The sequence below is a fragment of the Dromiciops gliroides genome, chromosome 2 (genome assembly GCF_019393635.1).
Source record: "Dromiciops gliroides isolate mDroGli1 chromosome 2, mDroGli1.pri, whole genome shotgun sequence".
In the NCBI taxonomy this organism is placed as follows: Eukaryota; Metazoa; Chordata; class Mammalia; order Microbiotheria; family Microbiotheriidae; genus Dromiciops; species Dromiciops gliroides.
The window spans coordinates 410,975,078-411,047,166 of record NC_057862.1 but is presented as its reverse complement, the minus strand read 5'-3'; positions in this window follow the sequence as shown (position 1 = coordinate 411,047,166).

The following is a 72,089-nucleotide window of genomic DNA, read 5'->3' as shown; positions in this document are numbered from 1 at the left end:
ATCAATAGCATCATGCCAATTTTACATGTGAGGAAACAGAGGCTCAGAAGTTACCTGACTTACCAAGGTCCCACTGCTACAATGTCATCAGTGATAAGGTTATAAATACAAAGCAGAAAGAGATTATGAAAACCAGACTAAAAAGTCTGGGTTTTATTCATTAGGCAAAAGGGAGGAACTGAAGGTTTTTGCCCTTTTTTAGAGAAGAGGAAAATCATGACATGCAAATAGTGCTGCTGCGGCATTAAAAATGCAGGCAAAGGTACAAAATGGAAAACCATGCACATGCACTGTAACCATCCATAAAGTCCCTACTATGGGCCAAACACTTTGATAAGGACACAAAGATAAAAATCTTTTTAAAAAGTCTCTACCCTCAGAGAGCTTATACTCTATGAGGAGAAAAGAGGATCAGATATAAGTAAACATAAAAGATGCTATTGTTTGTCCTTCATTTTCTTTTCTTTTCTTTTTTTTTTTTTTGTGGGGTAATGAGGGTTAAGTGATTTGCCCAGGGTGATGCAGCTAGTAAGTGTCAAATGTCTGGGGCCAGATCTGAACTCAGGTCCTCCTGAATTCAGAGCCAGTGCTTCATCCCCTGTGCCACTTAGCTGTCCCCTGTCCTTTGTTTTCAAAGATGACCAATGGCATCATGGAGCGATGTCTTGAGTTATGCATGAATTGGATGTAAATGAGGCAGACTTACACAAAGTCATCAGCTTTACTCCCTCTAACAGAGTCATCAAAGTCTAATGTCGGGACAAAAATCAGGATGACTGGCCAGGGATGCTGTGGCTGACCTTGGCATCTTCAATGTCTGACTAAGTTCTAAGTACCCCATAGCAACTTCTTTAGTTTCCTTCATGGCTGTTGGAACAAATTATTCTTATCCATCTACTTTTCTGGGGAAAGTCTTTACATGATTGTAGCAGACACCTCCCCTAACTCACTGATGGGTTGGTTACCTTCAACCTGGTCTATCTCATCTGCCAAGACAGTTTTTCCAGAATATGGCTGCTGCACATGTTATAGGCAAAAGTTGGATCCACATGTGAGAGCTGAGTGCCAGGTAGATACCAAAGGTGGATGAGTCGCCCTTAAAAGGGCGTGGCAAACCCTCCAACAAGAGGTGCTAGTCCTCCTTGAACACTCTATACCCTCCAACATAAAAGATGCACAAAGATAATGAAAATTCAGCCCTAGTTGAGAGGGCACTAGACACTGGGAGGCTCAGGGTAGGTAGGCCTCGTCTAGGAAGTGACCACTTAGCTGAGCTTTGAAGAAAGCTGGGGATTCTAAGAGGCAGAAACAAGGAGGGAAAGTGTTCTAGGCCATGGGGTCTGCCTATGCAGAGGCATATTTAGGGAGGCTGATTGATTGAGTCTCCCTAGAATCTTCTATTTACTTCTAAATGTCAATAAGACTAAGTTCCTTCCCTGGGATATCTGCTATGTCCAGCTTAAGAAGTAGCACCAGAAAGAAGGATTCCCAGCACCACGTGCTACACAGTCATAATACACTCTTGGTGACTTGCAGACTCTCTCTTGATCCCTGTTACCTTGCTTCTGGCTACCTGACCCTGGAGTCACACTAATCGATTGAAATCCAAGTCTCTTTAATTAAACTTCCCTCTTACTGGAATTACCCTGAAGGTCCTCTCTGTCCTGTATTGTCCCCTCACATGTAGGTAATTAAGTGTAAAACTGTCCAAGATAGCATGGCCCTTCAAGGTTATAAATAACCACCACCTTAAGTCTCTTTTCCCAAGGGTTAATTTGCAGAACTAGCCAGACTCGCAGGATTCAGCCATCTTAACCACAGAACAAGTGCTTTTCACTGCCAACTCCTGTTTCTGAAATCTCCTTGGAGAGAATGAGCAAGGACAATAGGACAGATGACACAGAGGTAGCCCATTGTAGTTAGAATATGAAATGTTGAGTAAGAATAGTTAGATTGGATTCCCAGCTTTGCTATTTACTAGTCAAGAGAAAATGGATAAATCCCATCAATCTATCTATATTTATTAAGTGCCTACTATGTGCCAGGCTCTGTGCTAAGCACTGGGAAAGCAAAAAGAGGCAAAAGATAATCCATGCCACCAAAGAGTTTACAATCTAATGTAAATCCCTTAAATTCCTTGAGTCTGTTTCCCCTTTTCTTTTTTCCTTTTTCTTTTCTTTTCTTTTCTTTTTTTTTTTAGTGAGGCAACTGGGGTTAAGTGACTTGCCCAGGGTCACACAGCTAGTAAGTGTTAAGTGTCTGAGGCTGGATTTGAACTCAGGTACTCCTGACTCCAGGGCTGGTGCTCTATCCACTGTGCCACTTGGCTGCCCCAGTTTCCCCTTTTCTAAAAGGGTTATTCACATTTGTGCCATATATCTTATGTGGTTTCTATAGCTTAAGAGACTGTAAATTTATGAGGGGAGGAAGTGTGTCACATCTAAACTTTGTATCTCTTTGTATACAGTAGGTATTTAGTAATTATTTGTTATATGTATGAATAAAAGCTCTGAGCTGTGAAATATTATAAAAGTATAAACTATTTCTACTACAATCAATGCCATCCATTTAGGAATAAGCAAAGTATAGTAAAATGAGTAATAGATGTGGAATAAAAAGATTTGGGTTGTAATCCCAGATCTTCAATTTATGACCAAAGAGAGTCACTTTGTTGTTGTTCAGTCATTCTAGTTATGTCCAACTCTTCATGACCCCATTCAGAATTTTCTTGACAAAGATACTGGAGTGGTTTGACATTTCCTTCTCCAGTTCATTTTACAGACAAAAAAACTGAGCTCATTTTACAGATGAAGAAACTGTGGCAAACAGGGTTAAGTGACTTGCCCAGGGTAATTCATGTCTCCCTAATTCCAGGTCTAGTTGTTCTATCCACTGTGCCGTCTACATGCCCAGATAAGTCACAATGTTCTTCTGATTCTGCTCACTTCACTATATATCAGTTCATCCAAATCTTTCCAGGCCTCTCTGAAATCATCCTGCCACAAATATCTATTAATGCTCACTGGTACAGCACCAAGTATCAGACACTGTGCTAAGCTTCGGAGATACCCAAGAAAAGGTAAAAAGAACCACTGCTCTAAAAGTGCTTACATTCTTTTTATTTATTATTTCTTTTTATTTTTTGGTGGGGCAATGAGAGTTAAGTGACTTGACCAGGGTCACACAGCTAGTAAGTGTCAAGTGTCTGAGGCCATATTTGAACTCAGGTCCTCCTGAATTCAAGACCAGTGCTTTATCTACTGCACTACCTAGCTGACCCTAAAGATCTTACATTCTAATAGGGGAGACAACATATATGAATCTGAACATAAAATAAATACAGAAGAGATGGAAAGTAAACTTCAGAACATACATTCTTAACCTTTTTTTTGCAGATGTCATTGACCCCTTTGATAGTCTGGTGAAGCCCAAGAACTTCTCAGAATTATGTTTGTTGCTTACATTCCTAATGGAAGGAAATGTTCAATTTCAATTAGTTAGTGAAAATAAGATGTAATTTTTCCCTGTCTAAGGTTACAGACTTCCTAGACTCTATCCATAGACTAGACTCCAAGTTATGAAGTCCTGCTTTAAAGAGAATGGAATTAGCAGCTGGAGGGATGAGGAAAGGCCTCCTGGAAGAGATGGTCTTTGAGTTAAGTCTTAAAAGTAAGCCAATGAAAAAAAAAAGTAAGCAAATGCCTGAAAAGACATGTATGAACTGATGTATTGTGAAGTGAGCAGAACCAAGAGAACATTGTGCACAGAGACAACACTATTGTTTGATAAAGAACTGTGAAAGACTTGACTATTCTCAACAGTACGATGGTACAAGAAAATCCCAAAGGACTAATGATGAAACATATTATCCACCTCCAAAGAAAGAACTGATATTGATGGAACACAGACTGAAGCATGCTATTTTTCACTTTCTTTCATTTTTTTTCTTATAATCAAGTTTTCTTGTACAAAATAACAAATATGGTAATGTTTTACATAATCTTACATGTATGACCCATATCTGATTGCTTGCTGCCTCAGGGAGGGGGAGGAGAAGGAGGGAAGGAGTCATAAAAATTGGAACCCAAAACTATAAATAAAAATGTTTATTACATTAAAAAAGAGAGATAAAAAAGAAATAGCTTGTAATTAAAGTGACAGAACAGTAAAAAAGTAAGCCAATGATTCTAAGAGTCAGAGACTGAAAGGAAATACATTCCAGGCATGGTGAATAGCCAGTGCAAAGACTCAGAGATGAAAGACAGAATGCTATGTATAGGGAACAGCAAGTAAGTCAAGATGGGCCCCATTTAATACATCAAAAAGTTCAACTGAGTTTTCCTTTTGTTAAGGGCTAAAATTCTGGCTATATTGTCTAAAATATCTAATGAGTGGTCACCAATAAATTATAAGCTTTAGCAAGAGTTAGGCTTTTAAGCATTTATTAAGGAGAATAAGAATGTGGTAAAGAGAGAGAGAAAGCCTACATTCTTCTATCTATTAAAGGGAGAGCACATTTCTAGCTCCCCTCTCCACCAGAGTCCACAGGAAAGAGCGAGTCAGAGCGCCCGGCTCCCCCTTCTTCCTCCCACAAGCAAACATCACTTCCTGATGCCAAAGAAAAGACACATGGTTTTGCTCTCAAAGATCTTCACCTCATGGGGGAGCTTTTCTACACTTTCCAATGTCTTTCTGTATCTATTTCTTTCTTTCCCTATCCATCCCAGCCCAAAGTGCCATCTCCTTCAAGAAGCCTTTCCTGATTCCCCTGAGTTATCAACACCTCCCCTAATCCTCATGTATTTTGTATGTCACCTATATTTACTAATCTTTCAATATATTATCTCTTTCAGGGAGAATAGAAACTCCTAAAAAAAAATTTAAAAACAAAAGCAACCAAAAAAAAAGAAAGAAAGAAAAAGAAACTCCTGAAGGTAGAAACTCTCTCAGTTTTGTACTTGTATCTTCAGCACATAGTAGGCACTTAATAAGTGTTTACTGATTATTTGTTTAGGCCCTCAGTCCCATTGCACCTGGATTATTATGGCCATGTTCTAAATAACCTCCTTCATTTGGCCCCTCCCAAATACTCCCTGTATACTCCCACCTCCCTTCCATCCTACACACATTTCCCAAATCATTTGCCCCAAATACTCCTCAGTCAGGTTCCCTGCTATCTGCTTGGTTTCTTTTAGAGGCAGAAGATCTAGCAGCCTTCGACAGGTAGTCCTTCCATCAAACTGTAGTGTCTGCAATAATCCAATGTGTGACACAGGCCATTTTCTGAAGAGTAAGTCTGAACGAAAGGTAATTCCCCTTTATTTCTAACTTTATTCACCCTGATTTGTGGTCATGCATTATGGTTCTATGGCTAACACCTAAATCGGGTTTCTGTGCTCCACTCTACAGCTGTAGGCCTAATAGAGAAGGGCCCCAATCTGCTAAGCAGTGAATTTAAAATTAGAGTTATCTCTCACCTTCATGGTTTTCTTCAAGTACTCAATTTTTCCCAATTTTACAATAATATAAAGAGAGACAAAAAGCAGTATAGGTGTGGGGGGCGGAGCGGGGGGAAGGGAAAAATCCTTCAAAACCCTGCTACCCTCACTGTTAGAAGCATTTCTGAGTGACCTTTGTGGTGGAAGGTGTCCCCCAGGAGAGAAGGCATTCTGTTCAAGGAGGATTTGAGCACTAGGAATATGGACTTTCCATCATCATCTGACTTCTCTCAGCTCACTTTTAGGGCATTCCTTCTTGCCATGAACTCCAGTGTTTGGAGAGGTCAAAGTTTGGAGAAGTCTTCATCCAGTGGACCCACTGTGAGATACAGATAGGCCAAGTCTACTTAGGGTCTCTCTGACAAACTCAAACCCAATCCAATAAATATTTATTAGGCCCCTACTACAGGCCAGGTAAGAAGCTTACAATCTAAAGGATGAAACAACACATAAAAGGAGGCAGGAAATGTGGGGCAAGGGGGAAAAGGATACCAGAGGGTATCTTGTTCATTGAGATGAACCTAGGCAGGGCAGCAGATGCAAAATGGAATACATAGTACGTAGTAGTAGGCCTCCACCAGTCACCAAAGACCATGGATCAGAGCCTTGAAGAGCCACAGGCCACAGTATAGCTGTGCAGTCCGATATGGGAGCCACAGCTTCTGAGTGACTTATAACCAGTAACTGCCGTATCCCGTGTTGTATCTATCCCATGAGGAGTAGCTGGAGTGTCCTCTCCAGGGCACTGGCCTGGGCAGATCAATTGGAAAACAAGCTGTTGCCCATGCAGCAGGTTTTCCCTCTCAGCGACATTGGTAGATCCAAAGGAGAGGTAGAGCCAATACAGTTTGGCACCAGTGCCACCGCAGGAGTTGCCAGAGGGATGTGATGTCCAACATCCAAATGCCTAAGGGACTCTGACTCCTGATTTTTCCTCGGGGTTAACTCCTGAAGCCTTTCCTTTGTCAGAAGCTATTTGAAACACACACTATTGGAGCATTTTATAGAGAGTGGGAGCTTATCCCCACTCCCACCCCAGCATGACAAACCTTTGGAACCAATGGAGTAAAAAGTTCTTATAATGTACTGGTTTCTGGAAGCTGGGGTCTGGGGTGGGAGGTAGACTTGGGAAAAACAAAAAAAGTAGAATTTAGGTGAAGGATTATAAAAGTTAACTCATTTACATTACTCTGTCCTCTAACAAATGGTAGCAAGATTTGGTGTAAAGAGCACTGATCCCAGAGTCTAGAGGCCTGGATTCTAGTCCAGTTTCCATCATCAAAAAGGGATAATAAGGGGCAGCTAGGTGGTGCAGTGGATAGAGCATGGGCCCTGGAGTCAGGAGGACCTGAGTTCAAATCCGTCCTCAGACACTTAACACTCACTAGCTATGTGACCCTGCGAAAGTCACTTAACCCCAATTGCCTCACCAAAAAAAAAAAAAAAGGATAATAATAGAATAATAATTAGCATTTCTGCTTACAAATTGCTTTGCACATTTTACCTTATTCTTTCTTCATATCCCCTTTTAACAGTGTGTCTGGCACATTGTAAGCATTTAATAAATGCTTATTGACTGACAAGCATTAACAACAATTCAACAACAAACATCTATTAAGTACCACTCTATGAATGGAACTTAACTAGGCAGCTGGGATTACAAAGATAAAAAAGAAACCATTTCTGCCTTAAGAAGCCTGTATTCTGCAGGTCAATATAACACACACTTAATCATTTTCCAACTGGCTGAACTATTCAGTGGATTTTTTTGATTTCTCAATCAGGTCCCAACACCAGGTAGCCCTCCCACACACTCCCATAGCTTTTAAGCTTTCTTTTGTGAGTTATCATCACCCATTAGATTGTAAACTCCCTGAGGGCAAAAACTGGCTTTCTTTTTCCATATTTGTATCCCCAGAGGCTTAGTACAGAGTCTAGAACATAATCAGAGCTCAAATATGTTTGTTGACTTTTTTTATTATTATTATTATTACAGGGCAATGAGGGTTAAGTGACTTGCCTAAGGTCACACAGCTAGTGAATGTAAAGTGTCTGAGGCTGGATTTGAACTCAGGTACTCCTGAATCCAGGGCCAGTGCTCTATCCACTGAGCCACATAGCTGCCCCCGACTATTTATTATTGACTAGTGAGACACAGGGGCAAGCTAGGTGGCATAGTATATATAGAGAGGCTGGAGTCAGGAACACCAGAGTTCAAAACTGGTCTCAGACACTTAGTAGCTGTGGGACCCTGGGCAAGTCACTTAATGTGGTTTGCCTCAGTTTTACTTATCTATAAAATGAACAGGAGAAGGAAATGGAAAAGCACTCTAGTATCTTTGCCAAGAAAACCCCAAATGGGCTCATGATGAATCCAACAGCACTAAAATGACTGAACAACAATAACAAGTAAGACACAAAGTAATTTTAAAAGGGGCAGAATACTAACAATGAGAGAGGAAAGTGTCAAAGGGGACACACCTACTTGGAAGAAGAAAGGCTTCATGGAGTTACCACTTGACCTGTGCTTTGAAAGAAGCTATGGATCCTAAGAAATTGAGGTGAAAGTGTTCATTACAGATATGGGGTGTTAGCTATGTAAGGGCATGGAGATAGGAAATAGAATATCAATTATAGGCAATAGCAAGTTGGCAGTTTTAGCTGAAAATGTAATGTGTGAGGCAGAGTAATAGAGGTTTGTAGGAACTAGATTGTGGGGCTTTAAAAGCCAGGCTGAGGATTTTATATTTTAACCTAGAGGCAATATAGAGCCACTAAAGGTTTTTGAATAAACAAGTGTCATGGTCAGATCTGTGTTTTAGGAACATTGATTTGGTTGCTTATGTGGGGGATAGATTAGAAATGGAAGGAAAGAAGGAAGGGAGGGAGGAAGGAAGGAAGGAAGGAAGGAAGGAAGGAAGGAAGGAAGGAAGGAAGGAAGGAAGGAAGGAAGGAAGGAAGGAAGGAAGGAAGGAAGGAAGAATGTGAAAAGGAAGAGGTAGAGCAAAGGGAGGGAAAAGGAAAGAAGGAAAGTGTTATGGGCTCATAGTGATGTAGGAGGCAAAAGGGGGCTAATAGAAAAATCTAAGATCCAAGCTTTAATTCAGATATGAGCTCCAAAAGGGAGTTAGACCCCAGTTAATGGATAACTTGTGCTAGGTTCTTGTACCCACAGAAATCAGTGCCCATAACGGAACAAAGGGAGAGACGCCATGATGACCTTAGATGAAATGACAAGGCTATAGAAATTCTAATGAAAAATGATTATATTTTGAAACTAGCCATGGGAATCAGAAAGAGACGTGCAGAAAAGGCCAAATTTGTCCCCAGATTCACTTATGAGTGTAAACCCCCAAAACACACCTCCACTGAAAAAGGTACCCATCTCAGGGGTTGGCTTAGGACCCCAGGAACTCCAAATTAGGATAAGCCCTCCCCTGTAACACCCCTAGGTGGAGAACATTATAATGAGGACAGGCCCTCCCCTGTACCTCCCCAAGGTGGAGATTATTATAATGAGACTGATAATCAATTTATCCATACTATAAATATAGCTGTCTTTTCTTTCCTTATTGGAGTGATACTTTTCCAATATTCTGGTTCTCTCCCTGTGGTCATCACAGTATTGCAATAAAACTTGGGAAACTGAGTGACTGAGTCTGTAATTCTTTTGGGACAATCAATCTGACCCCAAGTTCCATCCCACATCAATAGCACCCCAGAAGTTCTCTGGGGTACATCAAAGAACCTTCTCCTTGAGAAACTAAAGCAAAGGACAGACACACCTAAAGAGATAAGTGGAACCAGATCTGACTGAACTAGCTCCAGGACACCTACCTTTCATTCAAGTCTCCTCCACCCCTGGGGAGATAAGATTAGGTGTGGCTGCTGCCTTTGTGGCAGGAGGAGGAGAGAGAGATGGCTTGAGATCTGCAGCCACCCCTCAACCAACTCCTCCAGCCACTACCAGAGTGGGGTGGTCCTCCCTCAATAGGGGAACTTTCCACAGTCAGATGATCACCTCATTGGACCACCATCAGTCATCTATAAAAGTGTCTGCCTGTCTCCTGCTCGAAGAGATTGGTATTTCAGAGCCACGCTCTGTGCCATGCTTTTCTCCCCATGAGAAGAAGTCCTAGGATTTCTCTCTTGGTTTCCCTTCCCTTCCCCAGCCCCTAATAAACTACTATCTTATTCTAATTGCTTTTGTGTGCAAGAGGGTATAATTCTTTTTTTTTTTTAATTTTTTTTTTAGGGCAATGGGGCTTAAGTGACTTGCCCAAGGTCACACAGCTAGTAAGTGTCAAGTGTCTGAGGCCGGATTTGAACTCAGGAACTCCTGAATCCAGGGCCGGTGCTTTATCCACTGTGCCACCTAGCTGCCCCAGGTGTAATTCTTTAAAGAGGAATTCCTTGGGCAGCTAGGTGGAGCAGTGGATAGAGCACAGGTCCTGGAGTCAGGAGTACCTGAATTCAAATCCAGCCTCAGACACTTAACACGTACTAGCTGTGTGACCCTGGGCAAGTCACTTAACCCCAATTGCCTCACTAAAAAAAAAAAAAAAAGAGGAATTCCTAAGAACCCCAAACCCCTAACCCCTATCCCAAACCCCTTACCCTATTTTCCCCATATCAGAAAGGAAGAAAATGAACATTTATTAAATGACTACTATGTCCTAGACACCATGTTAAATGCTTTACAAATATTATCTCATTTGTTTGTAACAACAACCCTGGGAGACTGGTGATAGTATTATTCCCCATTTTATAGTTGAGGAAAACTAAGGCATACAGAGATTAAGTGACTTGTCCAGGGTCACATAGCTAATAAATGTCTGAGTCTGGAATTGAAGTCAGCTCTTTTGACTCTAGGCCTAGCACTTTACCCATTGCACCACCCAGCTTTCTAGAGACTGAAGAAAGGAGAACAATTAGGAGGCTATTACAATAATCAAGGAAAGAGGAGATATGAACCTGAACTAGTGCAATGGCTGTATAGAGATCTGACAAATTGCTGAAGTAGGGTGAACAAAGCATAGCAATGGACTGGAGGACAGTGAAGGAGAAAGACAAGGAGGTGGTTTTTTTTTCTTTGTTTTATGGGTTTTTTTAATGAATTAATTTTTATTCTGAAATTAAACACTAAATCAAATTGTGACTAGAAGGATGATAGCATCTTCAACAAAAATAGGGAAGCTTAGGGGAGAGACAGGTTTCAGTATAAATAAAATCATCTCTGGACAGATTGAGTTGGAGGTCAGTGAGTCAGTAAACATTCATTAAGCTTACTATGTGCCAGGCACTGTGGTAAGAACTGGGGATGGAAAGAAAAGCAAAAGACCATCCCTGCCCTTTAGGAGCTCATGATCTAAAGGAGGAGACCATATGCAAATATCTGGGTGTTGTAACGATTGGAATGACGCCACCTGCTGGAGACTTACTGTAGAATAATTCCGCCCATGAAACAAAGGTCTTTGAGGGCAAGACCAGGAGTCTTTTCTTTGGTGTCAGGAAGTGACACGGGCTAGTGGGAGGAGGACGGAAGAGACTGGCACTCGGTCTTGCTCTTTTTCCTCAGGACGCTGGTGGAGAGGGGAGCTAGAAATGTGCTCTCCCTTTAATAGATAGGAATCTAGGCCTTTCTCTCTCTCTTTATCAAATTCTTATTCTCCTTAATAAATGCTTAAAAGTCTAACTTTTGCTAAAGCTTATAATTTATTGGCGCCCACTCATTAAATAGTTTAGACAGTTTAGCTAGAATTTTAGCCCTTAACAGTGTGAAAGGCTTGATATAGGATAAATAGGAAATCATCAACAGAGAGAAGGCAGTAGAATAAGGGGGAATCTGGAAAGGCTTCCTGTAGAAGGTGGGTTTCAGCAAGGATGTGAAGGAAGGCAGGGAATACAGAAGGCAGAGATAAGGAGGGAGAGTGGTGCACACTGTGGGGGCAGCCAGTAAAGATTCCCTGGGGGTGGAGTTGGAATATCTTGTTCAAAGAATAGCAAAGAGGCTGGGGTTATTGAATCAAGGAGTACATGGCACAGGGGATATAAAGACTAAGACTGGAAAGGGTGGAGGAAGGCAGATTACAGGGTGCCTTGAACACCAAACAAAATATTTTTTTATTTGGTCATAGAGGTAAAAGGGAGCCATTGGAATTTATTGAGTGTAAAGTATTAATTGTTATTTGAGGTTTTTATGCCTCCACTCACACTGGCCTGGGGCTCCGAAAACTGCATGGTGCTCCATCCACTGGTTGTGGATCATCACCACTTGCCAAAGCCTACATGGGCCTGGCAAAATTATAATGATTGGAAGCCTAGTGAGGGCAGTCATGTGACTGTCAGAGCAGCCATCCCATTGGCTGGGGCTGTGTGGGGTTTCTAGGTTTGGGGGAGGAGAATTGGGCATTCTAGGTGGAAGCTGGAAAGCGACAGGCGGTCTGCTGCATATTTTCAGCTGATTCCTGGGCGGTGGTATTTTTTTCAGGTATTATAATTTCCCTTTTCCCATTTTATTTTTTTTCCCTTGATCCTACTGATCCTATTTGTGTTTTTTTTTTTTTTAAGTTCGTTCTTGTTAAAATAAATCTTGTTCTGTTTTGAGGGAAGCTGCCGGTCTCCTTCCTTGCCCCAATATTGCGGCGAGCCACTTAGCTAGCACTCCCCAATTAAAAATTGGTCCCCACATGAGTAAAGGTGTGACATGGTCAGAAGCCTAAAAGACATCTGGCCAAAGATGTCTGGCAGGTAGTTGGTAGTATGAGACTAGAATTTAGGAAGTAGAATATGTTTGTGTAGGTATATGTAAATATATGTGACCTATATTATATATAATATGCACACATATACATATATATGTGTATGTATACATATACACATATATGTAGATTTGAAAGACTTCTGTATAGAGATCATAGGTGAATCCATAGAAGTTGATGGAGGGCTCACAAAGGTAGAGGATGTGCAAATAGAAGCAGACAGGCCAGAGCCTTAGGGGAAGTCTACATTTAGTGGGCAGTAACAGGATGATCAACCAGAGAAGGAAAAGTCAGGCAACTGGGAAGGGGGGCAAAAACCAAGAGAAAACTGTTAACAAAAACTCAGAGACTAAGACTATCCATGAAAGGGAAGCATGGTCAACAGCGTTAACAGCTACATGAGAGATAAATGGCAGAATGAAACCAGGAAGCTGTCTGAGCTCTCCCAAATTTCCCTCAGAAACAATGTTAAATTAAGCCTCTCGACAGATTCTGGAGCTATAGGGGCAGCTAGGTGGTAGAGTGGATAAAGTACTATCCCCGGATTCAGGAGTATCTGAGTTCAAATCCGGCCTCAGACACTTGACACTTACTAGCTGTGTGACCCTGGGCAAGTCACTTAACCCTCATTGCCTTGTAAAAGAAAGAAAGAGAGAGAGAGAGAGAGAGAGACAGAGACAGAGACAGAGAAAGAAAGAAAGAAAGAAAGAAAGAAAGAAAGAAAGAAAGAAAGAAAGAAAGAAAGAAAGAAAGAAAGAAAGAAAGAAAAGAAAGAAAGAAAGAAAGAAAGAAAAAAGAAAAAAGAAAGAAAAAGAAAAATGCCACTGGGTAACAAATTCTGGAGCTATAAAACCTGAAAAAAAAAAAAAAGTGAAACAATCTTCTTTCTGACTTAAGATAACCTAGAAGATTTTCAAGAAAGGTCTGTTTCATCTGGGTAAAAGGGAAGCACAGTTCAGTGCAGGTGTCTGGACAAGCCAGCAAAAAGCTCTTAGTCATAGCACAGATCAGCATCTGAGGACCCACAGTCCTAGCACAGCAAGGTAGTGACACAGCAGGCCAGTTGTGAGGCCTCCAAACCCAATACAGAAGGCAATCTGCAAGCTGGGGTATCTGCTACCAAATAAGCCCAACTATAAACCAAATAAAAGAGGTAGAAGAAAAATTTGGAAAAGAAATGAGACTTATGCAAGAGAAAGTCAATAGCTTTGAAAAAGAAAATATCGCCTTATAAAATACAACTGGAAAATTGGAAAAGGAGAATAATTCCTTAAGAATCCAAATGGGGGGGTGGGGGGGCAGCCAGGTGGCTCAGTGGATAAAGCACTGGTCCTGGATTCAGGAGGACCTGAGTTTAAATCTGTCCTCACACACTTGACACTTACTAGCTGTATGACCCTGGGCAAGTCACTTAACCCTCATTGTTCCACAAAAAAAGAAAGAAAGAAAGAAAAAGAATCAGAATTGAGCATATGGAAATTAATGACTCAGTGAGGCAACAGGAAGAAGTAAAGTAGAATCAAAAGAATATAAAAGTAGTTTTCTGGGGCAGAGCCAAGATGACGGAGGAAAGGCAGTAAGCTCTTGGGACTCATGACATGTTCGCTCCAAAAAAACCTCCAAATAATGCCATAGGACAATTCCTTGAGCAGCAAAACCCACAAAAGAATGAGCTCAGATTATTTTCCAGCCAAAGACCATTTAGAAGGTTGGCAGGATGGGGCTGCTGTGGCAGGGCAAGAGTCGAACCCAACCCCGCAGTCACACTCACACAGATCCAGGCCAAGCCAGAGAAAGAGACCCCTGGAGCCTTTGAGTCAGCTGCAGCACCAGTGTCATCTAGAAAAAAGTTCATCGTCTGGTGAGAGGGCTGAGCAGTTGGCAGGAGGGAGATTACAGAAATCTCTGCTGGTGCTGAAGTGGAACTTAGGTTTTTCATCCCTGCTGGGAACTAGGAAGTAGACTTGAGTAGCAGTGGCCCAGGTGGGGGAGAGCCACAGGGTCATCCAAGCTAACAACCACAGCACACAAAGTTTTGCTGTCTGGTTAATTAGTTAGCCTGGGGTAATCCACAGATCAGGGAATAGGCCAGGCAAGTGAAGAACCTGCCCTTCCTTAAACCGAAACACCTGGGACCCTCTAAAGCTGGGACAGTGTAGCTTAAAAGTAGGTCCCCACTGTCAGAGAGAGTTAAAAGGCAAGTAAAAGGCAAGATGAGCAAGCAGAGAAAGTTGAGAACCATAGAAAGTTTCTTTAGCAACAAGGAAGATTGAGGTACACCCCCAGAAGAGGATAGCAACATGAGGGCTCATACCTCCAAAGCTTCCAAGAAAAATATGAATTGGTCTCAGGCCACGGAAGCACTCAAAAGGGACTTTGAAGACAAAGTAAGAGAAGTAGAGGAAAAAACAGAAAGAGAAATGAGAGTGAGGCAGGAAAGTCATGAGAAAAAAGTCAGCAGCTTGAAAAGCCAAATGGAAGAAAATAATTACCTAAGAATTAGGACTGAACAAATGGAAGCTCGTGACTTTATGAGAAACCAAGACAAAATAAAACAAATTCAAATGAATACAAAAATAGAGGGCAATGTGAAATATCTCCTTGTAAAAACAGCTAACCTGGAAAATAGGTCCAGGAGAAATAATTTGAAAATTCTTGGACTATCTGAAAAACATGATCAAGGAAAGAGCTTAGACATCATCTTCCAGGAAATTGTCAAGGAAAATTGCCCTGATATTCTAGAAGCAGAAGGTAAAGTAGAAATTAAAAGAATCCACCAATCACCTCCTGAAAGAGATCACAAAAGGAAATCTCCCAGGAATGTTAGAGCCAAATTTCAGAGCTCCCAGATCAAGGCTCCACAGTATTCAAATACTGTGGAGCCACCATAAGGACAATACAAAATCTAGCAGCTTATACATTTGTGGAAAAAAGTGAAAGTTTTTTAACAGTCGGTTAGTGATAACTGAAAGACGCCAGTTTTTTGAAGGACCACCCCTTCGGGGAGGAGACCATGATGAGCTGCCAGTACATCTGCTAAACACTCCGCTTCTGGGGTGCGAACTTAAAGGCAAGGAGAGAATGGAAGTGAGGTCTCTTTTTTTCGCTCTCCTTGCCCACTGGCTTGCTCTGCACACACAGACGCTGACTCAGGTTCAACTTGGCTTGGTCCTCCATAACAGCACGTGCTTGACGCGATTCTCAACCTCAGAGGAGGCCTTGGGTTTTTGGTGAGTTCTATATGGAATAATAGACTAAGCTTAGATCTAAGACTACTTATTTGTATTTCTACTTTCCTATCTCTCTAATCAACATCACCTTGTAATTCCCAAACAATAAAAGCCCTAACTAAAGATCAGAGGCTTCTTCCACTTACTGGTCTGGGAGTTTAATGCTCTTGTATCCAATTTTAAATCTCACACATTGAAGGACTGGAGGGCATGGAATATGATATTCCAGAAGGCAAAGGAATTGGGATTACAACCAAGAATTACCTATCCAGCAAAACTGATTATAATCTTTCAGGGTGAAAAATGGGACTTCAATGAAAAAGAGGACTTTCAAATTTTCATGATGAAAAGACCTGATCTGAGTAGAAAATTTGACTTTCAAATACAAGACCCTAGAGAAGCATAAAAAGGTAAACAGGAAAAAGAAATCAAGAGGGATGTTAAAAGGTTAAACCTCATATTCCTACCTGGGAAGATGTTGGTCTAACTCATAAGAACTTTCTTAGTGTTAGGGCAGATCATAGAAATAAATTTAGACAGAGGGCACAGCTAGGAATTGATTATGAAGGGATGATATCTTCAAAGTATCTATTTTTTGTTTATCTTTTTTTGTGGAGTGGTTAGAGTTGGGTGATATGCCTGGGGTCAGGCAGTGAGTGAGTGTCTTGTGTCTGAGACTGTATTTGGGCTTGGATCCTCCTGGGTTCAGGGTGGGTGCTTTGTCCACTGTGTCACCTAGATGCCCCATGATGACATCTTTAGGGTAAAATTGAGGAGTGAGATGACTGCACTGGTGGAGGGGGAAGGGGAGAGGTAGAATGGAGTGAAATCCCACATGAAACAAATAAGAAAGGGCTTATGGAGTAGGAGGAGAGATGGAGGAGGAGGAGGGGACAAGGGCACTAAATGAACCTTACACACATCAGAATAGTCTCAAAGACCTTAATCTCATCATAGGTGGATCAAGGAGGGATTAACATACACACCAAACTGGGTGGAGTAATCTATCTAAGATTGACAGTGAATGAGCCTTATAATCATCAGAATTGGCTCAAAGACCTTAATCTCATCAGAGTTTGCTCAGGGACACAATAACATATACACTCAATTGGGTGGAGTAATCTATCTCACCCTGTAGGAAAGTAGGAGGGAAAGGGGATAAGGAGGGAGGGGTAAAAGAAAGAAGGGCAGATTGGGGGAGGGGAAAGTCAGAAGCAAATCCTTTTTGAGGAGGGATAGGGTGAAAGAACATAGAAAATATAGTAAATATCATGGGGAAGGGAATAGGATGGAGATAAGAGATAAAGAAGGAAACTACATCTTGATAAAAGGTACCATAGATAATGGAAATAATATTAATACTAAATATGCATACACCAAGTGGTACAATATCAAATTCTTAGAGAAGTTAAGTGAATTATGGTAAGAAATAGATAGCAAAACTACATTAGTGGGGGACCTCAACCTCCCCCTCTAAGAACTAGATAAATCTAACCACAAAAAAAATAAGAAAGAATTTAAGGAGGTGAATAGAAGTTTAGAAAAATTAAATATGATATGATTAAATATGAGAAAACTAAATGGTGATAGAAAAGAATATACCTTTTTCTCAGTGGTACATGGCACATGACCAAAAATTGACCATGTATTAGAGTATAAAAACCTCACAGTCAGATGCAGAAAGGCTGAAATAGTAAATGTGTACTTTTCAGATCATTTGTGATAAAAAAAAATCATGCATAATAAAGGGCCATAGAAAGATAGACCAAAAATTGATTGGAAACTAAATAATCTCACCTTAAAGAATGAGTGGGTCAAACAACAAATCATAGAAAAAATCATTAACTTCATCCAAGAGAATGACAATAATGAGACAACATACCAGAATTTATGGGATGCAGCCAAAGCATTTCTTAGGGGAAATTTTATATCTCTAAATGCCTACACGAATAAAATAGAGAAAGATGAGGTCAATTAATTGAGCCTGCAACTAAAAAAGCTAGAAAAAGAACACATTAAAAAGTCCAATTAAACACCAATTAGAAATTCTGAAAATTAAAGGAGAGATTAATAAAAATTGAATGTAAGAAAACTACAGAATTTATAAATAAAACTAAGAGCTGGTTCTATAAAAAAAAACAATAAAATAGCTAAACCTTTGGTTAATTTGATTTTTAAAAAAAGAAAGAAGAAAACTAAACTACCAGTATCAAAAATGAAAAAGGGTGAACTCACCACCAATAAAAAGGAAATTAAAGAAATAATTGGGAGCTATTTGCCCAGCTATTTGCCAATAAATCTGATAATCTAAATGAAATGAATGAATGTTTACAAAAATATAAACTGTCCAGATTAACAGAAGAGGAAGTAAAACCTTTAAATAAGCCCATTTTAGAAAAAGAAATTGAACAAGCCATCAATGAACTCCCTTTGAAAAATTCTCCAGTTCCAGATGGATTTACACATGAATTCAACCAAACATTTAAAGAATAATTAATTCCAATACTGTAGAAATTATTTGGAAATATAAGTTAAGGAATACTACCAAATTCCTTCTATGAGACACATATAGTGCTGATACCTAAACCAGGAAGAACAAAAGAAGAGAAAGAAAAGTATAGACCAATCTCCCTAATGAATATTGATGCAAAAATTTTAAATAGAATATTAGCAAAGAGATGACAGCAATTTATCACCAGGATAATACACTGTGACCAGGTGGGATTTATACCAGGAATGCAGGGCTGGTTCAATATTAGGAAAACTATCAACATAATTGACTAAATCAAAAAACACAACTAACCAAAATCATATGATTATCTTAATAGATGCAGAGAAAATTTTTGAATTTTAGAGTTTTTAAATTTTTTCCCCAAATTACATGTAAAAACAAATTTTAACATTGATTTTTAAAACATGGTATTGAAATTTTTCTTCCTCCCTCCCCACTCCCCCTTAAGAACTCAAGCAATTCAATATAATATTCAATAATTCAATATAATATAGGTGAGGTAGTGTAGCAAGCTTGAGAAAGGAAGAAAATGTTTGAAAAAGACTCTGTAGTGACAGAAAGTTTACTAGAGAGAAATAAAAGAATTTCCATGTAACAGTGAAGACCCAGTTAAAATTAAATAACATAAACCACTTGCCAAAGTTACATCACTCCCTCTCTCTTCATTCAGGAACATTTCTCTGAGGAAAAGCAGAAAAGGTAGACGGTGGGGGTAAGACAGGGTTTGGGTTTAATAAGATGGGATGGTCTATAAGAAAAGGAACAAAGGAATCAAGGGAAGAGAGTAGTGTGCCTTTGAGCTGGTCAACTATGAGTTTAAAAGGTGAAGGAATAAAAGCAAAGCCTGAAGAGGAGTGAAACAGTAGGGGAATAAAATAGAGGTGCTTAGATTCACAGAAAGGAAACAGAATGATATCTAGGGTGGAAGACAGGGAAAGCTAGAAGATGACAGATGAAGATTGAAATTTTAGAGTTTATGATCATGGAGGTAGGATAGTTATGAGGGATGATTAAGAGAGAATGCAGGGGTGTAGCTAGGTGGTGCAGTGGATAAAGCACCAGCCCTGCATTCAGAAGTACCTGAGTTCAAATCTGGCCTCAGACACTTGACACTTACTAGCTGTGTGACCCTGGGCAAGTTACTTAACCCCCATTGCCCCGCAAAAGAGAGAGAGAGAGAGAGAGAGAGAGAGAGAGAGAGAGAGAGAGAGAGAGAGAGAATGCAAAGTCATTTGACTTCCTTAAAGTACCATCCATGGTGTCTCAAAATTCTCAGGGCAATTTTAAGCTACTTATGATTTTAAAGCTTAAAACTGCCCAGAGTCTTGGGACACTTTGTATATATAACTATTACCTATTATTGGTATACAGTTCCTTCTACATTGCGACTTTCCCCATTGCAGTTTTGATATTTGGTGGGTTGGCATAAGAAATTAAATGAGAAATTTTTGACAGTCTTGTGGAAGCCACAGTTGACTTGCACAAAGGCCAGCAGATGAATCAGAGCCTATGATCAAATGCTTAACTCAAATTTTATGAAAAAGGTACTGTAAACATTCCATAAAAGAAAAAGAAAAAAAAAATTCAGACTTCTTTTCTGGTACAAAGGGAGGGCCAAGAAATTTATGGAGATTTTTCCAGATCATAGGGGTGCCACATCCCTAACCCCAACAATGTGAAAGAGATAATTATATTAGATGAGGAGTATGACCATCCTTGTGAGCACCTAAGGTTGACAAAAGGTTGAGAAATCAAAGATGAGGTTCACGAACTGGGAGGCCAGGGCATTTAAAGGATCATTAACATGCATATTGAAGTCTCCAACCTTGAAGGTAATGGGTGGAAAGGGGAGGCAGATTGTTAACCAGGAAATGAATGTGTAAAGAAAAAAGGAGCAATGGCCTGGAAACAGGCAGAAGACAGAAACAGGGATTTGGACTGGGTGATAAAAGATGAATGGAGTGAGACAAAAGGAAGAGAGGTTACTGAATGGTGGTGGAAAAGGACTGCCTGGGAGTTAGGAGCAGGGAGTATGTCTTGTTTCCTTATTGAATTGTCATGGGGGACATGATTTCAATATTGGAGAGGTCGTAGTAGGGTGTGATATCCTTTGGGGCAGGCAGGTTAGGTTTCCTTTAGCACAAGAAGATAGTAAGAATGAAAAGTCACAAAATTCAGACTAGGATTTATACCCATAGGATGGGGGATTTTAGAGTTTCATAGACTCATAGATCTAGAATTGAAAAGAACTTCAGAGGTCCACCCAGTTCAACCCCCTCATTTTACAGTTGAGGAAACTGAGGCGAGTGGTGGTAAAGTGATTTGCTTCAGATAACACAGGCACTGTGAATCAGAGAGAAGAGGATGTGAACTTTCAACGGGTAGGGTTGAAGTAGCTAGATATGAAAGGACAGGGAGACATCAGAAGAGGTGGAGATTTTCTGCTCAGCAACCAGAGGAACAAAGTGAGCAGGGCTTGGAATTCATTGGTTACTAGGAGAAATGTTTTAGAATTCTGAAACTTGGGGTTCAGTCAAGGTAGAAGCAAAGGAAGAATAAAGCCATGAGGGATGAGGAACACCCAGAAAGAATACTGCCTGTGGAGCAGATCTCAGTCCCTAGGGCAGTGAAAACAACTGCAGTCAACCCTGGGCCTAGGCCCAGTCATACCTTGGTCCACTGAAGCTATGGTTCTGAGATGGCTTTCCTTCCCCTAAAGTGTGGACCCTCCACTGCCCCTGATACTTCATCATTCTAATGATCTCATCCAGAAGGGGCCAGTCCAAACATGCTTTCTTTCATGTGGTAGAGGATCTGGGATGGAATTTTAGCAAGTGTGAAGCTTTGTTGGCCTGTTATATAGTACTGTCTACTACATTTATTTTTTCAAGAGAGTGCATCTGTGAAATAAAGAGTATTAGTTTCTTGAAACATAATCAATAGCTTCCCAACAAATGTAATTGCCTATTATGAGTAGTTAAGCATTTTTTATCCTTTCTAAATATTGTTTAGAATGTAATTTAACTATAGCAAGACAAGAATAATTTACCATTTCAGATACTTCTAATTCCAAAAGTGCACACTGAATGTGGGTGCATGCACCCTCTCTCACCCCCAGCAAACACATTGTCCAAAGACTATGTCGAAATCTCCCCACAAAACTTGGAGACAATCACCTCCCTCTGAGCCAGCTTAGTGCTAAAGTTGAAAATGTCCTTGTAATAAACACACAGAATCACTTGTCTTCCTTATTCCCATTGCCAAATCCTATCAATCCTTCAAGAAAAAACCCTTTCTCCTCCATGAAGCTTGCCTTGCCCCCACACATGAATGTGCTCTCCCTTCTCTAAACATTTATAGCTCAAGTTGTATAATGTCTTTGACAACTGATTATACATAGCCTTGTGACACCACTTTTACTGCTGTCCTAAGCTGATGCTTATTTTTTAATATAGTATTTTATTTTCCTCCAATTCCAAGTTAAAACAATTTTTTTAAAAATTTAAAAAAAAGTTTTGAGTTCCAAATTCTCTCTCTCCCTCTCTCTTTCCACTCCCCCTTCCCTGAGATGGTAAGCAATCTGATATAGTTTATACATGTGCAATCTTGTAAAATATTTCCATATTAGCAATTTCATACAAGAAGACAAATAAAAAAGAATGAAAGAGAGAAAGAAAGGAAAGAAGGAAGGAAGGAAGGAAGGAAGGAAGGAAGGAAGGAAGGAAGGAAGGAAGGAAGGAAAGGAGGGAGGTAGGGAGGGAAAGAAAAAGAGAAAAATAACACTCTTCAGTCTGTATTCAAACAGTATCAGTTCTTTCTCTGAAGGCAGATAACATGCTTCATCATGAGTCCCTTGAGATTGCCTTGGATCATTGCATTGCTGAGAATAGCTAAGTCATTAACAATTCTTCAAGGAACAATATTGCTTTTACTATATACAATGTTCTCCTGGTTCTGGTCAATTCACTTTACATCAGTTCATGTAAGTCTTTACAGGTTTTTCTGAGAGCATCCTGCTTGTCTTTAAGCTGATATTTAAATCATTTATTTGCTTTTATTTTCTCACATTCACATATTTTATCTCTAAATTAAATGAAATAACATGCATAAAGCATTTTGTAGACCTTAAATTCCTGTATACATGCTAGCTAGTTTTGTTATTAGATAACTAGACCAAGAGAGGAGACTCTAGCTTCTTCTAAATCTCTTAAAATGGGTCTTGTGGGGCAGCTAGGTGGCGCAGTGGATAGAGCACTGGCCCTGGAGTCAGGAATACCTGAGTTCAAATCTGGCCTCAGACACTTAACACTTAATAGCTGTGTGACCCTGGGCAAGTCACTTAACCCCAATTGCCTCATTTAAAAAAAAAAATGGGTCTTGCTACAGAGAAGGTGTTTGTCCTTCCCCTGCCTTTCTCCTGTCACTCCCCTGTCTACTAAAACTCCAACTAAGGGAAAGCTTGCAACTGTGTTGCTAAGACCCAAATTCACATGATTCTTCGGTTTTTCCCTTATGATGTACTTCTGGTAGAATATTGTTTATAACAGTAATGATAATAATTATAACTAATATTTATGTACCATCTATGTGTGCTATGTCTATCACTGTACTTAGCGCTTTGTAAATATTACGTCATTTGATTCTCAAGCCAACCCTGTGCTGTTCTTATCCTCATTTTACAGATCAGGAAATTGAGACTGATAAAGATTAAATGACTTGCTCAGGATCACATAGTGTCTGAAACTGGATTTAAATTTAAATCTTCCAGACTCCTGTTCTAGTACTCTCTCTATTGTACCAGTTAGCTAACACACCTAACTGTATTTCTCTCTTACTCTTCTACCAGACTATTTTCTTATATAGAACTCAGCACAGAATACCATAGGATTGTAGAATCATAGATTTGGGGTTGGAAGGAACTTTAGAGGTCACCTAATCCAACTTCCTCTTTCTGAGGCATAGGCAGGTGAACTCACTCACCCAAGGTCACAGAGGTAGAGAGAAGCTGAAATGGGATTCCACTCTACCAAATGAATGAGTTAATGAATATTTATTCAGCCATGAACCTCTTTGTTTTGCACACAAATCCAAGAGCCTTTCCCTTCTTCCCAACTTCCCATCTGCAGTCATCATCTATTCAAAACCATGCTTAGAGGCCCTACTCATACATCTCTTTGCTAGGCAAAGGGCTTGTGAATGATAAAGCAAAAAAAAAAAAAAAAGACTGAATTAAAGCAGGATAGGAAGGGCTATAACAATGAATTGAATCAGGTGGTAAATGTTCTCTGCACTTATACATCAAATGACTGCCCCCCTCAGGAGTCCTGGGGAATGGAGAGTAACTTTTCCCTTACTCCTGCTCCTCCCACTATTGCAAGGCCCTATAGGATACTTCTCCAACATTTCTTTTTCTTTCTTTCTTTCTTTCTTCCTTCCTTCCTTTCTTTCTTTTTTGTGGGGCAATGAGGTTTAAGTGCCTAGGGTCACACAGCTGGTAAGTGTCAAGTGTCTAAGAAGGGATTTGAACTCAGGTCCTTCTGAATCCTGGGCTAATGCTTTATCCACTGCGCCACCTAGCTGCCTCAGAACATAATCAGTTTTCACTCACTCATCTTACCACAGTATTGAAGATTAGGACCTAAAGCCACCTTCCTCTTAAGGTTTTATTCCTTCTGGTCTCAGTAGAGCAGGCTAGAGAAACCCTGATGCCTTGGGGCTGAATTATCCCTGAAAACTCTTCTGTGGCTATAACTAGAAGGTTTGGTATGTTATTGCCCTCACTTCCCAGTGGCTCCCAAAGTCTTATTGGCTTCTCCTATCTACTCACACCTATGGTTGTATAGGTCTTCAGCTCTAAGTCTCTTCACTACTTGCTTCTCCATATAGCTGCTAAATTCTCAAGTCCAGACCACCTACTCTTGTTCTATTAAATTGCTTTCTCCTCAGTTCCACCTTTATACCCCTCTACCCACCCCCATGAAATTTCATGTCCAGATACAAGATATTAAGAGGGAGAGGCAGTTCCCTGTGTGGAGTTGTCTTGGAACTTTCTGAGTGACAGCCTTGTCTATTGTGGAAAAACTGAAGCTTCATCAAAAAGTGTATATTTAGGGAATTGGCAGTCTCCTCCTATATGTTGGTCATTCAGACTTGGAATCAGGAAGATCTGAGTTCAGATTCTGCCTTAGACATTCACTAGGTGTGTGACCCTAGGCAAGTCACTTACTTCTATTTGCCTCACCTTTCTTATCTCTAAAAATGGGGAAAATAATAGCACCTACCTTTCAGAGTTCTTGTGAGGATCAAATGAGATAATAAAATATTTTGAAAACTTCATAGGACTATATAAATGTTATCTATGAATTGGCTGATGGAAATGATGATGATATAAGAATCTGCAGTTTGGCCTTCCTGGTCAACCATGTCAACAACTTCCCAAGATCTGAATTCTATAAAACTGAAATTAAGTTCCAAATGCCTAAAACAAATGGATATAGTTATTGCTAAGCAATAATTCTTTGCTGAGCTCCTACTATCATGAAGACTTCATTTGATACTAAATAATGATAAATATCCCTATCCTCCCAAAAAAGTAAAACTAAATAAAAACAGAGCATCTAGTTACCCTTGATGAATTCAAGTCACCTGGTCCAGATGAACTATATCCTGAGGTACAGAAGGAACCAACAGATGTGATTGCCAAACTACCATCAGTGACATTTGAAATATCATGGAGAATGGGAAAAGTACTGCAAGACTGAAGTTGATGTTCCAATTTTTAAAGAAGGAAAGAAAACATAGTATGCAAACTGCAAGTTATTGAGCCTATCTTTCTCTGAGAAAAATCTAGAACACATCATTCAAGATCTTAATATTACTGAATATCTAGAAAAGAGAAACAGAGATTTCCAAGGGCCAGGATAACTTTGCCAAGAACAGATCATGATAGAGTAATTCTATTTATTTATTGTGATGGGGTTATTAAAAGGGGTAAATTAAGGGAAATGCTGTAAGTAGTTTATTTTGTTGTTCTTGAGTTATTTCAATCCTGCCTAATGCTCTGTGATCCCATTTGGGGTTTTCTTGGCAAAGATATTGGAGTGAATTGACCTTTCCTTCTCTAGCTAATTTTACAGTTTATCTAAATTTCAGCAATTCATTTTCTAGCCTCTCATACTATTATCACAGAGAAGATCCAATTAGGAGGATTTAGAACTGGTTGATTGGCTAGACTCAAAGAGTAATCTTTAATTGTTCAATGTTGACTTGGCAGGAGGTCTCCAGAGGGGTGCCCCAGGGATCTGTGTTTGACTTATGCTCTTTAAGATTTTTTTCAATGATTTGGATAAAGATATAAGGGGCATGCTCACTAAATGAGGACAACAGAAAACCTGGTGAAATAGCTTGATAGAACTCTATGACAAGTTGTAATACAAAAAGATACTGATCTGCCAGAGCACTGAAATAAACATAAAAAGATGAACTGCAGTTGGGATAAATGGAAAGTCTTAGACTTGGATTCAGAAAATCAATTTCATAAGTGCAGGATAGGAGAAGCATGATGAGACAACAGTTTATCTGCAAATATGAACAGGTGGTTTGCATATATGTGATATGGCAAATTCCCTTCCTTTTTCCCCACCCTAAAAACATAAAAAATATAGAAAAACTAATGCGATTTTGGGGTCTATTTAAAAGAGGCATAAAGAATAAGGAGATGACACTCTTGCTGCACTATTTATACACTGGTAAAATAACGTTTGCAGTAATTATGTTCAGTTCTGGGCACCACAGTTTAAGAAACCACACTGAGGGGGAGGCTAGGTGGCGCAGTGGATAGAGCACCAGCCCTGGATTCAGGAGGACCTGAGTTCAAATCTGGCCTCAGACAATTGACACTTACTAGCTGTGTGACCCTGGGCAAGTCACTTAACCCCCATTGCCCCTCAAAAAAAAAAAAGAAAAAGAAAAAGAAAAAAAAACACACTGAGAGGGAGAGGGCTTTCCAGAGGAGGGTAGCCAGGATGGTGAGGGGTCTTGAGTCCATGTCATATGAAAAGTAGTTGAAGGAACTGGGAATGTTTAGCTTCCTGAGAAGGTACATGACTGCTATTTTCAAGTATTTGAAGGGCTGCCACATGGGAGGATTAAATTTGTTCCCTTTAGCCAGAGGGCATAACTAACAAAAATGGGTAGTCATTTCAATGAGGCTCAATTGTCAGGAAAAGCTTTGTAACATTTAATGCTGTCCAAAAGTGAAACTGATTGCTGTTGGTAGTAGTGACATCCCCTTTCCTTGGGGGAGTCTTCATCCAGAGGCAGTATGACTACTTGCTGGGTGTAGTATAGTGGGAATTCAAGTCAAAGTGGCAGAGTAGGAGGAAGGATTACAGCTCAATTTCCCCTCACGGCTACTTCACAAAGATCTAGAAAACATACCAGACCAAGTCCTAATTGGGAAATTCAAGAATAAAACCATAAGTCATTTTTCCAGCCAAGTTCTGTGGAGAGATAGATAGCTCTATGGACACTGGGGTAGGTCTATCCAGGAGTATGCTCTGTGGCTTAGGGACTGAAAGAAGGTCTGTAGTTATGCACTAAGGAAAAAAAGGAGTCCTAGATCCAGCGGGGTGTTGGTAAGGGCCTCATCCATGCATGGATGAGGAATAAATGACAACTAGCAGCTCTGTTGCTCATACTCCAGAACTGAGCCTAGGAATAGTTGTTAAAGACAAGGAGTGGTCATGGCCCTAGGACGTCTATCAAGAAAAGAACAGCAAAAGAGGCAATTGACACCTCTGTGGTTTTGACTCCAAGAATGGGGTAGGGTCTCAGATTCAGCCTCTGGCCCAGTCTGAAACCTGCACCAGAATTAAGCATGGCAGGGAATTTAGACCAAAAGGGAGGTTGAAATTCTGTTATTCTGAAACTGCAGAGGTTTCCACTTGGCTTATAGAGGTTGAGTCCAGTAGCAGTCTATTAAAACTCCAACTAAGGGAAAGCTTAGAACTGTGGTACTCAGACCCAAACTCAGGTCAGTATTTGACAGAACTCACAGGAGAATGGAATGATCAGACTTTGCCCTTTGCCCTTTTAGGCATAATGAAAGTATATAGGTCCCCAGCTTGAATTGTCTCTGAGATCTTTAAATAAAACAATATTCAATACCCAGAGAAAGCAAGAGCAGGATATAAAAGCATAAACACACACACACACACACACACACACACACACACACATACACACACCCCAGTATGAAGCATGTCCTAGGCAATCCCTTTAGAGGTGCACTGATTCGTGCCCTAATGCAAAGACTGAAAACTCTCAACACTTAACCTGATTAGTCCTGAGTTTCTTCATCTATAAAATGAGGAATAGGGGATAGATGGGCTCTTAGGACCCTTCCAGCTCTAAATTTGTTCTCTATGTTCCTACTTGATTAAGTTCCATAGAAATGGAAAACAATATAAAAAATATTACAAAGCATTATTTAGTAAGTGAAAAGGGGGACAGAAAATCATTATTAGAGGAGTTGAAAAGGAAGAGTCCATTAAAAGTTAGTCATTGGAGGATGTTTCATAGAGGATATAGGACTTGAATTGGGCCTGGAAGATAGAGAAGAGTGAGTAAATCTTTCCAGGGAAAGGGAAGAGTATGGACAAAAAGCCTGAGTGCAGAAATAGATGAGGAATATCGGAGAAGAGTCAAACGACTAGTTTGTATGGACGATCCAATTGATAAAAAGGAATTAGTAAGAAATCAAATTGAAGAAGTAGTTTTTGGTCAGATTTTCTAAGACCTTGAATGGCAGGCAAAGAAATTTGGATTTTATCCTATAGATAATGAAAAGCCATTGAAAACATTTGAGCCGAGAAATGGTATGATTCAAATGTCACTGAGAAAAGTTGGCTACTGTTGGCTATTTTTAAAGAGGGAACTTCACCTTTGGAAGGACAACTTACCTCCCATTTTATCATCTAGGCACAAAGCTAAGAAAAAAATTGCCTGGGGCAGAAAAACACAGTACTTGTGTCTTAAAGACAAGGTGTCTAAAAAAAGACATTTAATTTAAATATATTTATCATACATATGTTAAACAAATGCAAATGACTCCTGCAAACGTGCTTATTAAGGATTAACTAGTTTGCAATGGCAAGTCTGAACACTGTAAATTAGATGCCCGCTCAGTCATATATCCATATTGTTTATTGATATGCTCAGAAGAAATTGCACTAATGAGTACCTTCATCCACTGAAGTCAAGAAGAATTCCATTTGTTAGCATAACATCATTGAACAGCAAAAGCAAGTGCAGAAAAAATATTTGCTGCTCTCCATAGTAAAGACACACTAAATCTCAAGTGAGTGTTAGCCTATATGAGACATATTAATATAAGAGTGTAGCTAATATTACTAGCCTGCAGGTGAACACATTTTCAAGAGTGGATGAAAGTGATGGAAATGACTAAGTTGTCATGTAAATTATAAAGAGTTACAGAGGGAAGCTGTGCTACCATCTTCCCTTTAGAGGTTTCAGAATGGGCAAAGTTATGCTCTCTCTGAGAAGGTTTAAGTACCTTGTGACCTGGAGGCAGGGATATGAACTAGATGACCTTAAGAGGACACAACTAGTTCAAAGACTCTGAAATAAGTTCTATCCATTCACATTTCTTCCAACACACACACACACACACACACACACGCACACACACACAAACACAGCCCTATAATATCTTTACTTATCTGGAAGCTTTCCCGGAGAAACGCAAATTATAGAATCACAGAACTATATAATATTACAGCTCAAAGGAATCTTAATAATAATAGTTCACTTTTTATAACTCTTTACTGTTGCTAAAAGGCTTTCTTCAATCCTATGAGGAAGGCAGAGAAAACTTTCTTATACTCATGTTATAGATATGGAAACTGAGGCAGAGGGGAAATGACTTGTCATGTTCACCTGGGATAAATCATAAGGCAACAGAATTCAAATCTTGGAGGGACCTTAGAGCTCAAGCCCCTCCTTTTATACCTAAAGATTTATTCTGGCGTAGGCAGCCTACTTGAAGGACCTGAAGGAAATGACTACTCTTAGTCCTTAAGTTACTCCTTAAGGACATAAGTGAGGTTAAAAACATAGAAAATTCTGTGCATCTCAGAGATGAAAGGCTGACCCTGATCTAAAGCATGAATCCCTCATGCTTCAAGGTCAGGAGTGCCTCTAATGAAAAGGCATTCCTCCTTCAAAACCTTCCAAGTCAGGTCATTTAATTTCTGGCCAGTTCTAATGTGTGTGTGTGTGTGTGTGTGTGTGTGTGTGTGTATTATGTATAGTGTGCATATATATGTGCATACACATGTATATATATATCATGTATGTATGTATTGTATGTGTGTATGTATGTAGCTGATATTCAGTCATTTTTCTGTTATGTCTCAGTATTTGTAACCCCAGATGGGGTTTTCTTGGCAAAGATACTGGAGTGATTTGCCATTTCCTTTTGTATGTCTGCACATATATATGTATATGTATATATCTCACAATAAAGTCTAGAGGTAACTAGGTGGCATAGTTGATAGAGTGCTAGTCTTGGAACCAGGAAGACCTGAGCTGAAACCCTAACTTAGATGCTTCCTAGCTGTGTGTTCCTGAGCAAATTACTTAAGCCTTTGGTGTCTCAATTTCCTCTTCTGTAAAGTGGGTTTAATAATGCATCTACTTCATGGGATCAAGTAAACAACCATTTATCAAGCATGAATATTGTGCAGGTCTCTGGGAAAACAAATACAAGTGAAAAGAAAAAGAATCCTTGCCCTTTAAGAGAATACATTCTAATGTGATGAAATAACATGGTAAAGGACAATTCTATATGTAAAGCACTTTGCAAACTTTAAAGGAATACAGAGATACATAAATAAGACCTATGAAAATCTGTCTCCTGATTTCCAGCCATTGTTCTTAGTTCTTTCCTCTGGGGTCAAGCAAAACAATTCCAATCTCTGTTTAACAAGACAACCATCACTTATTGTAGTTGAAGAAGGTAATCACAAATCACTCTAAATGTTCTCTTCTCCACCCCAATTTCACTAATTATGGAATGGTGTTGAGTAACTTCATTATTTTAGTTGCCTTACTTTGGAGGGGCTCCATATGTCAATGCTTTTCCTAAAACATGGTCCCAGATCCAAATACAAAACTTCCAATGTGATCAGACCAGATCAGAATATGATCAAATGATCACCTCCTTATTCTCAATGTGTTACTGTGTTTGTTTTTGAGAGGTAGAGTTCCATATTGGATAGAGAGCTATCTTTGGGTTCAGGAAGACCTGGGTTCCAGTCTTGCCCCTGGTTGTCTGTTACTGGCCAAATCACTTAATTTTTCAGTGCCCCAGAATGCTTGCTAAAAATATGAATGGAAGAAAATATACCAGGCTTCATAAGTAGAAAAAGTTCCTTCCTTTGACCTCCCTATGTCAGAGCTACACTGCTTTTGGATCTTCTTGTCATGCCTTCATGCCACAGGAAACTCATCACTAACAAATCTCAACCTCCTGCAAGATGGGATCAGTCTTGATACTCGCATTTTATCTGTACCCTCTACCCTTTGACTGGAGGACAGAACCTTGAGCTCCAAAACTTCCATTTATGGCTTCTCCTCATTTCCTACCAGCTGCACTGTTTTTGGATTTCTGTAGCCTTCTCCATTGTTCCCTCATACTGTACTTTCTCCCCCCCCCCAATCCCCCCCCTCCTTTTCAGGGTGGGATGTGTGTGTGTTCTTTGCCTATTAGATTGTAAGCTCGTTTAGGGGAAGTACTGTTTTTTCATATATATTTGTATCTTCAGCACTTTGCACAATGCCTGGCACATAGCAGTCACTTAATAAATGCTTGTTAATTATTATTGACTATACCATCAAAAGCATAGGTTTGATCCAATCCCCAAACCCAAACTCTTAAATCACTTCATTAAACCCTTACCAGTTAACATCTTGAATGGAATAATGATAGCTAGCTGAGCACAACACCCTAAGGGGGAATGGAAACTAAGCTTCTTGCTAGAGAAAATATTTCTTTTCTTATTAAAATGGGAAGGCAGAGTTGTATAGTGGAAAACATTTTGAACCTAGAGTCAGTGTTTCAACTAGGATGGGGTGACTAGGGATTAGTCCCAGAGTAGTGAAATTTGGGGGGTACCAACAGTCCCATTTGGGATGTACATCTACCCCTTTGCCAACCCAACAGTTGAACCCCAGGTGAACTCCTACTCATCTGAGTACACTCCCAATCTCCACACCATCCCCCAAGCTACTCCTTTCCACTAACTCTCCTAAGGTGCCAGTTCTTCTATGGCATAGACAACTTCTGATATTCCAAGAATCCCCTTCTTCCCTCAGTAGCCACATCTTCCATGAGTTCTCCCACCTTTTTTGTCCTACATTCTGCAAATCCCTTGCACCAGGAGCTAAAATTTCTAAATATGGCTCTTGCATAGTAGTTAAAGACCTGTTTTAGCATAAAAAGACCTGTGTTCAAGTCTTACCGCTGAAACATATTAGCCTTGTGACCATGGGCAACTCATTTAATATCTAAGTATCCCAAGGCAGCTTTCTATGATGACTTCCACATTGGTGAAGGTACTTTCCATGCTAGAATTTTCCCACAAAGATGAAAAACTCTAGTTCTCAGACCCATTACCAACTCTTCCAATGGCTCTGGTCAGGAGAGTAATGAATTCCAAGGCTGCCCCTCCCAACATGGATTAACTGTGTGGTTCTGAGCAAATTATTGGTAAAATGAGAATAATAATACCTATAAGTACTTACTTTATAGGACTGCAAGTAGGTTCAAATGAGATATTATACATTGAATACTTTGCAAACCTTAAACTTTTATAAAAATAGTAGCTATTAATTATTTTGGAGCTTTAAAATAGTAGAAAGTTAATGAATGTCTATTGAATTAAACAGAATATTTTCATTAGCATTCATTTCTTTTCTTTTCTTTTGTTTTTGTTTTTGTTTTGCAGGGCAATGGGGCTTAAGTGACTTGCCCAAGGTCACACAGCTAGTAAGTGTCAAGTGTCTGAGGCCAGATTTGAACTCAAGAACTCCTGAATCCAGGGCTGGTGCTTTATCCACTGCGCCACCTAGCCGCCCCTAGCATTCATTTCTAAGTAAATTGTGAAATTAGATGCAACTCAGACTATCCTCTTTTCTTTCTAGGAATTTCTCACTTCAAATCTCCACTCCTAAATATTTTCACTTTCCAGCTATCTATTCATGGCCTAAGCAGCATAGCATAGTAGATAGAATAATAAATTTGGAGCCAGAGACCTGTGTTCTAATTCCATTTCAGACACTTACAAGCTGGGTGAACCAGAGCAAGTCACTGAACTACTCTCAACCTCAGTTTCCTCATTTGAAAAATGGGAATAACAATAGCTGGGGCAGCTAGGTAGTACAGTGGATAAAGCATTGGCCCAGGATTCAGGAGGACCTGAGTTCAAATCTGACCTCAGACACTTGACACTTACTAGCCATGTGACCCTAGGCAACTCACTTAACCCTCATTGTCCTGAAAAAAAAAAAAAAGATTGGAAAAACAATAGCATCTACCTCCCATGCCTGTTGTGAGGATCAAATAAGTTAATGTATATAAAGTACAACATAAACCTTAAAGCACTATTATGTTAGCTATTATTATTATGCACACAGCCTATAATAAATAAAACTGGCATTCCAGGACCGCAAAGATCATTCAGCCCTCTCTCTATTCCATAAGCAAATTAATATCACAATAAACTGCCTGGATACTGAAGCCAAAAAGTGGAAGCATTTCTTAGCAATCAGCTCTGTCCCTGACAGATTTGGTTATGATAAGAACACAAGTCAAGTGTGTCTCTCATAGAATTTATTAAGGAAATTCATGTTAAAACAATGCAGGAAACCAGACACCAAAATATGTTTCTAGATACCTCCTGTGATAAAAAGCATTGCATTTTGTTGATTCCCCTCTATGTTTTAGATCCTAAATTGAATTAAGGCATAAAACTACAATGAATTCTGAAGTAGCAAAAAGACTGCATTTCAATGGGATGGGGGAAAATAATACACAGGAAGAAATTCTATTTTGAGTTTGTTAGTTGATGGCGAACATGCTTGATGTAAGGATAGCTGAAAACAGAGGGACCTATGCTGGTTTATTGCCCATAGGGAACCTTCTGCTACCAGTCTGTGGCTATAGCAAACATTCCATTTTAGGCAACTAAAGCTAACCTCATTTAAAGGCACCTTCAAAACATTTCCTTTCATAACCATCAATCTAGATCAAGCCCTCAATCACCTCTTTCACTGACCATTGGGATACCTTCTCCTCACTTTTGTCCATTCTCCTCACAGCCATTAAAGTGATTCTTCCTAAAACTTATATCAAATAATGTCATTCCTCCCCCTCCTCCTTAACCTCCCTCCCCCCACTAATCAATAAACTCCAGGGACTCCTTATTAACTCTAGGATCCTCTGATTGACATTTAATGCTGCTCTTCACAACCTGGCTCCTTCCTACCTTTCCAATCTTCTTATAAAGTAGATCCAGCCACATTGGTCTTCTTTCTTTTCCATCCATGTAATTCACCAACTCCTGTCTCCATGACTTTTTTTTAATTACCTACCCTCTGTGCACTCCCTCCTTACTTGTCTCTCAGGATGTATGCTGTCCTTTAAGATGCAACTCAAATACAATCTTCTACTTAAAGTCTTTGCTCATTCTTTGAACTACTACTACTGTTCCTCCCCACACTACCCCGTTTTCATTTTGCCTCTCTTATTTATATATGTATGGGTATATATATATTGTCTTCCCCTTTAAAATGTAAGATACCAAGGGTAAGTAGTATTTAAATTTTGTCTTTGAATCTCCAACATTTTGCACATCGCCTGGCATATAAGTGTTTGTTTGATGGACTGACTGATTTTTCTTTTTATTGGAACATGCCACAATGGGAGAAGCCATGTGTGGTAAAAAAAAAAAAAACAAAACAAAACATAAGTTTTAGCTGAACCATTTGAGAGTTGAGCGCATGCTACTGAAGCAGTTTTTGAAGGACCTCCCTTTTGGGGAGGAGACCGTGAGGAACAGCCATGCGCCTGCTGCTGCCTGGAGAGTGTGGTCAAGCATGCCATACTTCCAGGATGCCAACTTAAAACTGAGAGTAGAAACGGAAGTTCGCTCTCTGTCTCGTTCACACTAGTGGTGATGGCGCATTTTGGTGATTGGCTCTGGTTCTTGACCTGGCAGGCAGTTTGGGGATTCTGTGAGTTTTATAAAAGAATATAGACTAAGTGCAGATCTAAGACTATTCATTTGTATTTCTACTTTCTTATTTCCCTAATCGGTATCACCTGTTTGTTGTCTAAACAATAAAGGCTAATCCCTCACTGATTAAAGCTCAGAGGCTTCTTTTTGTTAGTGGTCTGGGAGATATATAAGGGAAAAATTAAAAGGGGAGCTTAATGATCTTATATCCAATTTTAAATCTCACACATACACTGTTCTTTCCTCCTTATATCCTTATTAGCTTGTGACTGTGGGCAAGTCATCTCAACTCTCTGAGTCTCAGTTTTCTCATCTATAAAATGAGAATAATGACAAATACCTACATCCCAGGACTGTTGTGAAGATCAAAGACCCCAGGTACATGGGGGCAGCTAGGTGGTGCAGTGGATAAAGCACTGGCCCTGGATTCAGGAGGACCTGAGTTCAAATCCAGCCTCAGGTACTTGACACTTACTAGCTGTGTGACCCTGGGCAAGTCACTTAACCCTCATTGCTCCACAAAAAATTGTAAAAAAAAAAAAAAAGACCTCCAAGTACAATAAGCACTTTGTAAATCTCAAAGTTCTATATTAATATCACCTATTATAAGAGCCAAAACCCAAAAGCTAACTCAGCCCACAACAGGAAAGTGCATTACCAGCTTATCTTGATACTTTAATTCCCAAAGGTAATTTCTTTTAAAAATGCTAGGCTAACAGAGATGCCAGATTAGATAGATCACAGGGAATTCCCAAATGGGCCTTGAATTTGGATCCTGAGTGTGAAATGTAAGATGAATGAAGATGTCACTAGCTAAATGCAAGGAGGATCAGGACCAGAGGGCTGGCCCCAGGTGATTAATCTTTTTAGCCACAGCATCTCAGGAAATACTGCCTAAGGCAAAGAAATGTTACTACAGGCATTGGTACAGGGAGGGCCCATAAGGAGGAAATCATGGATCTTTGAAGTATAGCACTGAAATATTGAAGAAAGGGGCAGGATGCTAGGAGACATTTCCAGAGTTGAAAGAGTTCTTCATTGCAAAGAGCAGCTCTGCCTCCTTTCTCCACGCTCAGTGTGGAGTGAGTTTAGGTCAGCCAATTTGTAAGACACACCACAGCTACTCTGATTAATGCCAACAAGGCTTTTATTTTTAAAATATGTGAGAAATAAATTAGCAATACTTGAAAGTCCTTAGAGCTTCTTAGGAGATTAATGGCTACAAATAACAAAGCCCTGGCATTGTTTTCCTAGTTTTCTCTCCCTCACCCACTCTGTCCCACAATTTTTTTTTTTGTAAAGATCTCAGGCAGTGCCCGCAACCTTTTCTCAGGAAGCTGTTTTGCCCTTATGGAGTTGGATGAGATCCATCACTGACTCCAGCATAAAGTCAGAAAGAAGATGGATAAGACAAACATGATGTATTAGGAAAGGGAACTTATAGTCAAAGTTCAAGGGCACCTAGGTGGTTCAGTGGATAGAGCACCAGGCCTGAAGTCAGGAAGACCTGAGTTCAAATACAGACTCAGATATTTACTAGCTGTGTAACCCTGGCCAAGAAAGACACTTAACCCTGTTTGCCTTAGTTTCCTCATCTATAAAATGAGTTAGAAAAGGAAATGCCAAACCATCCCAGTAGCTTTACCAAGAAAACCCCCAAATGGAGTCATGAAGAGTTGGATACAGCTGAACAACAGCAACAACAGTCAAGGGGCCTGCCTAGGTTTGAATCCTGCTCCTGATACCTCCTAGTGCATTGGACAAACTCCTTAATCTCTCTTGGCTTTCATTTCCTGATGAGTAAAAGAAGGATCTTGTGCTACATGAGCATTAAAGTATCCTTCTAGTTCTAAATCTCTCTAAGTAAGGCTTCTTGGTGGAAAATAGCAGAGATTCCAGACAAGAACAATTCAACCTGGGCAGAAAAACAGGGTACAAAAGATATATCAAAAGGATGGAGGGAGATAATTTGGAACTCAGATTTTTAAGAAATTATCATTAATTTTTACATGTAATTAGGAAATATTTAATGAAATAAAAATGTTAAAAAAAAAAAAACCCTTCTTGCCCTGGTAGTAGGCTTCCATCAGTTGCGGATGACCATGGATCAGCGCCTTGAAGAGCCACAGGCCACAGTGTGGCTGTGCAGTCCCATACGGGAGCCGCAGCTCCTGCTGCAATGAGGACATCGGAAAACTGCACTCTCTGTTGCCCGTCAGTTGCTGCGTCTCATTCGTTTTTCTTCCTCCAGAGCTTGGAGGCCCATCTCAGCTGCAGGCAAGCTGCTCCTGAGTACTGAATTCCATCGGGCGCAGTCCTTGGCCATCTCCTCCCAGCTGCCGGTGTCCATTCCCAGAGCCCTCAAGTCTCACTTGCATACATCTCTGTAGTGAAGCTGGGGGTGGCAGGTCTTTGGCCTGAGGCTAACTCACCATAGAGTAGGTCTTTAGGAATATGCCCGTCTTGCATGCACTGAGCATGACCGAGCCATTGCAGCCATCTTTGTTTCAGTAGTGTGTAGATGCTCGGAAGTTGCGCATGTTGGAGCACTTCTGTGTTGGTGATCCTATCTGACCAAGATATGCCAAGGATGCCCTGAAGGCAGCGCATGTGGAAGCTGTTAAGCTTCTTCTCTTGTCTAGTGTATGTAGTCCATGTTTCACTGCCATGCAGTAATGCAAAACACTGACTGGAGAAGTGTGTGAGCATGCCAAGATAATGAAAAGATAGTAAAGGCAGTAGAACAACATGGAACCTTGAAGAAATCTCTGGGCTAGGAGTCACTCAGTGCATGCATGACCTTGGGTAAGTCATAACCCCACTGGGCATCAGTTTCCTACTATGTACAATGAGAAAAGTAATATCCTTGTTCTGCCATCTTCATGGGGTACTGGGGAAGAATGAATGGGATAAAGGATATAAAGGGCTACAAAATGTTGTGGCATTTCCTGTTATTCTGTGACCTCACTTGGTCTTCATAATAAGCTTTGGGGTAATTACTATAGGTACTATCACCCTCATTTTAAGACAAATGTTACTCAGAAAGGTTAAATGATTGCCCAAGATCCCACGGTTGGTAAGTATCAGAGGCAAAATTCAAATCCAGTTTATACCTTTTCATATCCTAAAAGCAGCATTCTTTCTACCACATCATCAGCATTATTAAAAACTATTAAGTGCTATTCAAAGCTAAGTTGTATTTATTATTTAAATGATAACATATGGTCATAGGTTTAGAGCTAGGGAAAAAACCTTAGAAATCATCTAATTCATTGCTTTTTCTCTTACTTTTCAGATGAGAAAACTGAGATCAAAGAGGTTAAGTGATTGCCAAAGTTCACTTAATTGATAAGAGTAATAACCAAGTTATGGGATCATAGATTTAGAGCTGGAAGGAAAAACATAGCTCATCTAGTCTAAGCCCTTTTTTTACAGATGGGGAAACTGAGGCATAAAGCAGTTAAATAACTTACTTGACCAAGGTCACACAGAGAGTGAGGGGCAGATCCACAAAGGTTTTCTGTCTCCAAATCCAGCACCCTTCTGCTAAACCATACTGATTCTGAAGCCAGGAAGACCTGTGTTCAAATCCTACCTCTGATACATACTTGCTGAATGACTGTGGATAAGTCACTTAACTTCTCAGTGATTGAGGCCAGGGGTGTCAAAGTGCCCAGAATCAAATTTACATTTACTTGGGAAATATTTAACAAAATAAATAAAAATACAACATAACACAGATAACTTCACATTTTAAAACTAAACTGATGTGTGGCCCATAGTGACCCTTATATAGGGATTAATAGTCCCCACTTCTATATGAATTTGAAGCTACTACTCTAGGCAACTCTTCAAGGCTATAAGTTACACAATAGGTGCCAATCTCTTTTGGTAGAGGGAATTTTTTTATCTGGGAGTTTTCTGTACCATTGTAAGCACATGGGCTTAGCCACTTCCTAGCTGTGTGACCCTGGGCAAGTCACTTCATCCTGTTTGTCTCAGTTCCTCATCTGTTAAAGGAGCTGGAGAAGGAAATGGCAAAAAACTCCAGTATCTTTGCTAAGAAAACCCCAAATGGGGTTATGAAGAGTTGGACACAACTGAAATGATTAAACAATACTATCACCCTCTATGCCTTCAAAGCATAAAAAGTTTCCCTCACAATTTTTGAGGTAGGTAGTACAGGTATTATTATTATTTATTTATTTTTTGTTCGTTGTTTTGTTTTGTTTTTTTTTTAGTGAGGCAATTGGGGTTAAGTGACTTGCCCAGGGTCACACAGCTAGTAAGTATTTTTTTCAATTAATAAAGTATTTTTTTTCCCGTTACATGTAAAGATAGTTCTCAACTTTTGTTTATACAAGCTTTACAATTTCAAATTTTTCTCCCTCCCTCCCCTCTCCCCTAGACAGCAGGTAATCTGATATAGGTTATATATATATATATATATATACACATAATAACATTAATCCTATTTCTGCATTAGTCATGTTATAAGAGAAAAAATCAGAGCAATGATGAAAAACCTCAAAATAGAAAAAACCAACAGCACCCAAAACAAAAGAAATAGTATGGTTCATTCAGCATCTATACTCCACAGCTCTTTTTTTTTTTTTTCTGGGATTTGGAGATCCTCTTCTATCATGAGTTCCCTGGAACTCTTCTGTACCATTGCATTGGTGAGAAGAATATAGTCCATCACAGTAGATCAACACTCAATGTTGATGATACTGTGTACAATGTTCTTCTGGTTCTGCTCATCTCACTCATCATCAGCCCACTCAAGACCCTCCAGGTTTCTCTGAACTCCTCCTGCTCATCATTTCTTACAGCACAATAGTATTCCATTGTATTCATATACCACAACTTGTCCAGCCATTCCCCAATTGATGGGCACCCCCCTCAACTTCCAATTCCTTGCCACCACATAAAGAGCAGCTATAAATATTTTTGTACATGTGGGTCCCTTTCCCCTTTCCATGATTTCTTTGGGAAAAAGACTCAAAAGTGGTATTTCTGGGTCAAAGGGTATGGACAGCTTTATCGCCCTTTGGGCATAATTCCAAATTGCTCTCCAGAATGGTTGGATCAGTTCACAGCTCCACCAACAATGCATTAGTGTTCCAATTTTCCCACAGCTTCTCCAACATTGATTATTTTCCTTTTTTGTCATTTTAGCCAATTTGATAGGTGTCAGGTGGTACCTCAGAGTTGTTTTAATTTGCATCTCTCTAATCATTAGAGATTTAGTGCATTTTTTAAATGGGAATAGATAACTTTGGTTTTTTCATCAGAAAACTGCCTGTTCATATCCTTTGACCATTTCTCAATTGGGGAATAATTTGGATTCTTATAAATTTGATTTAGTTCCCTATATATTTTAGAGATGAGGCCTTTATCAGAAGTACTGGCCACAAAAATTGTTTCTCAGCTTTCTGCCTCCCTTCTAATTTTGGATGCATTGCTTCTATTTGTACAAAATTTTTTTAATTTAATGTAATCAAAATCATCCATTTTGCATTTTATAATATACTCTATCTCTTGTTTGGTCATAAACTGTTTTCCTTTCCAAAGATCTGATAGGTAGACTATTCCTTTCTCTCCTAATTTACCTATGGTATCTCCTTTTATGTCTAAATCATGCATCCATTTTGACCTTATTTTAGTATAAGGTGTAAGATGTTGGTCTATACAGCTAGTAAGTATTAAGTGTCTGAGGCCGGATTTGAACTCAGGTACTCCTGACTCCAGGGCTGGTGCTCTATCCACTGTGTCACCTAGCTGCCCCGGTAGTACAGGTATTATTAAAAACATTTTATAGCTGATAGAAGTAAGACTAGGAAAATTTAAATTACATACCCAAAGACACAAGTCATTGCCCAAGCTGGGATATAAACTGAGATTTCCTTACTCCAGTACCAGCAATCTTTTCATTACACTATCCACCTCTTATCTGTAACACCTACCAAATGGCCACTCTGTCCCAGGAACCATAACAAACACCAAGGCCATTTGCTACCTGAATATTAGGAAGAAACTCCATTTCAAAACAAATGATCATTAATTTAGTCACTGAAAACATTCACAATGTCTTCTCTACTTCGAGAGTGTAACCCCACTGGTATCCCATCATCTCCTCACTCCTACCTGTTGGATTGCTCTACAGCACTTTTTTTTGGCTGGGGGGGGGGGAGGCGGCAATGAGGGTTAAGTGACTTGTCCAGGGTCACACAGTTGGTAAGTGTCAAGAGTCTGATGCTGGATTTGAACTCAGGTCCTCCTGACTCCAGGGCCAGTGCTTTATCCACTGTACCACCTAGCTGTCCCATCTACAGAACTTTTATACTCCCACAGGATCTTACCTATCTACAGAGCATAAAGCAGGGGGAAGATCTACTTAAGAGTAGGAACAGAGGACACCACTCATGAATGGAAGAAATATGCACTTCTCCCTCAGAGAAGAGAAGTTCAGAATAAAGAATTTCCCTCCATCTCATTTGAGAGAAAAGAGAACAGGGAGAATGGAAAGAAAAGAAGGGAGAAGAGAGGAAGGTTAGGGAGGAGAAAGGAGAGGGGAAGAGAGAGGGGAGCATAAAGAAGAGAGGGAGAAAAGAAAGAAAAGGAATAGAGGAGAGGGAAAAGAAGGAGAAAAATGAGAGGAGAGAGAAGAGGAAAGAGGAGACAGATAACAAAATAGAAAAAAAAAGAAGAGATATAAAGAAGAAAATGGATTAGAGAGAAGGGAGAGAGGGAGGAAGGAAGGAAGAAGAGAAGGAAGAAAGGAAATAGAGAGAGCAAGAGAGAGAGAGAAAGAGAGAGAGAGAGAGAGCACGCAAGCATCAGCCCTCAGCACCTTTGTCAGACTGTTTCCCAAGTGGACGCCTGTCAGAGAACAGCAGCCAAAGCTTTCTCTTAGTGGTGAGTCATGCCCTAAGGAATAAATGTTACTGACAGCTGGGCTCCTCATCAGACTTTAGCACACCAACTTCTGAAAACAGAATGGAGACAATTCCATTGTAACAAAGTGTTCATAGAACAGCAACATAGTCCACATGAGGTACTCCTAGTTCTTTGAAGACACCTGCCCATATTTTCTCTCATTTGGTCCTTACAATGACCCCATGAGGTAGGTTAAGACAAGTATTTTTAATCTCCATTTTAAAGTTGAGGAAACTGAGGCAAAGTGACTGACTTTGAGTGACTACCTGGAAGTGCTTCAGTGGGAGAAAAACTAGACTAGTAAAAAGACTAGGATTTTATTTCTGGTCCTGCCATTGATAGACTGACCTTGGAAAATAATAGTTATATGTTATTGACTTTATATGATTTTAAAGTTAGCAAAGCCTTTTGGTATAATTGAAAGCATGCTTGATTTGGAGTCAGGGGACCTGGGTTCAAAGCTGACTCTGATAAATACTATATGACCTTAGGCAAGTCACCTAACAGAAGCTGTGCCTCAGCTTTCTTATCAGGAAAGATTTGGATTAGGTGACCTCTAAGGTCTAAGAAATGAAACATGTAAAAACCTATAAAGAAGCTACATAGATGATAAACTGGAGTTAATTAATAGAGGGAGGGCACTAGTGTGAAGGGGGGATCAGGAAAGCCTTCTTGTAGATGGTAGCATTTTAGCTGGGATTTGAAGCTAGGGAAGCCGAGAAGTGGAGATGAAGAGAAAGAGAATTCCAGGTGTGGGGAACAGCTAGCAAAAAGACGTGGAGTTGGAGAGATGGTGTGTCCTCCGTGAACAGGTTTATGGGATTACAGAGTATGTGGGGTCAGGGGTGATATGAGAAGACTCAAAAGGTTTGGGGTGGGGGAAGGGTAAGGCAGGTTATAAAGGACTTTGCATGCTAAACCGTGGATCAAGTGGAGAATTTCAGAAATGTGTACTGATTTAAAATGAAACGGCAGCTGAAAAAAACACCTGAGTTCCCAGTCTAAGAAAGAAGTCAACTTATCTTCTTCAGCAGTTTTCTAAAGGGCAGTAGAATGTTCTAAAAATTTCATTTTCTTTTTATAACCCTTGGTGCAGCTCTCTGTAAGGAAAATCATAGAATTATCAAAATTTAAAGTTGGAAGGGACCTTCAAAAGCATTTAGTTCAATTTCGTTTTACATGTTCAGAAACTAAGGCCTATAAAGAAAACTGGCATCCCTGAGGTCACAAAACAAATTAGTGGCAAAACTTGGACTTACATCCAGGTCTCTTGACATCCAGGCTTAGGCCCTTGCTACCACTTCATATCCTGATGCTTTCCATCTTCTTCTAGTCTTTTATTTGTAGACCTTATATCCCACCAACCAATAAAAAAAATAGTCAATCCATCAATCAATCAGCATTTAAGTGCCTACTATGTGCCAGGCACAGTACAAATGCCACCTCTCCTGTCTCCTTGTTTCTACACTTACAGGGTGCTCAATTACTGTTGTTGACTGACTCACCAAAACGCTGGAGTTGTTTTCAGGCACCCATGCAAGCCTGTTGCATTGGGAATCTGTTTTTCTCAGGAAAGAAGTCAGAATCATCCAGCTTTGATGCAACAGAATTTATCTTCATTTTTCCCCAAAGGGAGGAAAAATGCTTTGACATATTTTCACAATGAGAAGTGATAGGAAAGGATTATTTCAGCATCTAATAGGAGAAAACAATGTTCAAAATCAATTTGTAGATAGATGAGAATGAAATTCTCTGTGTGTGCACAATGTTAGTAGGATTTAAATTTAGGGCAGTTGGACACAACACCTGCATAATTAATTGTTTAATAATTTTGACCCATATTTTACATTTTAAACCCAAATATGTTTATTAATATTCATAGTAATGACTCTAATCACCAACACTCTCATATTTAATACAGTCAAATGAACAGTAGAAGATAGCATTTTGCTTTCTGCTACACTCTCCTGGATAAATCTTTATGATTTATCTTACCTATTCAGTGTGGTGGAAGGAGTCACCCTTGTTTTTGGTGTCATCATTGTCATCATCATTACCACCATTACTATTTTTTGAGTTGTTGAATCGTGTCCAACTCTTTCTGACTCCATTTGGGGTTTCCTTGGCAAAGATACTGGAGTGGTTTGCCATTTGCTTCTCCAACTCATTTTATAGATGAGGAAATTGAGGCAAACAGAATTAACTGACTTGCTGGGGCCACACAGCTAGTCAGTGTCTGAGACCAGATTTGAACTCATGAAGATGAGTCTTCCAGATTCCAAACCTGGAACTCTATACAATGTACCACCTAGCTGTCCCACCACCATTATTAAATATTACATATTGATATATAGTATTGATATGTAATATGTATAATATTATTGTTGTTACTATAACTTGTTTTTAGTCTTTGGGGAAGGACAAGGTTTATGATCTCAATGGTATAGGGAACTACCAGCATGGAAGCTTCTACCATTGAAGATATACAACTTGTTTATAGTGCTTGTTTCCCACGACACTGAGAGAATGAGTGATATGCTCAGTCATACAGCCATCGTATGTCAGAAGAATGACTAGAACCCATCCCTTTTTTTCTCCAAGGCTGGCCCTCTATTTACTGTCATGTTGTCTTTCAATATTAATTAATATCAAGATTAAGTAGCTGAAATTTACATGGTATCCACAGAGCACTTTATAAACTTTATTGGCTCAGATGAGAAGGCTTAGATAGAGTCTTGGCTCTGAACCTTGCTAGCTGTGCCACTTTGGGGAAGTCACAACCTTTGTGAGTCTCCATTTCCTCATCTATAAAATGGGTATAATCATACTTTTACTCATTGCTCTACAGGGCTGCCATGAAGCATGGGTGAGCTAATGTACATAAAGTACTTTACAAACTTCAAACCACTTGATAAATGCCAACGATCACAGAATCACAATGCTGATCCAGACTTTCTTGACACTAGTGGTCTCCAAGCTTCTTCTTTCCTTACTTATGTGAATTGAAGCAGATATGGATTCTCTCCACAATTGCCTATCTGAAATCATTAAAGAGATTTTTAAGAGGAAGCTCAAGGGAGCCTGGGAAAGCTTCAGTTAACTTAAATCCAAGAAAAGATTAATGTAATTTAAGCAAAGATGTTTATCTCTTTGCTAACTAAGTATGAGAGCTCTGATTAGTAAGACAAGACAGGATAGTTATTGGCCAGCCCCCTGAAGATACAGGACTTTCAATGTGTCTAAAATCAAACTTGTCATCTCCCCTTTGCTCCCCCCACACCAAAAAACAAAACAAAACAAAACAAAAAAGACCAACAACAACCACCTAGTACCCCTCCCCTAAACTACCTATTTCTATCGTGATAGTATCATGTCTTACTCAGATTCAAACCCTTGCTCAGAATCATTTTTAATTCCACTGCTTTCATTAGCAATTAATCATCAATTCTTCCTTCATGATCTCTATCTTATCTAGCCCTTTCTTCCCATTCCCTCTGCTGCTATAACAATAGAATCTTTCACTACCTCTTTTGGAAACAATAGCTTCCTAATTGCACCAATTCACTATGTACAACTTAGAATAGGAGATACAGTAATGGGTTTAGAAACAGGAAAACCTGGGTAAGAATTCTACCTTTAGCATGTATTGGCTATTTGGCCTTGGACAAATCTCCTAACTTTCTATATGCCTCAGTTTTCCTATGTGTATAATAGAAATGATTTTTGTAGTCCCTACTTCACAAAGATGTTGTTAGGATCAAATGAAATAAGGCATGGAAAGTGTTTTGTGAATCTGAAAACACTATGTGCCATCACTAGGCATATAACCCCAAAAGGTCAAAGGCATAAAGAAAGGTCCTACATGTACCAAAATATTCATAGCAATGGTTTTTGTGTATATGATAGAAAAAGCCTGGAATTAATGTAGTTGCCCATTAATAAAGGTATGACTGAACAAATTTATCTCCATGAATTTAATGAAGTAGAATATAATCTTCTTGACATAAGGGACATTTTTTTTTCTTTGTACCCCTAATGTTTACCACAGGGCCTGGCACATAGGAGATGCTAAATAAAGATCAGTGGGAGAGGGGGCATTGGGAAATGACATTAGCATAAAATACAAAAGGCATCACTAAAACAAAAAAAAACTTTTAAAATCTGTGTTAATGTCAGTATTATTTTAATTTTTTATTAAACCTATAGTTCTGCTGGTATGGGTACTTGTTTTATAGGTGAAGATATCAACACATCTATGCCCTCACTATCTGTGGGATTCTTTTCCATGTCTGTCTGTCCTCCACAGAAGAGATACTCAACATACTGGTGGACTTCCTTGGCTTGTTTTAATATTATGACTGTCTGTTATCCCTTGTCCTTACTACAGAGCTGGCATACATCCTTCTCTGGTAGGGACACATTTCTTAGGCAATGTATCTTATGCCATTTCTTATTCACAGCTCAGTATTAGTCATATTATAGTCTACTCATAGCCAACACAAATTTATTTTTTTTAATTTTCATTTTAATTAACAAAAAATTATTTTTCTCCTACCTTCTCTCCATTGAAAAGAAAAGGTTCTTGTAACAAATACTCATATTCAAGCAAAACAAATTCCTGCATTGACCCTATACAAAAATATACATTCCATTCTGTTCCTTGAGTCTATTACATTTCTTTAAAGAGGAAACATGTTTCAACTTTGTTCTGTTGGAATTGTGGTTGGTCATAGAACTGACTGGAGTTCTTAAACCTTTAAGGTTTTTTGTTTTTGCAATGTCAATGTACATTTTTTCCATTGCCCTTTGGGTCACCTTAAATTTCGAATCTTCTGAGCTGATGGTGTTCCATGATTCACAGGCATGTAGCACAATGGGAAGTCTATCGCTGTTTTTTAAAAATGGATTTTGGCAGCAGGAATCAACTTACAATCACTGAAACTACTATACACTTTTCCAAATACAATCTAGCCCACTTTCTTCTTCCTATTCAATTCAGGACCCAGCTTATTATCTATCTGTAGTACCTGTTGAAGATAAATGTGTTGATAGACTAACTCAATAGGTTGCCCATTTAATTGCTTGTCAGAATCAGGCCAATATTCATCCTATATCCACTTTGTTTTTTCCTATGTGGATGCTAACACTGATCTCTTTTAATGGTTGTAAATCTATCTCACTAAGAAATCCATGTTATGTTTTGGGGCTTTAATGTAATCAACATAATGTTTTCAGAAAACAGGAGAATCTGAAGAACATCTCTGTCAACAGCAATCTACTCTCCTATTTGACCTCTGCTCACAACATTCTTTATTCCACTGGCAAGCCCTTGGGTCAGACAGTCAATTGATAAACATTTATTAAGGGTTCTTATGTAACAGGCACTATTCTAAGCACTAGGGATACAAACTTGAAAAAGAAAGACAGTCCTTGCCCTCAAGATGCTTACAATCTTGATGCTGAGTGAGATGAGCAGAACCAGGAGAACACTGTACACAGTATCAACAACATTGTGTGTTGATCAACTGTGATAGACCTGACTCTTCTCAGCAATACAATGGTCCAAGATAGTTCCAAAGGACTCATGATGGAAAATGCTCTCCAAATCCAGAAAAAAAAAACTGTGGAATCTAGATGCATATTGAACCATACTATTTCTACTTTTTTTGTTTTTTTCTTTTAAGGTTTTTCCCTTTTGCTCTGATTCTTCTTTCACAGCATGACTAATGCAGAAATATGTTTAATGTGATTGTACATATATAACCTATATCGAATTGCTTGCTGTCTTTGGGAGGGGGGAGGGAGGGAGAAAGATTTGAAATTAGAAATCTTACAAAAACAAATGTTGAAAACTATCTCTACATGTAACTAGAAAATAATGAAATACTTTTATGATAAAAAAGTTGCTTACAATCTAACAGGGGAAGACAACACATAAAAGGGCGCTAAAAAAAGTAGATTGGGGAGGCAGAAGAATGAGGTTCCTGAGTCCCTCATGGAGAGGTCTAAAGGAACACAGTCAGGGGACAAATAAAGAGATGGCTTGGCCTGAGTGCCCTCCTTAAATGAAGGCTCTGGGTAGAGCTCTCCACTTTACATTTACAGAGGTACTAAATGAAGAGGATATTGATGAGATGTGAGTACCTAGGGTTATGTGTAATCTTACAGTTCCTGCAAGAGCATGATGGGTCCTGGGAGTATGATCTAGAAATCCAAAGGAGTGTGACCTGGTATAAAATAAAGAAATAGCTGAATTGGGCTTCCTCCTCCCTTCCCTCTCCAATCAGAGAAAATGAAGAGTCCCAAGGACAGAGGGTACTGATGAGGTGTAAGTTCTAGCACTGAAGTGATCTTGCAGGATGAAGCAATTCCTAGGTCATGAAAGAGAAATTCAGAAAAGGATAGTCTGGTGTGAAATAAAGAGATAGCTAACCTGTGTACCTTCATTCCAGAGCCAAATCTATAATCCATTGATAAATGATTCTAGACACCAGTCTAGAAAAGTAGATTGGGCCCACAATTGGAATTTATAATTGCCTTGAATGAAAGGCAAGCAATGATTATGTCTGTGAAATGAGGGAGTTGGACTAAAGCCCCATCCAGCTCCTTTTATCCTTTTTTTTTTTTAGGCCATCAGGGTTAAGTGTCTTGCCCAGGGTCACACAGCTAACAAGTGTCTGGGGTTATATTTGAACTCAGGCCAGCACACTATCCACTGTACCACTTAGCTGCCCCATGCCTTCTAACTCTAAACTTCCATCTTATGATTCCTTAAGTCTGGAGCAAGTCTGTAGAACTCTATATTCTAGAGAAACAGTAGGGGCCTGGGAATAATATTGGTGCTATTTAATTTAATTCAAATAACAGTTCTACCACTTAGGTGAACAACCTTAGGCTAGTCCCTTAACTTGTCTGGATTTCATTTTATCAGTAAAGTTAAGGAATTGCCTTTGGAGTCCTTGGGTTAAGTAGATCTCCCCTACCATTATATGTAACAAAGATAGACAAAAATCCTTTCCAATAAAATCAGAGGTGAAACAAGGATGTATATTATCGCCATTTCTATTTGACACAATGCTAAACATAGAAATGCTGACTACCACAATTAGATGAGAAAAAGAAAATGAAGGAATAGGCATGGCTAAAGAAGAAACAAAAGTATCCCTTTTTGCAAATGAAATGATGGTGTACTTAAGGGATCCTAAAGACTCAACTAAAATTAATTGAAACAATAATTTCAGGAAACTTAAAGGATATAAAAAGAATCTACACAAATCATCAGCATTTCAAGGTAATACCAATAAAACACAGCAGGAAGAGATAGAGAAATTCCATTTAAAATAACTATAGTATGTATAAAATATTTGGGACTTTGCCTACCGAGATACACATAAGAACTATAAAAATATAACTACAAACCACTGTTAATAGAAATAAAAACAGACCTAAATAATTGGAAAAGTAATCATTGCTCATGGGAATAGCAAATCAATATACTAAAATGAAAATATTACCTAAATTAATTTAGTCAATGTCATACCAATCAAACATCCAAAGGATTACTTTATAGAACTAAAAAAAATAACAAAATTCACAAGGAGGGCAAAATGGTAAAAAATAATATCAAGGGAAATCATAAAAAGAAGTTGGAACAAAGAAAGCCTAGAAGTGCTAAATCTGAAACTATATCACAGAATTGCTAGTTATGGCTTTCAGAGTGGATCCTTTTTTTTGGGGGGGGTGAGGCACTTGGGGTTAAGTGACTTGCCCAGGGTCACATAGCTAGTAAGTGTCAAGTGCCTGAGGTCAGACTTGAACTCAGGTCCTCCTGAATCCAGGGCCAGTGCTTTATCCACTGTGCCACCTAGCTGCCCCAGAGTGGGTCCTTCTTACATCACCCCTGCTATATCTTCCACCTACCAGTCTCATCCTAAGTACCTTTCTTTTTTTTCTTTTTTTTTAATGTATAAGGTATTTTATTTTTTCCGTTACATGTAAAGATAGTTCTCAACTTTTGTTTATACAAGCTTTACAATTTCAGATTTTTCTCCCTCCCTCCCCTCCCTCCCCCCTCCCCTAGACAGCAGGTAATCTGATATAGGTTATATCTATATATCTCTATACATATAGATATAGATATATACACACACATATATATACACATAATAACATTAATCCTATTTCTGCATTAATCCTGTTACAAGAGAAAAAATGAGAGCAGTGATGCAAAACCTCAAAATAGAAAAAAAAAAATAACAGCACCCCAAACAAAAGAAATAATATTGTTCAATCAGCATCTATACTCCACAGTTCTTTCTTTCTTTTTTTTTTCTTGGATTTAGAGATCCTCTTCTATCATGAGTTCCCTGGAACTCTTCTGTACCATTGCATTGGTGAGAAGAATATAGTCCATCACAGTAGGTCAACACTCAATGTTGATGATACTGTGTACAATGTTCTTCTGGTTCTGCTCATCTCCTAAGTACCTTTCTTAAAGGTAAGCCCTCTCAACCTGATACCCATAAACCACTGGGCAGTATTCAGGAGGCCTTCCTCTTTTTGACCTTAGGTAGAATGTAAATTATTTTAGAGTAGGAATTGCTTAAAGTGAAGTGAGCAGAACTAAAAGACCAATGTTATGCTAAAACAACATCTTAATAACAGACAACTTTAACAACTCTTAATCACTATTCAAGAGGATCAATGATAAAGAATTCTACCTACCTCCTGAAAGAAAGGTGAGGAATTCAAGATGCAGAATCAAACACATATTGGACATGGCCAATATGAAAATTTGTTTTGCTTAACTATGCATATTTGCTACAAAGGTTTTATTTTTTTCTGGAGATGGGAGGGAGATAAAATAAATGCTTATTAATTGAAAAATATTTTTTGAAAAGGAGAAGGAATTGTTTCATTCTTTCTATTTGTATTTCTAGCATCTAACACATAGAAGGTGCTTAATAAATGCTAATTGATTGATTGAGTATACAATGCCCCAAGTTTGTCCCATGTTCTACAGTGGCCTAGTAGATATAAAGTCTCTTTTATTAGTAGGAAAATCACTCAAAAATTCTCAAACTGGAGGCATAAGAAAAGCTCCTATGTCTTTAATGAGATTTACTTTATGTTTATACACATATATATAATATATATATATGTATTTATGTTTTATGTTTGTAAAATACCAAAATGCTGAGTGCTGAAATAATGGACTGACTAATTCTTCACAGAGCACTATTTTATATCAACTAAATTAACTTAAGTAATTTACCTCCGCAGGGCAAGTGCTTTTCTCTCAGGTAGTTATCGCTGAAACAGTTATGTTTATTACTTTTCGTTAATACAGAAGTGCCAGTTGTCGCCCTCATTCGTGTCTTAAACCTCTGTGTTTGTTTAATGAATCTGCACCATTACTGGAGGCTGAGCATAAACTTCAAGTGTTTTTCCATAAAGGAATGGAATGAGAGAGAGGATGTAAGTAGTTTCTAACAAATGTGCTTTTAAAACCTACTGTATAAAAATAAATGACTTGGGTTTTCCATCTTTTAATTATACTCACTGGCAAGCTAAGTGGTAAGTCTGTTTGTATGAAATATCATCCCTTCTATTCCCTATGTAAATTCTTCCCTTTCAATTTTCAACTCACAGTCCACTTGTCCCATTAGTAGAAAGAAATTTTAGTGTGTTGAGTCTTTTCAAATCAGCCTTGTCTGGTATCTTTCCATTGGACTGATTTTCCCTGCTCTTCCACATAAGTTTTAGGGTCAAAGAAAAGTCACTCAGAATCCAAAAACATTGCTCAGGTTTTCCAGGGCTCAGGGCATTGGGAATAAAGATAGACCAGTCCTCACTGAAGAAAGAATAAATGATTTTGACATGGAAAGACACAAGAAAGGGAAAAAAACACAGAATGGGTCAGAAGAAAATCAAAGCAACTCATTTTGTGCACACAAGCTTGGAGGCAAATATTCATCTAGTACAGATGAGCTATTATCCAAAGCCAGATGAACTTGTCTTCCTGCATTTACTCTGAGCCAAGATCATTTCTTACCTATATATCCGACAATCATTTTAATCCCTTCCTTCTTGCTTGTTACAAAACAAGGACACTGATTTCTACTATAGTACAAGGATCTGATAGAAATCCAACCTAGCGAACCTGAGAATGTTAGCGCTGGAAGGGAGCTTAAATGTCTTCTAGTCATTTCATAGGCAAAATTAGGAAAAGGAAAGGATTTCCCAAGTATGGATCAGAGCTGGGATCTGAACCCAGGGCCTCTTCCTTTAAATTCATTGCCTTTTTAGGGTATGTCAGTGTCTTCAATTGCTTTCTTTGGAAATTTCATCCTGAAATAATTTAGTAGACAATGCCACACTTTCACCAGTCTCTATTGATTTAAGTAGAATCAACTCTATCCAGAACTATTATTTTGCCCCCTTTATGTTGACCGCTCTGTGTTGAGCTCTCACTTGGGTGACCTAGGTAGATGGCTGAGTTAGATATGAAGCATGATCTGGTGGGCTAGAGCAGCAAATAGAGTGGTCTGGGTCAATTTGCATTCAGTCCTTGGTCGAAATGGCTCAGTCCTGGGACAGTTTCCAAAAGTGAGTGGATTAACCTCCCCAGGGACTAAGGCCATGGCTTCTGGGAAGGTGGTGCTGAGAGAGCTGGTCCAGGTGGGGACACCGATTGGCTGTGGTAGGGTAGATGGCAAATGACCTGTATAGATAGTTTGATAGAATGTGAAGCTCTCCCACATGATAGCCCTTCAAATGCTCGAGGACAGTTTTCATAATGCCCTAAACCTTTTACTCTCTGGGCTAAATATTTCTAATTCCTTGAATCACTTCTCGTATAGCGTTGTTCTTAAGACTCTCCATTATCATAGTCACTCTCCATTAGACACTTCATAGTCTATGGGTGCCCCTCCTAAAAAAAAGAGATTAAACAGAATTACATACAAAGTCCCAAATGCAATATGACCAAGGAAGGGTATAACACATCTTTCTCTTCTCTGCTCCTGGACATTATATATATCAATGTGTCCTAATATAGAATAAGGTTTTGGGGTTTTTTTTGTTGATGTTTTTGATTTGTATGGCTACATCATACTTATGTAAAACTTGTGGTTCACTAAAATTTTCAGATTTTTTCCAGACAAATTACTATGTAGTCATGTTTCCCCATAGATTGTTTGAACTCATGTATAGGAATTTACATTTCTTCCTATTAATTTTCTCATACTGGTTTAGACTCAACAGTCTGGTCTTTTAATTTCATTTTGATCTTTATTCTGTCATTTCCCATGCTACCAACTTCTCTTACCTTGAAATCATCTGCAAAATCTATATGTACCCCATCTTTATCTTTATTTGACTTGGAAAACATATTAAACATCACTGACATGTGTGGCACCTCACTAGAGTCATCCCACCAAACTGGCATTGAACAATATTGGATCCGATCATTCAACTAGATCCAAATCTGCTCAGTTATACTCTTCTCTGTACTATTATGTACTATTATCCAGATATGTCAAATACATATACCTCCTGCTACAGTCTGAAACTGCAGCCTGTAGTGTAGCCAGAACCAGATTGACGTATAATTTGGAAACATTTAACAAAAGAAATAAAAATACAATAGAACAAAGATAATATGAATTAATTAATATGGGGTTTTCTTAGCCAATATGAAACACATGGATTCTTATGTACCATTTAGTGGCCTCATTTCTATCTGCATTTAACCATGGATAGAGTCCGCATCTCTTCATCTTCTCCATAAGAGTAATATGAGACCTTGTCAAATACTTCTAAAGCATTCTAAAGTATAGCTACAATATTCCCCCAAAGTACCAGTCTAGGAACACTGTCAAAAACAGTCGTCACAACTCAACTGACATGTCTCTAATATTTTAAAGTTTACAAACTGCTTTACATATAATCCATTATCTGATTTGGGTCCCACACAGCCCTATGAGGTAGGTGATACAAGATTTGGGAATGGATTGGGAAAGCCCATTTCAATTTGCACCAAACACTGACTTTTCCACCTACCCACCAGAAGCTATAAGAGGAGCTAATATATTTTGCACATCCTCTGAACTTTCATTTTCAGTTTTTAGACAATATTATATTGTCCACACTATACAGATGAGGAATCTGGAGTTCAGATAACTTCAATGACTTGTCCAAAGTCCAAGTACTGGAATCAGGATTCAAACCCTGGTCTTCTGAATCAGTCTAGCATTCCATCTATTCTACATTGCTGAGAACATAATTAATTCCCCGTTATTCATCCTTGATGAAGGTAGACTGACTCTGTGAGCACTGTTTCATGCTCACTAATGACTACTCTAGTAAAACATTCCAGAACTTTTAGAGGAACCAGAGCAAAGTGCACCAGCCTAAAGTTTGTAGATTCTCTTGCCTTAAAAAAACCAGGACATTTCCCTTTCTCTAGTCACAAAAGGTACTTTTCTTGTTCTTTTCTCATATCTTTCATAGACTGTTGATAGTGGCTTGGAAATCACACTGGCCATTTCTTTCAGGACCCTCAGCTGTAGTTCATATCAGCCTAGTTATTTGAACTCATCAAGACCATCCAGAGTTCTTCCCTCTATGTCTGCACTTGGCTATCAACTCCCTATTAGCCGTTTTTTTGTCCTGTCCTCTCCAATATTCTCAGAAAAGAAAACAAGAGCAAACTGGGAGATGAGCATCATCAGTCTCTCTCTCTCTCTCTCTCTCTCTCTCCATTATCATCGGTCATTCATCCAAAGAAGTAGTGCTGTCTCTTCTCTCATATTCTCTTTTTCCCCAATATAGGGGGAAAAAACCCCACCACCCACCCACCCCACTTTTTGTAAAACTTTCTACAAGAGCCTGTTCTCATTCTGAGTGTTAGGGCACACAATGTTATTCCTATAATACTGTGCCACACTTTTGTTTATCCTTTGTGACCTGCTTTGCAAACCTTATTGTTCTTTGTCCTTCATTCTTGAAGAGGATCATAACATTAGGGTGATGTTATGACTTTGCAGTGAATTGGATTTAAGTGAGGGAGGGCTGTGCAAGGCCACCAACTTCACTTTCCTCTAGAGCCATCTGGGTCCAGTGGCCAGCTAGGTAGTGCAGTGGATAGAGCACTGGTCCTGAAGTTGGGAGGATCTGAGTTAAAATCTGACATCAGACACTTACTAGCTTTGTGACTCTGGGCAAGTCACTTAAACCCAATTGCCTTAAACAGCTGGGGCCATCTCTAGTCATCCTTAAAGCACTATGTAAATGCAACTTTGTTAGTATAATTATTGTTAACTACTGCTATTGTTGTCATTACTGTTATTTGAATCTAAGTTAGAATTCTTTGGATATCCACAGAATCTCTTTGGACAACTCCCCATTTTCTCCCCCATTTGAATTATCTCTCTTTATGGCTTTATGGTTTAATTCCTAAGACTCCCACCCCTTCTGGGCTATCTTCTCCCATAGAATTTTTGAACATAAGATCCTCTCTTTTCTCTAGACATTTTGAAATCTTATTTTACAAACTATACATGGCAAAATACCCAGATTTTATTCCATTCTTTAATAGAAATTCCAATATAGAGTGATTCTCTCCCCCCTATCTCCTTGGTTCCCATCATTTTATCTCAGAATCAGTTCTTGCTCATTAATGTGAATCAGATCAAAAATTGTATTCCTCTTTTGGTTCTCCCACTTTTTTGTGTGATGAAATGAGCAAGAAGTCAAGAAAGTGTTAGTTGCCCTGCTTTTTGCAGAATGAAAACTCCAACATGTATCCAAGTAAAGTTTCCCATCACTGCAATATTATCTACATAACCAATCTGTTAGATCTGAAGAGCCTGGTTTTTGACACTGACAAGGTGCCTAAAGTCTTTAGACTGTCACCCAACATCTAGTAGCCAATGCTTTCTAATTAGATGTTAATATCACCATCAGAAACATGAAAGAACACCCATGCCAAAACATAAAACTTACATATTAGCAAGATTTATTGAAGAGAGGTTTTTCTTTAAATAGCCAAGTTTGGGGGCAGCTAGGTACCTCAGTGGCTAAAGCACCAGCCCTGGATTCAGGAGGACCTTAGTTCAAATCCAGCCTCAGATACTTGACACTTACTAGCTATATGACCCTGGGCAAGTCACTTAACCCTCATTACCCCACAAAATAAATAAACAAACAAACAAAACAAACAAATAAATGGGTGAATGAATGGATAAATAAATAAATGGGTAAACAACCAAATGAATAAATGAATAAGTAAATAAGCAAGTAAATAAATGAATGAATAGATAGATGAATGAATGGATAGATAAATGATTAAATATATGAGTAAATGAGTGAATGAATGAATGAATAGCCAAATTCTCTGAGGCTAAAGACCTAAGGTGCTACATTTCTTCTAGATATATCTGGAAGTCTGGGTCTTCCTTCACATCTTTACAAAGGTTCTCAAATTGTACCAATGATATTCTCACATTAGTTTTCAGGCTACAATAGCACAATAACATCTTTCTAAAATTCCCTTTAGATATAAACTAAATTCCATCTCTGCTTCTGGCTATTGACATTTCACTTGTTCCTCATTTCCTAGGGATTCTGAGGCATTAATTGTTTGGAATTACAATGCATTATCACTTGCTTCTGCTCCAAAATCTATTAATTAGGATATATGAGAATTATAATCAATTGAGAAGAAAAAGAAGAGAGAGAAGGAATTGGGAAAGTTTCTGACTAAACCTACATCTGACTTTACAAAATAGAGTCATCCCTCCCCTATCTCCTGGGTTCCCATAATTTTCATCCCAGCAGCCAGTTCTTCTTCATTAATATAAATCAGATGAAAAATTCATTGCATATAGATGTGGGCCTATTCTCAGAATTTTGACTAGGTTCTATGAAATTTCAGAGTCTAGGAGCCTACCCTCCTCCATAGGTGACCATTTCCTTTCTTTCTTTCTTTTTTTTTAATAGCAAACATTTTTATTTAAAGGTTTGAGTTCAAAATTTTATCTCTCCTTCTCTCCTTCCCTTCTCCCCTCTCTCTTCCCTGGGGAGGTAAGCAATAAGATATAGGCTATACATGTGCAATTATACAAAACATTTCCATATTAGCTATTTTGTAGAAGAAAACTTGAATAAAAGAAAAAATGAAAGAATGTGAAAAATAGCATGCTTCAGTCTGTGTTCAATCAATATTAGTTCTGTCTTTGGAGGGGGGTAGTATGCTTCATCATTAGTCCTTTGAGATTGTCTTGGATCATTGTATTGCAGATAATAGTTGTCATTCACAGTTTTTCATCAAATATTATTGCCGTCACTATGCACAACATTCTCCTGGTTCTAATTACTTCACTATACATCACTTCATACAAGTCTTTCCAGGCCTTTCTGAATCATCCTGCTTGTCATTTCTTATTGCACAATAATATTCTATCACTATCAAATACCACATCTTGTTTAACCATTCTCCAGTTGATTGGCATTCCTTTGATTTCCAATTCTTAGTCACCACAAAAAGAGTTGCTATAAATGTTTTTGTACAAATAGATCTTTTTTCTCTTTTGGGGAATATCTTTGGGATATAAACCTAGAAGTGGCATTGCTGGATCAAAGGGTATGCACAGTTTGAAAGCCCTTTGGGCATAATTCCAAATTGTTCTCCAGAATGGTTGGATCCATTCACAACTCATAGGAGTTCATTTTCTATATAAGTATAACTCATCAGGAGTTTGAATAGGAGAACTTATGTCCCAAGGAAGGCAAAAAAAAATGGTGTGGGTGATAGGGGAGGCATTAAGTTTCTTCATGGTCTGAATTTCTTATTTGACTATCCCCAACCAGTTTCCAGTTCTAAATGATGTTACCTATTTCGGCATAGTAAACAGATTGTGATTCACCCAGGTCTTTTGTTCAGTCCTTTGTATTTCAAGGTGTTGTGCTTGATGAGATATGCTAGCAGCCAAGGAGGGAATGGGGACAAAGAAGAATGCTTCTTGTACTGCTAGCCTCATGATCTGCTTTCCAAATTTCCACATTTATGTCCTTTTTCAATCCAGGTGGTCTGTGATATATGCCAAGAACATTACCATTTCTTTTTCTATCCCTGTTGATTTTACCCAAACATTTCCTACCAGGGTTCCCTCATCTAGTTCCTGGATTCCTCAGTTAAGGAATGCTAATTCACTCTCTCCTTACTTCCACCTTTATTTCCCCTGTTTATTTCAAATAAGTTATATTCTTCCAAAGTCAGGTCATACATTCATCCTGCCATATTTCAGTATCTATGAGGTCAATTTTGCCCCTTTGTATTTGGAGTTGAATTCACTTCACTTGGAATACATCCTTTATGTGTCTCTGGATAGTTATCTGAGGCCATGATTCTAATTTCTGACCCTTTTGGCTTTTTTTCCTCTCTATGAATTTCTGGGCATTCCCATTGCTCTTCTTCCTTAATTGTTGTTGTCGTCATTGTCATTGTTGTTCATGATGATGATGAGGAGGAGGAGGAGGAAGAGGAGTTGTTTCAGTCATGTCTGACTCTTTGTGACTCCATTTGGGGTTTTCCTTTCAAAGATACTGGAGTAGTTTGGCATTTCCTTCTCTAGCTCATTTTACAGATGAAGAAACTAAGGCAAACAAGGTTAAGTGACTTGTCCAGGGTCACCCAGCCAGTAAATGTCTGAGGCCAAATTTGAATTCAGAAGGATGAGTCTTGCTGACTCAAGGCCCAGCATCCTATTTATTGTGTCCATTGTACCTATTTCTATGCCATCTAGCTTGGTGGATACATCAAGGCAGTGTTCTCCCTGCCCTTTACCTTTTAACCTCAAGTCCTCTTAATTTGAGTTGCAGGACTCTGGGGAAATGTATGCTTACAGTAATAATAATAATAATAATAATAATAATAATAATAATAATAATAAACGGCAACAACAACTAGCATTTATCTAACACATTAAGATTTGCAAAGCACTTGAGAAATATAATCTAGGGGATAGCTAGGTAGCACCAGCCCTGGATTCAGGATAAAGCACCCGCCCTGGATTCAGGAGGACCTGAGTTCAAATTTGGTCTTAGGGGCAGCTAGATGGCGCAGTGGATAGAGCACCAGCCCTGTAGTCAGGAGTACCTGAGTTCAAATCTGGCCTCAGACACTTAACACTTACTAGCTGTGTGACCCTGGGCAAGTCACTTAACCCCAATTGCCTCACTAAAAAAAAAAAAAAAAATTTGGTCTTAGACACTTGACACTAGCTATGTGACCCTGGGAAAGTCACTTAACCCTAATTGCCTCACAAAACAAAACAAAACAAAACAAAACAAAACACAAAACAAACAAACAAGCAAAAAGAAATATAATCTCATTTGATCTTCACAACAACCCTAGAAATGATATCATCCACATTTTGGAGTTGAGGAAACTGAGGAAGACAGAGGTTAAATATAACTAGTAAAAGTCTGAGGCTAGAGGCTAGATTGAACTGAGGTCTTCCTGATCCTAGATCAAGCACTCTATCCACTGTGCTGCCCATCTACCTCTGCAAGCCTTTCTTAGGTGTCCTCTATCCATTGTTAGGATCTTGAAAATTCCACATTTTAAGCTGTAGTGCAGAAATCTGAATCTCACTCTCTGACACTATATTCTTTTTTCACTTCCCAAATATGCCTATCTATTCTCTTTGATCAGCAACAGTGATGAAAACACATCTATACTTTCTATACTTATTTTTTCTAGTAGCTTCCTCTGGGCCCATATGAATCACTAAAACTAGGTACCATCCAGTCTGATTAATCTTGAGAGGTTATTCAGTGTACCTTAGATGCATGCCTTAGGAAAACAGTAGAACTCTTGATTATTGTTATCAGGTCAACAAATAACTATCTCAGTAACTTTCAACAGGGAGCAGTTAATCATTGCTTCTTGTCTGCTCTTCCTGTAAACCTTACTGCATAATCCTTTACCTGATGGCACCTGATAATTCCCATGATTATTTCCTAAAGGATAAGTAGTTGCTTCTTCCTCAATGGGTCTACTTCCCTCCCATTCAGAAATAGCTTATCCTTAGCTCCCAGGGTTCAGTGGTCTTCTTTCCTTTATCACTTTTTGTCAGCCTTCCATACTCTAACTTCTTTACATGGATCAGGATTCCCTTCTGCCTAATCTCTTTTCTTTTTGGTATTAACATTGAAGACTTTTTCTTATTTTTCAAAGGAACATCTTATGCTCACTGATAACCCCTAAAGAAGAAAAGTATTTTTGTATCACCTTTATCTTCTATTCCAGGAGGGAAACCGACCTTCACTTTAAGTATAGATAACAATTTCTGGGCTGTAACAGAAAGACAACTTGTACACTGGATATAGATCACTCTGAAATTCTCCCTACTCTCCAAGCTTTTTGGAAGTAAGGTCGATTCTCCCATGTTTTTCTAGCCAGTAGGGTTTAAAAAAAATCTGTGGTGGCTGAAAAAAGTTCAGCTCTAAGGAGCCAACTTTTAGTTGATGAACCTTAGCTAAACTCTATTGGTGAAAGTGTCTAGTACCAGACCTAGAGCCAGAATCTTCTCACTTGGTAAGGACCACCAGACTTTATATTCCTCTGGACAGCCTTTAAGAATGCAGAGTCATGCCTATGATATTATGAGGCACCACAGTAGGACTTCAATTGAGGGTTGATCCATAAGAGACTGGGTCTAGGATGGGTTTACTAATGATAATAATGTTGAAGTATTGGCATGGGCATCACAAAGAGGGCAACTGAGAGACACAGGGTGAGCATAAACAGGCTACAACATAAAATAAGGAATGCCACAGATCAGAAATAAAGAATGCTTTCAGGGAAACGAATGTTCAAAAAAGAATATGGGTTGGTCACATGTTAAAGATGAGGAATAACATGTGGACAGCCCCAGTGTTTCTACTAATATCCTTATAATTCCAGGAGAAAGTAAGGACAGTTTATGAATGATAGGCAGTGAATTTCAATTCATCAATCAGTAGGTATTGATTTTCCATTTACTCTGTGCTGGGCACTGTACTAGGTTCTAAGGATACAAAGGGAAAAGAAAAAGAAAATGTCTATCTTCGGAGAGCTTCAGCAAAATAAATATGAGGTAATTTGGTAGGGATTGTAAAAGGCAGAAATAAGGAGGGAGTGCATTCTAGTCATGGCTCATGCAGAGGAGGTGGGGGAAGGAGTGGCATGACTAAAGAACAGTAAGAACTTATGGGAGATTATGTACAAGAGTTGCACAGGATGGGTAGACATGGAAGGCTTTTGGAGCAATGGATTGGGCACCAGGCATGGAGTCAGAAAGACCTGAGTTCAAATTCAGCCTTAGACACTTAGTAGATGTGTGACCCTGGTCAAGTCATTTAACCTCTATTTGCCTCAGGTTCATTATCTGTAAAACAGTAATAATAGCACCTATATCCCAGGGTTTTTGTAAGGATCAAATGAGACAATAATTATAAAGTGCTTAGTAGTGTCTGGCACATAGCATATGATTTATAAATGTTAGCTATTATGAATTATTATTATTTATCTCTATTATTAAAAAAGTTTTGAGCATGTACTATCTCTACTTATACATGTATATACTCATAAAACTATTCACTTTAATGATTTTAAGTTGATTTGAAAATTTATTTCCAATTTTAGAAAAGAATACTGTCATGAGAATTTTTTTAGATACATTTACATCATTTTTGGCAACCAAATTTTAGTTTTTAAATATCTTGCTGGGCAGCTAGGTAGTGCAGTGGATAGAACATTGGCCCTGGAGTCAGGAGGAGCTGAGTTCAAATACGGCCTCAGACACTTAACACTTACTAGCTGTGTGACCCTGGGCAAGTCACTTAACCCCAAATACCTCACCAAAAAAAATATATCTTGCTAATTGTGATGGCTTCATTAAGTTCATGAGAACAATATACATTTAGGATAAGGTTAATAATTAGTGACAGTGGATGCAAACCTTTATTTCCAATAATCTTCTTTATCATTTCATTTTTAGGTAGATTTTGTCAGATCTGAGATCATCATGGATTCACAATGTGACCAACAAGAGCTTTTAATAGGAGTGGGAAAAGTGTCAGCTCTGCTGTTCTCTTGTTTGAATGAGTTCTTATATCTTCTCATTAGTGTTATTCTCAACCATCAGTTTATTTGCCGGGAGCTTTTTAAGCCTTGACAAGCCTTGGTAACAGATTGGTTACTGGGGGTGAAAGGGAGTGAGGAAATGAAGATGACACCTAGATGTTGAGCCTGTGTGATTGGGAGTGTGGTGGTACCCTCAACAGTAGTAGGAAAGTTAGGGAGAGGAGAGGATTGACGGGGAGAGATAATGAATTCAGTTTGGGACATGCAGAGTTTAAGATGTCTACAGGACATCCACTCTGAGATGTGCATTATGCAGTTGGAGACTCAAGACTGGAGGTCAGTAGAAAGGTTAGCTTTGCCTAAGTAGATTTTAAAATCATCAGCACAGAGACAATAATTGAATCCATGGGAACTGATGAGATCACTAAGCAAAATAATATATAGAGAGAAAAGAAGATAGCCCAGGGCAGAACCCTGTGTCTTCCCACTGCTGATTATCTCCCATTTCTCCTCTGTATATTTACACATAGCTGCTTGTAGATCGTCTGTCTCTCTTTTGAAACTAAGCACTCCTTGAGAAGGGGGACTTTATTTAACCTTTCTCCATATCTCCAGCACTTAGCACACTGCTGGCACATAGTAGATGCTTAATAAATGTTTATTGACTGACCGATGTGCATTTTGTGAGGGTTAGTTTAATGAAAACTTGGCAGTGTAATACATAAAGCCATTTACCTCAACACACAAAACTGCAATTTATCACAGTCCTCTGAAGGCAAAGGAAAGAATGAAGGGACCATTGTCAAACCCACTTTGTTGTGGAACCACCCCCACCCCTCCCAAGTCTTCCCTCAGGATGCCTCATTTTCCATGCATGACATATGACCTTTTGACATATGGACTGAGACTGTCAATGTCAATCAATACAGGGTCCTAGTGTGGTTTTAAGCTATTCAAGTTTTAGTGCTGTAAATTAAAAGCACTAAGATTTTCGGGACACTATAGTACATATTAGTAAAACTTGTCCTTTTTTTGCAGGGCAATGAGGGTTAAGTGACTTGTCCAAGGTCACACAGCTAGTGTCAAGTGTCTGAGGCTGGATTTGAACTCAGGACCTCCTGAATCCATGGCTGGTGCTTTTTCCACTGTGCTACCTGCCTGCCCCCAAGTCTTTTTTTTAAAGATAAAAATAAATAGAAGTTCTAACACTTTCTTCCCTGATCCCAATGGATAGATTTGGGCCTGCTCTGGGACACACTTTCAAGACCACTGATTTTGAGAAGTATGTGGACTCCCTATCTGCCAATATCTATAAAAAGATAGCCATTTCCTTTGTCTAGGGCAGGTGGTTTTCTGCCTTAAGGATGGGCCAGATTGCCTCTTGACAAGCTTTCTAGAGTGCTGAGGGACTGTACTCTGGGAGTCTCTAATCATGCAGTACTTTTACATTTAGAGAGGGCCATTCCTCCCAGGAGCTCACATTCCCCAGGATTTATAAAATTAGCTCCCATACTGCTTTCCTATCAATTACCGAGGTTCAGCTAGAGGTACTGAAGCTGCTTCCCCTCGTCATGGTATTTGATTAGTACCAGAGAGTCTCTGGTCCATTTGGATAAAGGAAAAAAGCTCCTGGGAAGTTTCCTGGGGAACCTACTAATGCTGTGGGCACACCCACTCTCCAGAGCACAGCCCTCAAAAGCACAGAGACAAACCCATCAAAATAGGTCCCTGCTCTCAAAATTGATTGTTCTCACGACTGTCCAATTTTCCCCTTCAAATATCAGTTCAGAGAAGCTTAAATAGGTCCTCCTGCAGACCTAACAGAAAAATGCATGTGAGGATATTTTTTTCAAAGCTTGACTGTAGGAGCTCAGATAACAGGTACTTTAAAAAGTACTGGTGAAGAACAGGGAGACTGAAAAAGGCAGACTGGGCAGTGGAAAAGAAAATGTACAAAGGGAAAAAGCCCCAGAGCTCAACAATGAAAACCTGGAACAGGCGTCATGGGGGCCCTAACCATTGAACCACAGAAGCTCAGCTGTGTGAATGGCTTTGAGACAGGATGAAAAGGGAAGAAAACTCAGAAATGATTTCACGTGGCAATGTAGCCCTGGGACTCCAGGCACACAGAACTGCTATGTTTCTAAGTGTTGGTAAGCTTAGGAGCAGGTGCCCTTGGCTCTTACCTGGAGCATTGAGCTAAGGAGGCACTGCATTTCCCTATCCATACACATATCCCAACTATATTGGTAGACCTGTATCCTGCAGCCTCCCATCTTTTTATGAGTAAAAGGCTCCTAAACACCCCAAAATAAAGTCAGTGCCTTATTTTAGGATTGAAAAAATTAAATTATGTATAATGCAATAAATGGAAATCATAATAATTGCTGGTTCACATTATACTTGCAATGCACATTACATATATTGGCTCATTTGATCCTCACAACAACCTTGGGAAGTAAATGTTGTTGTTATCTCCGTTTTCCAGAAAAGAAAACTGAGGCTGAGAAAGATTAGGGGACCTGCCTAGGGTCAGACAGCTGGTAAGTATCTGAGGTGTGATTTAAATTCATGCCTTGCTGACTTCAAGGCCAACACTATCTACTGTGACACCTAATTTCCTCTAGAACGATAGTAAGAATTATTCAAAACTGAGCACTATGTAATCATAATGACGACGTATGATCCTGAGAATAGGATATGAGAATCTCCCTCCCTTCCTGTTGTGCAGAGTTGGTGGTGGGGGGGAGTCTATAGATGTGGAGTGAAACATAGGCCATCGAGTAAGACTGATATGTTGGGTAGTTTTACTACGCTGCTAAGCTCTCCTTCCCCCCTCCTCCACCTTCTTTTTATTACTTGCTATAAGAGATGGTTCTCTAGGTAGGGAAGAAGGGATATATTGAGAAATGAAGGTGATATAATAAACAAAAGATATCAATAAAAGTTTTTTTAAAAGAAATAATAAATTTTTAAAAATAAAATTCAGTACACAGTTCCAATATACATTTCTGTATGTGTGTGCTCATGCAGAATTGATAGCCCAGCTACTACATCCAAACAATTCTTTTGTTTGGGTTTTTAATAAGGAAATTACTTTGGCTACGGATCATGGCATGCTGGCCAGGTGAAAGCTCTGTAGCCATCTCGAAAAATTCTGATGTGCTGGACCACAGTTACTGCTAAGCAAATCACATAATGACAGTAATCCAACAATAGGGCTCCTCAGTTTGACGCACATTTGAGCAATCATCAAGAGCTCATTCTTTTCGATGAGGCATTGTTGAATCAATGGGCCATTCACAGCAGGGAACCTTGGTGGTCTATTCTGGGTCCACTTTTATTTTCTCCTTTTATAAGCCTATTACTCAATTCCCTGTGAATTGGCATATTCATTCTGTATGCTGATAATATCATTATGTGCTGATACGTTTATAGATAGTATTTATGAGACTCTAAAATCCATTTCTGAGTAATATTCTGAGCTGCTTTTCTGAATAATAAATTGGTTTTAAATACTAAGCCTACCCCAGCTAAGCAATTTGGAAGCTAGAGCATTGCAAATAGGTCTGGAAGTCATTCTTTTTATCAGACTCAAAGAGCCATGTGAGTTTTCTGCTTTGCTAATGAATTCATGTGCTTTGAGCATATCCATATGAATGTGTACAAAACAGGCCAGACCTACTCGCCCCAGTGAGATTGGTGAGCATCTCTCTATCTTCATGGATGACTTAAAGGTCGTCCACCTGGGCTGGTAGAGAGGCATATTAGAGTAGTGGCTGACAGCTGGTTTATACCTACTGGAGCCTTCCAGCTCACAAAAATAACTGCCTCCTGCTCCTATCCCCGTGAGGGGGCCAACAAGCTGAGGCCAGCAAGTTGACACTGCCAGACTCAACTCCTAAGTCCCAACCAGACGGAAATTGCTTATGAATTGAAGTATTTCTCTCCTGGATGGATGGATGGATGAATGGATGGATGAATGAATGAATGAATGAACATTTATTAAATACTATGTGCCAAGCACTATACTAAATGATGGGGATACAAAGAGGAAAGCAAGGCAGTCCTTACTTTCAAGTCACTGACGTTCTAATAGAGGCAGAAACATAGAGATAGAGATAGAGATAGAGATAGAGATAGAGATATATAGATATATAGATATAGATATAGATAGATAGATAGATAGATAGATAGATAGATAGATAGATAGATAGATAGATAGAGAGATAGAGATAGAGATAGAGATAGAGATAGAGATAGAGATAGAGATAGAGATAGAGATAGAGATAGAGATAGAGATAGAGATAGAGATAGAGATAGATGAAGCATCAGCTGCAAATCAGATGGAAAGGCATACTCCTCTCTTGCTATTGTAAGCTCTGGAAGGCTGGGCCCACATCTCATCATTCTTTTGTATCACTTTACAGCATCTAAAATAGTCCAGGACACACGGAGGCTACTGATTCTGTTAGTCAGAGTCATCCAGTTTCTCACATCAGCTCTCCCTAATAGACTGCACAAGGTACTTTATCTCCATGAAGTCACAGCAATGTAAATTATAAAAAGTATTTTCATATCCTTTGTTTCTCTTCATCCTTAAAATGCCTCATGAAGTGGGTCAGAACATTTTACAAACTAGGCAACTTGGGCCCAGATAAGTTAAGTGACGTCCCAGGTCATACAGCAAATTGCAGACCCTTACTGCTTTTGGTTATACTATACTATCTAAACTGTTTGGGCACTTGTCTACTTCCCTTCATGAGACCTTGTCATTTTAGCTTTAGAAAAGTCAGTATCTCAATCCAATTGAATATGTCTAACATAGTATCATGGAAAGAAAGTTGAGCTAGGAGTCCAGAGGCTGGGGCTCTGACCCTTGGTGGCTGTATGCCCTGGGCAAAATGGCCAACCTCCCTAAACTTTGTAAAATGAAGATAGTATACCTGTGCTATCAACTTCATGGCATTAGTTCTCTTCTCTATCTCACTTAGCAACCTCATCAGACTGGGAAGTGAAAGGAAGGGAATAAATACTTACATACACCTATTGTATGCCAGGCACTGTGTTAAGTGCTTTTTATAAATATTTCATTTGATCCTCACAACAACCCTGAGAAGGGGGTGGTATTACTATTCTATCCTTATTTTACAAATAAGGGAACTGAGACAAAGTTTAGGGACTTGGCCCGTGTCCCACTGCCAGTGTCTGTGTGCAAATTTGAACTCAGATCTTGCTGACTGCAGGCCCAGTGCTCTATCCACTGTGCCAATAACTGTCTCAGATCCCATAGTTTAATCATCCTAGATTTATATACATCAAACCCTGGGCTCTGTCTTGAACTTCAGCTCCACATTGCCATGGGACATCTTGAAACAGATGTCTCCAAAACATCTCAGACTCAACATGTTCAAAAAGAATTCACAACCTTGACCCTTAACCCATGGCTTTTATGAACATTCGCATTTCTGTGAAGAGTAGCATGATCCTTCTAGTTCCATAACAGCAATCTTGGTGTTATCTACCCCTCACTCTCACTCCACATCTTCATTCAGTCGCTAAATCTTGTGGTTTCTGTCTAATTCACAGCACTGTCTCCCATTTATGCCATTTATTTAAACTCTAGTTCAGGGCTTTATCACCTCATACTTGGACTATTGCAATAGCCTCCTTAATTATCCTCTTTGCCTCCCATCTCTCACCAGTTTATCTATCATACAGCTTTCTAACTGATTTTTTAAAAGCAGAGATATGATTGTCACTCACCTAGTCAATAAACTTCAGTGGCTCCCTATAACCTCTAAGATCAGATATAAAGTAATTTGTCATTTAAACTCTTTACACCACAATTCCCTTTGTCTCTCCATATTACTCTCCATGCTACATGATTATTACATATTTATATGCATTGCATCACTACACGGTATTAGCTTTCTTATTTTTCTCCATATCTATGCCCTATATCTGCACTTCAGCATTGGTTGTAAAGTTTCCTTCAAGGTTCAGCTCAAGTGGTAGCTTCTATGTTGTCTTTCCTGAACCTCCATCCTCCAGCTTCCCTATAATCAATCAACTTTGCTTGTAGCTACATAGGTGATGTTACCTTTCCCAAGTAGATTACAAGCTCTTCAAGGACACAGATGATTTCACTTTTGTATCCAAAAGGGGCAACTGGTGATAATCCATCAATAAACATTTATTAAGTGCCTACTATGTATCAAGTACTGTGTTTAGCCCTGGGGATACAAAGAGGCAAAAGACAGCCCTGACCTCAAGAAGCCTACAGTCTAAAGAGGGAGACAACAGGTAAACAAATCTATATAATGAAACCTGTATACAGGATAAATAGGAAATCATTAACAAGGGGCTTCAGAGTTGGACATTTATAATATTATGTTTTAATATTTTTGAGCACCACTGAGACCTACATGGACATGATTCCACAAGCTTCACAGTAGTATTATTAGTTAGGTAATGACACAAATTAATTTCCCTATTTTACAGATAAGCAAAACTGAGCTTAAGAGATTTACCTGATGTCACACAGATAATAAGTATCCTTGTCTTAAGATCTCTAGCTCACAGTATTTATAAGCCATACTTTGTACATTTTTATGTAGCCATATGGGGCCATGACTTTTACATCTGTTTCTCTTCTTGGCTATCTCTTCTTGTGAACAATTATTTCTTTCTGTTGTTATTCCTCTTCCTATATTGTTCTGCTGCTGTCCATGGTTTCTGATTTGACAGGAACAGGTAGGCAGTATTCTTTGTCTCTTGTTCAGTTTTCACTTTAAAAACTTCTCATTCGGGGCAGCTAGGTGGCTCAGTGGATAAAGCACTGGCCTTGGATTCAGGAGTACCTGAGTTCAAATCTGGTCTCAGACACTTGACACTAGCTGTGTGACTCTGGGCAAGTCACTTAACTCTCATTGCCCTGTAAAAAAAAACAACAAAAAAAAACTTCTCATTCTCTTTTATCTCTACAAATGCAGTCCTCCCTCACGTAAAACCAATTCAGTGAAAGTCATGACATAACCCCCAATGTCATGGTACTCTTTAAGAATGAAGGACAAACAATAACAAACAACTCTTCTAGTGGCTTAGTGGATAGAAAGTTGGGCTTGGAATGAGAAAGATCTGATTTCAAATCCTGCCTCTGATACTTACTAGCTCTGTGACCTGTGGCAAAACACTTAACCTCTGTTTGCCTCAGTTTTCTCATCTGTCAAATGGGAATAATAATTGCACCTACTTTCTAGGGCTTTTGTGAGGATCAAATAGGATAACATATGAAAAATATCTTGCAAATCTTAAGTCACTATATTAATGCTAGTTATTCTATTCTTGTTATCTGATGGTCATAAGACACCATGGGTAACACTCTGACAGACAATGGGGCAGGTATTTGGGGCAGGAGGCCTTTAAACACCATTCTTCCTCAGGTGCCAAGATCCCACCCTGGGTTAGCCTTGCTTACTAACCTGGGGAAACCCACTGCAAAGGTAAACTTAACTTTTATTCATTTCCCAACTCTACAAGGCTGATTCCCTGAATTCACACTGATGGTATTTTGGAGCTTCCTCATTTATGTCAAAATATAGCCAAGTTTAAAGCACAGAAAAGACCTGGATCTTAATTCTTCATCACGTCTAGGCTAAAACAAACAAATGAACAAGCAAGCAAGCAAATACACCCCTCTGTACTTCCTTTAGGAATGTTCTTTGTCCCTCTCATCTCCCAGCATCTTCCTGGGCTTCTTTACTCTTTCCCAGGCTGAGAACTTAGAAGAGGGTAAGGAAAGAGAGAATAAAGATTTCTCCCTCTTACAAGGACTAGCAAAGAGCATCCCTTGTGAGCATGCCCAGCTTTTCTGGAGACAGTTCCAAAGACAGGTGGTTCAGACTGGTTCATTTATTATCTACACAGAGCTTCCAGTCAGTTTTGTGGAAACTGGGCTCTGATTCCTAATGATTCTGGGAGAGGGGAAAGGGACAACACTGGGATAATTTTAAAAAGTTGGTCTTGTCTTATCGAAGCACTCTTGTTATCTTTTCCTGAAAAAAGGCAATCTTATACCACTACATATACTGTGCCTCATTAGCAGTAATAGGAATCACCCGACAGAACCCCTTATAGACAGAACCAATCATTTAGCTCTTGCTGCTAGAGCCATACAAAGGAAAAGCTGTTCTGGCAACCCACCAGCACCAAAGCTATAACCCTCAGATGCATCTCCAACCCCCTTCTATCACACCCTTCAGGTATCCAGGGAAATGCAGCTTTAAACAAACGAGCAAATCAGAGGCAGCCATGCCAGGAAGCAATATCCAGCATCCGAAAAAATCTCATCCTGTAAATACCATGTTCCTATGACCTAGGATGCAGGAACTCCAGAATGAATTAGGCTGGAATCCCTTTTGCTATCAGTAACTTTATAAAATAGGAATGTGCTTTGTCAATGGATAACAAGGAAAATAAGGGGGAGGGGGGATTGGCAAAACATCTGACCTTGGGAACATCCCCTCAGTTTTCTCATCTGTAAAATGAAGGAATTGGATTAATTAATCTCCAAGGCCCTTTCCAACTCTACAACCTGGGACTATAAATTCTACCTTCATGTGTAGTAAGGATGAAGGTTCCGATGGAAGATAAACCCTAGGGGCTTTGTGGCTCCCAGGGGCAGCAGAGGTTTGGGGACCTTTCAGTATAATTAAGTCATCAAATCACATATCACACACACATGAGTTCCAGGGAAAGTGTCTGGGCTTCCCCCCACCTTTTCCCCCTACTTGTTATTATCATTGCCTGCTGTGAATATCACTGAGAAAGGTCACCCAAACCCTGCAGTTCCCAACATCATGAATTGCTGGCTCAGATAAAGGCATCAGACTGTGGAAGAAGATAATATGTTTTTTTCTCTAAGATATTCATCTGAGCTACACCCCTTGAGCCCTACATGAAAATTATAATTTGCCCAGCAAGGACAGCAGAAGCAGCCGGCAATGTTTTCTGGGAACCTGGTGTAAAACTGAAGAATATACAGTATTCTACAAAATCTAATGCTAACTACCATGCTAGAGTCTCAGGATTTGGGGTTTCAGGGTGAAAGCAGGACCTGCTATCAATCTAGGACATCTAGATAGCTGAGTAGATAGAGCACTGAGCCTGGAGTCAGAAAGAAATGAGTTCAAATGTGGCCTCAGATGTTTACTAGCTGTGTGACCCTGGGCAAGTCACTTAAGCTCTGTTTGCCTTGGTCCACTGGAGAGAGAAATGGCAAACCACTCCAGTATCTTTGCCAAGAAAATGCCATGGATAATATGGTCCGTGGGGTCACAAAGAATCAGATATGACTAAACTATTAAACAACAATCACCAATCTGCCTTCTACTATCCAGAGTGCCCCTAAGGTCCAGGAACTTCTTTCTCAACCCCTCAATCAGTCCCCTTCCCCCACCAGCTTTGTAGACACTTCCTATATCCTAGAGCAGCAGTGTCAAACTCAAACAGAAACAGGGCCACTAAACCATAATAAGGATCCCACTGGGCAGCATATTGACCTAAAAAACCATATAATAACATTATATCTGTTCTATTGCAATTCTATTTATTTGGCTAAATATTTCCCAATTACATTGTGATCTGATTTAGGCTCCACTCAAAATTGCTCCAAGTGGGCTGCATGTTTGGTATCTCTATATCTAAAGCAGTAAACTCTAAAGTGGTGCCTGGAGCTGACCTCAAATGATCAAATGATATGTGATCAATCACTTGAAGAGTAGGAAGACTAGAAAATATAGGGATAAATGGACCTGTCTTTAGTACTTATGAAGCAAGTAATATAGATCTAAAACCAAGAGCCAGCATTATATGTAATGGGAATAAACTAATGGCCTGTCCAGTATGATCAGAAGTAAAGCTAGGTTATCAATTGTCACCACTATTATTTTATATAGTTCTAGAAATGCTAGCTATTGTGATAAGATAAGAAAAAGAAATTAAAGAACTAAGCAATGGCAAATAAGAAAAAATTGTCACTTTTGCAGATGATTTGATGGTTTACTTAGATAACATAGAGAGTCAACTAAAATTTTAATTGAAATAATAACTTCAACAAGGTAGCATGATATAAAATAGATCCACATTAACCATCATAAGTTCTGTATCTTACCAACAAAACTCAGCAAGAATAGATAGAAAAAGAAATTCCTTTTAAATTTAAACTACAGAATACATAAAATACTTGGAAATCAACTTACCAAGAAACACACAGAAACTATATGAATAAAATATTCTTTATAGAAATAGACATAAATAATTGGAGACATAATAATTCATATGCAGACCAAGCTAGTATAATAAAAGTGATGTTATCTAAATTATTTACTGATGGAATGCTGTGTAAATCAAACTAACAAAGGATTACTTTATAAAGACACAAAAATGATGAATACAGCCAGAATAAAATAATGAATTTTATCTAGAGGAATTAAAGGTCAAAACTATCAAGGGAAATAAAGGAAAAATATGAAAGAAGGGGCTTATCAGTACCAGATCTCAAATTGTACTACAAAGCAGTAATCATCGAATAATTTGGTACTTGTTAAGAAATAGAGGGGCAGTGACCAATGAAATAGATTAAGTATGCAATGTACAGAAGCAAATGAGCACAGTAGTTTAGTGTATGATAAAT